We start from the raw sequence: 66,867 nt of genomic DNA on the forward strand, positions 1-66,867 counted from the left end.
AGCCAATGTTTCCGGTTTCACAGTTTTGCCCCTGCTGGCGGACTATTTTAATGGCCTTTCAGCTTTCTTTCGTGGGCTTTCCTTCATCGCGAACGCGGGTCTCAGCATCTTTCACTAAACTCTCTTCGGTAAACGGAATAACCACAAAACGGGACATACCACGCACACTACAAAGAAAAAATTTATTTTGGCAAGTTTTGTATTACTATATTCTAGTCAGTTTAAAATCTTAATTATTGAAGTTGCAAAATTCGTCCAAAGAATCCGCGTTTGGTGTGGCTATGGCTGGAGTCTGTGGTAAACGGCGTTCTCTGTGGTTTTTTATAAGATTTTCCTTGTACGTATCATTCGCAGCCATTGTCAGAGTTTGTGGGCTGAGAAGATCGCTGATAACCGAAGGATTAATTGTGCTCCCAATCTTAACAATGAAGGAGTAATCGTAGTTCATCTGAAAAAGCAAAAATTGCTGTCGTAAAAATGTATGTTAGTACTTAAATGAAAGTCAAACATGCGAAAATTCCTTACTCACCAATAAATCTTCCACTTGAATTTTTGGCGCGCCCGTTCTCCAATGCTGAATTACGGAAGCGATTAACTAAAACAATAAAATTTTTCTTTTTGACGCTTCAAAGTTATTCGGAATTTAGAAGAAACCAAAGTACCACAAAAGAAGAATTATAAAAGGCTGATCGAAATTTCCTTAAACGGCTAATGCACGTTAAATAGTTGGGTCGGTGTGACTGTGCCCGGCCATAAACGGTTCGCTATTGACTGAACCTTTGACAGCCCCATGCTGAGGCATTGCACGTACTGCATCATTAATTGACAAATAGGGCATATTTTTCCGTGCATTGGGTTTATTTTAGAAAATTAAGGCGCGTCACGACACGAAAACTGCAAAAGGCGATCGTTTCTGTGTGTTCGACATTACGGTGTATAGCGAACTGCCAGCTACAAACGCCGGATGGTCAAGGACATGCTGGAGTACAGTATGCAAAAAGACGAAAGCGTCGTAATCGAATGCGCAGCTTGTTCTATGACGAACAGTACGCCGATTAAAACACGATAACGTCTGGGTGTGCTGGAAAAAGCCTTTCCCGGTTACGAAGATCTCATATTCCGAACTGTAATCGAATTAACCGACGATGATGATGGTGCCGAGTTGACCGGCCAACAACGCAAACAAAAGATATGCAGCAAGAGTCTGGATGGCGATGGACGTGAATCGGACTGAGCGGACAGTGGTTTGGAGGAAATTTGCAAAACGACCTCCAAGCATCTGCATCGGAAGAGCTTTCCAATGGCCATAAGAAAAAGAAATATATAAAGATTATTTAGAATGCAAACTGGAATGGAAGCATTTTCAGCTGGTTTTGGATCTGCTGAAAGAGAAGCCGATTTGCTTCTCAAGTTTTTACCAAATGTTACGAACCCAAATTAGCTCCTGTGATAAGCTGCGTCAAATTCATAAAATATCGTTTTGTCCGACATCCGTCCGATAAAAATCTGCAGCGCAATATGTGGTCTTTCCAGAGGATGCCCAAAGCATACTCCCGGCGTCACGGTGGTGACTGGTGATACCTCCCGATTCAATTACATTCAAAATACGCATGATAACTATGTCAACGAGAGCCAGGAACAGCAGCACGAATGCTGTGTCTGTAATGATGCGGTGCGCAGCAATGGGAAAAGACTGGCCTTGTACCTGCACTCACGTTATCTGCCGGACTTGTCACAAAATGATAGAAAAGGAAGCTTCGAGCTATCATATGCAGCAAACGCAGTTTCGGAAAGTCGCCAAAAAACGCGAAGTTGTAAAGGCCGACGGTGTGCACCGCCAACCTTTGCCAGAAAAATTGCGTTTAGATACGTTGAGTTTGAAAAGTGCTCCACAGAAAATGGAAGCAGTGGTGTACAAGATTTTCAGCCTAAACAATGTTGATCTACGGGAAAATTCTCGGTTATTCTGATTAACGGAAAGTCTGGATGATTACACGACGATCGTGATTCGCAACGGGGAGACGGTTCTGTATGTCAAGGACTAAAAAGGTATTCCCGTTGCTATAGAGGAGCTGCGAAATGGGCGAATCAAGGTTCTTCTTATGTCCATTTCGTTGGGCGGCAAGGGTCTGACCATTACTGGGACGACGTATTTGTTCTTTTTGGAACCAGCTATGAATAATGCAGTAAAATTGTAAACAATTCCGAAATGTTTGAGTATATGCAGCACTCGTACATCAGTAAGACAACACAGGGGTAGCGCTACGGGATCTACAGTAACGCGATTTGAGTTGTGATTGGCTTTCTGATGATGATGTCTCCACTGCTACTCTTTTCGATTCGCCAAATTTATTATATAACCCTACAAAATTTTCATCAGCTATGCAAAATAATTTTCGGTAAAGATTGAGAACAGTAACCCCATATATATAGCGTATGCATTTTATTTTCGTAGTACGCACTGTGAAAGGTCAAGTGTATCAGGCGCAGTGCATTTCTTGAGAGCTAATCTGGGTTCTGTAATTGCGCTAATGGGTCTTTTTTATACTGCAGCTATTCAAAATGCCGATCGGTCTTGGCGCTTGCCATTTTCAATGGAACTGTTGAGATCACTCTGCCAGTCAGAATTCAAAATAATCAAAGCCTGCAGCATTTGCGAAGTTTGCCAAGGTGACTTTTGAAGTCACTCCGTATCCCGGTTCTGATATTCTTATATTCGCAGTATTCGAACAGATCGCCAAGGTTGGACATATGCCTGTTCTGGTTTTCCCGTATTCTCAGCATTTGCACAGTTCGGCAAAGACGCTTATTGCTGCCTTCAGTCTAAAAGTGCTAATTTGGGCCGTCTTGATAAAAAGTATTGGCACTGTATGTCAAGGGTTAAGTCTTTGTATGTAACGGTATGTAGTGCTGCATTATAATATGGAAAATGTAATAAAATTACAGCGTCTTACAGCGCTCCTTAATAGACTAATGACTGCCAACTCAACTGTGTAATTAAATAGTTTGACGTATTTACGTACCAAAACTGTAGTGATGTACGAGAATGTCTCTTCTTGGACACAATGTAGCCTTAACCTGAACTTGGCAAATCTGGCGAATACGTGGCAAATCTGGCGAATACGGTGCGAATACCGGAACAGTAGTTTAAACACTCATAATTATAATTCTGTGACATTAGCGTACGTACTGGATACAACTACTGCCAAAACTGCTGTAAAACAATTAAAATGCAATTACAATACAAAAGTCTTCTACTGCTACAATTACTGCCCTTCGTAATAATTTAAGAACGTATTAGTGAATCCGAAATATACATCAAGATAAAACAATTAGCAATTTTACCTCATTATTAATCAAATTGGATTGAAACTAGCAGCCTTGAAAATGAAAAACATAAAACTAACTTAGGAGCGGTATGCATTTCTGCCGCACTTACGAAACGTAAAGCATCTGTGTACATTGGATACCTCGACACCTTGAATGCTCTGTGCAATCTAGCGATTTACCTAAACGAAATGTCGTACTGTTAATAAAAATTTTGAAGCCTTGGTTCATAGTGCATTACGTTTTTAGCAGGGCTAAGACAATCTTATTTATGCTGTCCTTTAGAAAATCGCATGCCCCTGTTTGTTAACCGTCAGTGTTTCGCGAATGATGCACGCCGGATCACTGGCACTGAGCGCTCGGAATAGAACTGAACTTCAAGTTTCTGACTAAATAACCATCAACCTTTCCTCAGGCATCAACCGCGAACTTGTGCAGAGCTCCTGTAGTAAAGCGTTGCAAACTTTGGAGAGGACACCGCAGATATTCAAGTTGACTGCTACGCAACTGCTGGTTACGCAACTATCCACGGCTGGTTGTTGCGGTGAGCCTTTAAGACACCTTGTGGACAGTGGAAATCTACATTTTGGAAAAAGACTGCGCTCCCGAGCACCGAAGGACTTACAAACGTTTTCGTACGGCACGCCGATCAATTATTCTTACGGTTTTAGTTCCAGAATATTTTATGTACAAACCGACGAGACTAATAACGTAGACACGTTCCATCCTTACACAGTAAGAAAAAAACAAATTACTGAAGGCAAACAGCTTAGGCAACATAATACGAAATGGAATCGCCATGCGCTAATAAAGAAGGCTCAACACCTGCGCTTAAAAACGATATGTAATTGCTTCATTTATCGGTGAACGTGCGCATTGTACCCCCGACCGGCTGCTTTTCCTCTTCTACACATTCTGCTAGGTAGGCATTGCGCCGCAATATCATTCGATAGAGAAAAAAGATTTGTCTTGCCTTGTTCATGGCGTTCAGCTGTTTTCGGAATTTTGCCAGCCATGCAAACGTTTGTTCAGCTGCCATCGTGTTCCGCTTTTCCGCCTCTGGATAGGTTGAGTAGTATTTATCTGGGTGGTAATCCTTACTGCATTTTGGATCTTTGTGGTTTTGTATGTGCAATCCGTCGATAATTTTGCTGACCCGCAACCACATCTCATCAAATGGTTTCGGCAACGGCAGTCGTTCACAAGCCGCCTTCAGCCGGTTTAGCTGGCAGATATTGTCGTAACAAACAAATATATTCTCCCAGTCGTCAGGTGGCACATCTTGCAGTAACTGATACAATCCACTGATCAAAAACAGGAAGACTTGTCCAAGGCTTTCTGCCCTAATGGAACAAATTATCGAAATAATGAAAAACGGACGCACGTCCCTCCGAAACACAAGCTTCCATTCAGAAATTATCTGTTTACAGTAAAATCTCTATAAAATACAGGCACGGTTCCACCCTTTCGTACGTTATACCGGGGTGTATTTCATAAAGGGAAACTGCCCCCAGGGGCGCTGCTATAATTTGGGGGGGGGGGGGGGGCGTCGCAGTACATGCATTTTGAAAATGTAGCATTAATGCAGTAGCAAGAATTTGAAGTAAATTACAGATTTGAATTACATAAATGTTCATTAAAAAATATAAATTTCGTTTGGAGTTCATCCTAAAGACTTAGTACGCATGATTAGTGCCTGAAGACTGGTAAAATAAGGATATTCTGTTGAGATATACTTCTGTATATAGTAATTACCATTTACACAAACAAAGTTAATCTTGGTTGCTCCATTTTAAGTCAGGATGTTAGGATAACATCAGATTGCATCTGACTACTTCTGTGCAACTGTATTTAACCGGAGCTGAATGTTGTTCAAAGGTTCTCTACGCTGGTTAACCCACATTCGGTTCCGCGGAAAGTGTAGGTAAGACTTATAAAGAGAATCTCCCCTATGTATGCATAACTTGCGAGCCAATTCGGTTCCTTAAAGGTTGAATGTTATAGAGAAGTGTATTTAATAAAAAAGTATATGTAACGTGAGGTTGTACTGTAGATATTTCTGCATGATTCCATGCTACCATAGTGAAAGCTTGAAAATATATATAGGCTGAAAGGGAGTTTACTCGAACTTAGATAAATCACATTAACCCTTATTTAAAAAAGCTCTCCTCGCGAAATGGTGTTTTGTTTATTTAGCGGGGTAGCAGTTAATTACTGTACATTTGCATGGAACAAAGCTGTGTTATGTCATGGCAGTACTAAATACGAGTAGAAGACATCAGCGCAACATGCCCACTTCCGGTGCTACTTCATGAGAAGGCAATCCAGCCATCTGCACAATGCTTTATGGCTCGTAGGCTCCATTGGTTGCCATGTTAAGCGTTTTTAAAATTTAAAAATTTAGAATGAGAAGGCTATAGCTTAAAAGAAAGAAAAATTTTTTAAAAATTTCCATGTATAATATGTATGCAATTCAAGTCGATTACATGTTGTAAAGAGTTTCAAATTGTATGCAATTAGCACACAACGTTCGCGCGGTCTGGACCGGCCGTTGCATCGACTTTGAACGCTAACTCGGCTTACTTTCGAGATGTTCTAAAAAATCTCGCTTATCTTTTATTAATAAAGACGTTTGCATAACAAAACTTGAAATTTTGTTTCTCTTTCTTTTGAGCTAAAACTCGGTTGATTCCACAGCACGGGAAGTGAAATGCGTTCACCATAAAAGTCTTATATCCTACGTGCCTTAAAGCGGTGCGCTAGCGGGCTGCTTCCCTTACTGTGACGTCGCCAACGGCGAGCGTACGCCTTCTCTTTAGTACCGCCATGGTTATGTACACCTATGCGGTAATCGCATGCTCTCTCCTCTATGCACCTTCGTGTTGGAAATTACTGCTCTAGATGATTAAGATCACACCAACCTATCTTTCTTCAGACACAAGAATCATCACTCTCTGGTGCAGCAGAATCGGCTACATTTTTACGCTGCGCTCATGCCATTTTTGTGCGGAAATTTTAATTGAGATTTTTGTCATTTACCATCTACAAGCGGGATACGGTGGCTGCCATGGCAGGTAGGACGTTATAGTAGACGTAATGCTGTCACGTATAACAGCCTGAAAATTCTAACGCACATCTTGCGTCCTTTTTGATACTGGCAATAACTATTTTTAGAAAGATCCATTGGAAACAAGTGGGATTCCGGTTGCTACGCGGTGTCAAGCAACTGATCGAATTCTTTTACTTAATTAGAAAAATCTTACCGGTCCAAGAAAACAACAAATAATGTAATTTACGTAGCTTTACGACAACTTTGTTTCGGCTCCGCCATTATGTTACACTACTTATGCCGCCTTGAAATGATTGGCACTTGGCTTCAATACTCTTGCAGTCTTGCTACACTGAAGAAAGGTACAACGATTGCGCGATATGGCTGTCATATTTGGGTATCTGCAGTGTTTTCTCAGATTGCTGAATTATTATAGGCAGCCGATAATACTGCTGGTAGTGGCACTGACCGCAGAATTACATATATGATTTTCTGGGCCACTTTTATAGCGATTTGATGTCTACCATGCCTCGTTATCCATATGAATTATTGGTTTATCAGGTCTTTGTATTTTCTACCTGTAAATTGGAGCAAAGCTGAAGACGTGTCCAGTTGGTCCAACTAGAAATAAGTAGCCACGGCTGTATAGGTGTCCCCGCTGATTTTCAGCCTTGTTCTTTTTGCAGCTGGCTTGTGGATCAAATTTTCTGCAAGTAGTCTCCTGGGTGGCGCTGTTCATCTCCCCGCTTAGCAGCACATTAATATCTGACACTGCTTTAGAATTGAGCATGTCCGAAAGTCCTGAAACGCATTCGTCGATTGATCACGAAACAAGAAGTTGGATACCGTACTAAAACTTACCTGCCATATGAATAGTCATATGTTCGCGTGGCCCTCTAATGGCGGCTTCCAGGTGCTTATGTTTTTTGCAGTGTAGACAACGGCCATCTGGTCCGTTTGTACATACGTTCGGAAAGTTCAGCAATGGAATGCTTTCCACAATGTTCTAAAACGAGTTCAAAGAAGGTCTGTTTGCACCTTACTATAAACAAATTATTTGCGTAAATGGGGCAGTTAGCCGGCGGCCCCCAATTTGTCGACCGTCCTTTTGTCAAAAAGGCATGATGTCGACCCGCCACGAAGTCGAGATGCCGTTTTTCTAACGCGTCTCAAATTCTTGGGATTTCTAAGTTTTCTTGGGTTTCTTATCTTCTCATTTTTGTTACGTCCCTTAGGTTCTTGATTTTTAGTCTTCTTACGTCTTTTTACATTTCTCAGTCGCCGCCTGCGTGATGGTGGACGCTGTGGGGTCGACGATGGGTCGGTCGACAAAATGTCAGACGAAAAAAAGTCGGTAAGCCCAATTAGTAAATTTTAAAAATTACAATAAACATTTGGCACCGCATCTTTTTGCTCCCTCTGCATACTAACCTGCACTTCGGCGATGCAGTGTCTGAAACCCGCTTTCCAAATTCCGTCCATGATAATTACCCTTCCACACTGCTGAGCAATACATGCAGGGGTGCATTCATGTCGGAACACGGTGGAAAATACGGCGTCCATTCTCTTATCCAAATATTGCAGAATACTCTTATTCTCATCGAACATGAATGGCTCAGTATCCTTTTCCCGAATGTCACACTCGATTTCGTGCCGCATGAATGTGGCTGCCACTGTTTTCCGGGAAAATACTAAAATGTTTAAAATATCCGCGTTTATCTCCGCTTGGCAACATTTTACAGCAAAACTGGAATAAATGCCACAAAATAAAATGATCTAAGATAAACAAATCTTTAGCTGTGTAATCGTATACGGACTACTAGGTCATTTTCAACTTACAAACGGTGCGGTATGCACAATGCCGGCCAGCTCGCTGAAGAAAAGCTATCACAGTTCAGTAAGCTGACACTGAGGCCAACTGATTGTTTTTCTTAAGGGAAATGGCCTGGTACATGATACCAAATTCGCGTACATGTACGAGAATGTTTACTTTCGCGCACTTTCAGACCCCTTTTTCTCTTGTTTTATGACATTCTGTAGAAAAATGATTTCTGTACACTGGCTTGAAAGCCTTTTGTGCGCCAACATCCGGTTTGGGGGTTATGGCTGTTCAAAATTCCAAAAAGTTCAAGTGCACTTAGGTGTACCAAAGGTCTGATTATGGACCGATCTATTTTTAGATTTTGCACGTAAATACACATAACCACGTTTTTACACCGACCCGTTGTTCTATCATATTTTTCAAATTAAAAAATTTTCATTTTCATTTTAAAATTTGAAAAACATTATGGAAGCCTGGATCGGTGTAAAACCGATCTTCATGGCGATGTGCATTTATGGGCAAATTTGAAGGTGATCAACTGACTTTTAGTACACCCGAATGAATTTAAACTCTTTGGAATTTTGTTCCATCCATAACTTTCCAATGTTGAATGCACAAACGGTTTCCACGGCACTTAATATAAATCACCCGGTTACAGAATCTAAGAAGCCAAAACAAAAATGTGTTTGGGAGTGCGCGGAAGTGAAATTTTCCGTACATGAAAACGAATTTGGTACCATGTGCCGGGCAACTTCCCTTTACTTAAAACATCTGAACGGCAGACATATGCTACGCCTGCGCGTACCCACTGCACAAAGCCAAATACAAAGAGGTGCATACGGAATTATGTCGGTGAACCTAAACGGTGACCCGCAATTTCGTTGACGAAAACCCCTCGACCGGCATCTCCTCAAACAGAAAATTGTTTTTTGGTATACCGTATTAGTTTTCTTAGGTTCCCCTAGGTTTCTTTAAGTTTCTTGAGTTTTCAGGTTTGTTAATTTTCCTAGGTTCCTTGGCTTTTTCAACCGTCGTCTCATGACGATCGACATCGTCCGGTCGGCCTTGTAATAGGCGACTTTACTGCTTCTCGATATCACATCGATCGACTGGTGATCGAGCAATGCTCGATGTTATTGTCTTGTATTTCATACAGTACAATTCTCGGAAGAGATGACAAACTGACGGTAAGTCAAATGCGTGCATGATCGTAATTAATTTCGCAGTTTTAGGAATATGGCTTATACGAATGCAGCCATAAGCTACAAAACATGGAGACGTTGTTGTTCTTCGCAGTAACTTACACGAATCCCATTTGTAGGTCTGCCGCATAGTTTCCGCGATTCCATCGTACGTAGCATGGTTAAAAAGGCTGCAAGAATATGTGAAGCTGTACATAGCTTAGTTGTCACTTAACTAGTTGATACTACCCCAAGATTATTTAAAGCAACTACGATAAATTCCGTTTTTCTGTTGTATAGTGATGAATCTTGCTAATATTGCAAAAAACAAGAATTCTTCGCAACGAGTAAGCGGTTGTGAGATCACTCGGCCGTTGAAACTGCAGGAACCAAAGTAATTTAAGAAAATAATACAGTAATACAGTGATAATTCAGTAATACAGTAAGAAAATAATACAGTAATAATACATACAATAATAAAGTAAACTTACATGTGGTTAACGATTTCAAGAGAGAATTTCCGACAAACGAAAACCTTTTGCGAGACATCCAGATAAGGCTATTCAGTAGTGTAAAAGGAGTACTTTGATGTTCGATGGTTTGTCCAGCTGCTGTAGGAATAGCGAGACTTGCATCCTCTGCACCGCAAAGTAACCACTAATGCTGGCTTCGTTTTTCCAGCTCCGCAAAAAATGGTAGCCTGGAAGCCAAGATAATAAAGCAATATCTTATATCCACACATGCTTCGGGCACCAGTCTATATAATACCTCAGTCGGTTTACGATGCCAGGACAGAACTCGTAACATTCCTTTGTGTTGGCCAATTTTCCACAAGCATTTGTTTTGGCAGTGTAAAACAGGAGGACAGAGCACTTCCACTGATGATGTATACGGCGGGTCTTCAAAGAATGACGGCGCAAATCGCCGGTATTCACATGCGAAGCTTTGGGTTTGAGAAATCGAGAGGCCCATCATTTCGGCAATTGTCTGTGTCATAAATCACAAAGGAACGTAAGGTTAAACATCTGATTTTTTCAAATATTCGAATAGTGGTAATACGTCGAAATTCGTGTAGTGGTAATACGCATACTTTTTAAAAATAGAAGAAATTAGTCATGAATACCTGCATCCGACGCGCAGACGGCATTGTCTTTGGCACAAAGGCACAGCACACTTTAAGCTGTTCCAGATTTCGGAATCCGTACTTGGTAGCCAAGTACCCACACGCCTCGCGAGAATCAGCATCGAATTCGGGCGTGGAGGACATAATGTCAAGGAAATTTAAAGTCGCTGAACAAAACTTCGAAATTGTTATTTCTGCCAGAAAAGCGTACACATTCACACGGATATTTCCATAATAATATGCATATAAAAGTGACCTTCAGTGCATCGAATGCGAGTTATCAAAACAAAAAAGGGAGAAATTTCGATTAAGTAGGGAACGGTATTGAAAGTTATGGAGAATATTCGCTTGCAGTCTGTTTTTAATCAACAGTTAGAAGCTGTTGGCGAGCATAACACCGGTCACCGAAGGTGGACTTTTTTAAAAGTCTGAAGAAATTCCGATTAAACTCTCATACTCAATCGCACAATTTGCGGCACTGAATCGAATATACGGCAAAATCCACCCACTTTGCCGAATGTCCAATGCGGTCTGTGCAGTGCCTTGCAGGGAAAAGGGTTGCACCCATGCCAGCCAATGGCTCAGCTTAGTCGGGCGTAAACAAGAAGGCTGACCTAATTTTCTCACGTGCGCTTTTGCGTTCTGCTTTGATGAAAATGAATGTGTGCATAACTTGAAACGTGTTTCCAAACAGTTGCAAATTCTTAGTATGGAGTACATATGGATTGATGAAAAATTATGCGCAGTCATTAAAAGTTTTTTTTTCTAAAGCTGTTAGCATGCTTTGAAAATAATCTGAAATGGATTCTTCGGTAATTACTGATTCTTTGTTCGCATGCTAATTGTTTATTTGATTGATTGTTGATGGTTGCTCTGGCATCTTTTTTCTAGATGAACTGCGACTATTCCTTTAATGTGGAAAACGGAAAAACGTTTAAGGTCGCTGTTCCTCGAACTGATGACCCGGGCAAGCGAAAGGTTTTAAGCTGTGCTGTCGCTATTAAGGCAATAGTCCTTGGAGATGACTCCGATGCTGACGGCGGTTACGTTATCGAAGTCGATTGCGAAGATTTTGGAAAATTGTGAGTTGTATGCTTGTCATATTTTAGCCAATTGAATTTTGACGTTTTTACTGACGGTGTTACGTGACTGAAATTTCTGAAGGCTCTGATTACTCTGCGGTTGTTTTAGCGATGGCTTCTTGCCGAGCACGGCGTGGCACTCAGCTGAAAACTTTCGCAATGCCCTAAAGAAAAGCTGCAAAGGTTTGCCCGCTATCTTTTGCAAACTCAGCCAGGCCGACTTGCAGGACTATGGAGAATCCCTGACCTTAGACTTTGTCAGGTGAGATAAGCGGCCTCGTAGTTGTGCATTACGCAATCTTAGCAAAGCTATACGGCAGTAATGTAAATAAGCTCTTTCCGTAGAGTGCCATAAACGTATTTCTGGCAAATTTTTGCCAACCTTCAGCTTATTAGTAATATTTAAGGTTTGATGAAAAACTTCTGCTACTGAGAATGCAAACAAGAATCGTACTACTCGTACAACGTCATAAATCAGCCGAAACTTCAAATGCTTGCATACAAATCCTACAACCAAAACCTTTATGCTCGAAGTCGCATAAAAGTTTTAGCGTGCTTCTATAAGAGGAACGTTAAACAGAAATACGAATTAAAGGCAAGAAGTTTCAATATGCCCAGCTGTACATACTGGTGAAAACGTTTCCAACGAAAATCGCTACCGGCCAAAGATAAGTCGACTTCTGTGAGGATGTACTCGTACACTGATAAAAATCATGTGTTTCAGGAAGGCTAAAGAAAATGGCGAACCTGTGTACCGAAAAAGGGTCGTTCGTCACGGTCGTCAGCTTGATCAAGATATTGTCGTACTTGGTGGAGACACTGCATTCCGTTTGCTTCCGGACGGCTCTTGGAACCGAGTAAGGCTTTCTGAAACTGAATATATTTGGATTCCCGGCGCTATCCCAGATTTGTCGATTCCGGATTCGCTTCCGGTGGAGTTTGACGCCTTCAGGTTCATCGCGTCCTTTTTGCCGAAGAATGCGCTCTTTGGATTCAGCCTTGCTTTAGGTATGATAAATTGCATTAGATTGTACATTCTTCACGCAAGCACAGTCAGCGCAATTTCATGTACTTTTTTAAAACTTTTTTCCTCATCGAAAGTTAGTACTTGAATAAAACAACTGGACATACATGACCGAGAAAGTTGGACGTGGGACGGTTCGCACGCCTCTTTTCATGAGCTGTCCTCCGCGGTGATCTTTGCATAGTTATATATACATTTAATACAAGTATTGTGCACCTGGTAACCTATTAACTTTGATTATGAAGTTTGTAAAATAATTTTATTTTTATTTTTGGCTGCTTTAGGGGCTGCCTACGCCGGGTTCCATTACGACACAACTGTTGAAAACTTCCTGAGGATGCCGACACCACTTTTGTATGGGGAAACCAACTGTGGGAAATCTTTCACCGGCAGCACGGTTTTAGAAATGTTTGGAACGGGAGCTTCAAAACTTTACGATTTGAAGACGACAACGCTGGCGGGACTGAGAGAATCGATCACAAGCCAAGCATTTCCCGTAGTTATCCATGACCCTGCCAGCCCGGAAATTGTGAAAATGGCCGTGGAAGATACGTACGAGAAGAAAGCTTTAGCGAACTACAAAGAACGACGGTTTCCACGGACATCAGCCATAATAACTCTAAATGCTGATGCGCTCAGTGACTTTCGTAATTTTGATAAGTAAGTATGGGACAATAATAATTTACAATTTAAACTTCCGTTAAATTGAACTGTATCTTATAGCATACGGGGAATGTCTCGCTGTGTGGTGATCCCGTTCACTGACGAAATCCCCGAACGAGATGCCGGGTCCCGTGTTCGTGATAAAGGGCTTTTTAATTTCGTTTCTCAACATGCAGTCAAATTGTTCCAGTGTGGTAAAGCCGAAATTGCTGCCGTCGCTGAGCATCACAAGTCGATCTATAGTGAGGTGACAGAAAAGCTGAAGGATTATGGCCTGGAACAGTCGAGGCAGCGAATTGCGTTCAACATTGCACTCATTTATGCCTATGGATGTAAAGTAAGACCATAAATTTTGCAATTTTTAAAACCTAAATAACCCAGTTTTCAGTTCAGCGAGAGCGCAAGCTATGGCTTCTGAAACCAAATAGAGCACATACCCTTAACGTGGGTTTTGTGGTACTGTGAGTGATGGTGGCTAAACATTCAGAAAGAGACCGAACACGAAAATCTGCAGTGGTTGTTGTTGAGTAAATACAGTAAAACAAGCCAAATAAAACATAAAAAACCTTCAGAAAAACAGCAAATCGCCGATATTTCTGCGCCCGAACATCGGGGCGCATAGCTAAATTCTATGCGCCTGGTTTGTCGGGCCGCATAGCAGTCACCTTAATTAAAAGTCAGTTACGGTTGGAATAACGCACGATAGATGAACTAAACTAACTCACTACCTAATTAATTTATAGATCGAAAATTCATGCCCGAAATTGCCCGAGATTGAGAATATATGCTAAGTGGTGATTAAAAGATAAGGGAGTTTAAGCGTAGGGTCGCGCACATGGCGATGCCGTAGCCATTCAGGTGATATAGGCAAATAAATGCTATCAGGGTCGGGCTTTGGCTTCGTGCATGCACAAAGCATTTAGGCTCGGTTTTTTGTACACTTCTAAACCCGTAGTATATTTTGCTTTGTTATGGTAAAAGGTTATGCAACTGCCGGTAGGTAATTCACATGACTACTATATCAATGTATTGTTCGAACACTGTTTAGGTTTTGGAAGTGGTGGACCCCACTGGCTGTGTTGATCTGGCAGAATTCCGGGCTTTCCTCCTACGTATCGCCTGTAAGGAAGCTGCTAAATGGCAGTCAAAGCCGGAGACCAAAGCCAAGCATGTACAACCCCGAACTCCCCTTTCGCCGGATACTAAACAGCAACATGTTTCTTCTGCACCAGCTACCATAAACGAAGTTATTGAAGAAGCTCTCAAAACCTGTGACGAAGAAACGGTGCGTTTATTAAATGTCCTGCGTATTGCAAAATTTAATCTCTATAATTTATTCGAACATGAAAGTAAGGCCTGATCGGCATTTACTGATGCGTTCAGTCCGAAGCTGCTAACGGGGATGAGCAGACATCCCACGCGGAACTTGATGACTAATTTCACTCAAGCCAGCGATGTAGCAAGCCAGTACTCAAGTGTAAAAGTATGTTCACATTCAGGGCTCTAAAAAATGCCATTATTAATAATGTAAATGCTTAACGTTGTCAGAGGATCACCGACTTACACTTTGTCGAAGGAGACAATGTCGACCCACACGAGGACGACGAGTAATAAAACATAACACAAAATGTACGAAAACAGAAGAAACCTACGAAAAACTAACTTAACAAAACTAACTAAACCTAATAAACCTAACTACTAAAACTAACTAACTAACCTAAAAATACTTTCGTCGGCAACGGTCTAGTGGGCGTGGCGAAAAACAAATTTATGCGCCGTACGTATTGTCAATGTACATTGTATTGGCAATACAATCGGCATCCGATCAGTGTTACATGTTATCACTGCATTTGCGGTCTTCCTTTAACTTTTTTTGACTACTAATTCTTAATTTTGGTTTTTATAACATTCAGTTTTTAAAAATCTGACCGGTATTCGATTTGATGTGAATGCACTGCATACCTCTAAATTCTTCTCTGCGCTGTAGCACGCGCGCGATCCTGGCAAATAAAAGGAATTCACGAGACTTTTACATTGTCCCGCCAGTCAGTAAAAAGTAAAATTTACCGAAGAAAAAGTCTAAAGGGAAGTTTTCAACAGTACGACGAACACCGCTTTATGAGAATACGTATGTACGTACATTGGCCAGTGCCAGTGCATTAACAATACACACGGCAGTTTAATTTATTTTTGGCCACGCCCACTGGACCATTGATGAAAATACTTTTTTAAATATTCCCAATACCTTCTCTGACTTCAAGCAAGCAGTGAAAGTTTTCTGAGGGGGGAAGGCGGTGACCTGACCTGGTAAGACGGCTTAGCTAAACGTGTGCTCCACGTGATCGGTTACACGTAAAATACTTAGCTTACTGTTGATTTGCAGGTAGACTGTGCAGAGTGAAAGTCTAGTAAGCCATTGTTATTTTTTTCATCTGGCATGTTGTTTAAGGAAACAAACTTGAACCTTCGCATAAGGAAAGTCAAGTCAAACCATGAATTAAAATTAAGGAAATATCTCTTGTTTAGGTGCGGAACAATGTTAAGTTTATCCCAGGGAGGTCAAGCGGTGGACTTTCTTTGGCATTTAAACAAGATGGGATTGAAAGTTATTTGAAGGCCCGAGGCAAAGATGTAAGCTTTTTACAACCATACGTACGGACATTACGCCTGGTTCGACACGCTGACACTTCGCGAGACGTAAGGCTTGGAGGACGTTCACTTAAGGCATCCGCGGTTCCTGTGGAGATTATTTCCGAAAATGTCAAATCAATGCTGAGAAAAATCGGTAACCGTTACAAATGACCATTCCATTTTGGCTAACCATCATGTGCAGCGTAAACATATTCTGCTGTGCAGAATATGTTTACGCTGCACATGATGGTTAGCCAAAATGGAATGGTGCAGCGTAAACGAAAATTATTCTGGCTGTGCTCGGATCCAGTTTAAAAGCTCTGCAGTAATGCTTTGCACTAAATAGCCTAAAGCACATGGTTTTCGATCGTGCAGGAATTACAGAAGGAAGCACTTCGTCTGTGCCAGAAGAAGCAAAGAGAACGCTGGCATCCAACTCCGGACTCCAGTTGTCCGTTACAGTGGATGAAATCAACAAAATGACTTCTGAATGCCCACAAAGTACCACTCAGACGCCAGTGAAAGTTACACCGGCAGACCGTCCTGATGATACGGCAGCAGGAAATTCTGGTTGTTCGACGTTCCGGGTTGACGACGGCAAGTTCTTTTTTACGTTGCTGGTGTAGCGGTGTCTGTATTCTGCATCCATCGATTATGACCGAAGAACCATTTTTGTAGAACGCGATAGCAGCGCGGCAGAAAAAGCTACAGTGAATACAGCAAGTAGCATTGTGCACTCGCCAGTTTCTCACGTTTCCCAACCGGTTGCAATAACAGACCAGCTGCCGTCGCCGCCACGCACTACGGCTTCTCGAGGCAAGTAGTGCTCTTTCTTGATATTGGATCATCCGCTAATGTATTTCCGTATTTGTAATACGGCTACAGTACTTTACTCTTTCTTACGGTTACTTGTTAGGACTGGTGGATACTGGTGGGCTAAAAGCTAATACCAAAAAACGAGCGAAGCGAAAGCGTACGGAAGGATCAAAAGGTGACCTTTTTACTCTATTTAGTAAATGTTATTTTCGTGATAGTTACCAACCGGTGCTTTCAAAGGTCTCATTGCTCTTCAACAAGTTATGCAAAAATTGGACTTGGATGACAAACATGTTCTCTTTTTATATGTGTTGTTCCAAATTTACAATTTGTTAGGTGTGCTAGCTTTAACGCGAGGAAAGAAGCCAAAAATCGAAATTACATCAACGGGACATGAAATTTCGGTACGTGTTCCCTCTATTTAAAAACGTATATTTAGGGCGAAAGCCAGAATTCGAAAGTAGACGAAAGCCAGAATTCATTCTAACCAAATATTTGAAACAGGCAAGGGATTTCAATATCACCGATTTCGATTTGAGTTATGTTGTGCTTATCTATCGTATTTATTTGTTAATATTTTGCTCGCCAGTTGATAGTGGTTGCCGGTACTACCAGCACGCTGCATGAATCACGTATATGTACAGTAAAACTCACCGAAAAACAGGTCTTCTTGCAAGTGTAGTGACTTATCTTCACGAAGAAATATTTGTGTCTAAAGACGTGTGCTTAAAGCTTTCAGTTCAGAAGTGTAGAAACTGAAGTGATACTAAAGTACTATTGACGAGCGATTCAGTGCCTATTTCGAACACATACGGTGAAGGTCATTCATGGGATTTTGCGCCATTTAGCGTTGTGTATAACGGAGGAGAAAAAGTTTTTTGACTTCCGCCTACCGAAATGTTCCTGTTGTTTTTGTTGTTTGTTTAGGCAAGGTGCAACGCAAGAACATTGGTGATGTTTTTGCGTTGCAACTTGGAAAGTTTTTACTATGACAAGTAATCATCTCCGTGACCTAGGTACAAGTGAAAGTATGTAAAAAATTGAAGAATTTTGTGAATGCTGCTAGTGAAAGTGGCGCGCATTATGATTAGAGCATTAGAGCAAAATTTTCTTGCCCCCTTGAATTTGTATTGCGCCGCAAAGTTTTTGTAAGGATAACCGTAGACCACTGGATGTTTTAATTCAACTCATCGCGATTGGGCTATTGCAAAGCGCCGGTAAGGAAGAGGTGTGCAGACCTGGGACTCGGAATTTAAGTTAGCACTCCGTTTAGGTTAATACACATTTATTTATAGCTGTATCTTAACGGTTGATGACTCGGTACAGTCTTTGCTGCAGGTTTTTTATTTAGTAGACTTTCATAAACTCATGTGAAAAGAATGATAATCGCATGGAAAATTTTCGAAACCAGTGGACGGTTTTCAGCTGCATTCTTCTGCTATTTTCTATCAAAGGCGGTGCGTTCTTTACGCAATAAACATTCTTGTCATGCTTTTCTCGAAACTGCATAACAACTGTGTTGAGTATTAACAGTTATTAAATAATCGTAAGTAGCGGATCATATTCTTTCCGCCATTCTGCATCTGTCGCAGATATGGTTGATGAATTCACGTTCTGCCACCTATTAACAGTGCAACGCTGTTAGCCCGTAGATATTGCTTGCCGAGAAACGAGCACACCGTTTAACAATGATGTGTTAGAGGAATTTCAATCGCAATTCAAAGACAGTAATTTATTTGAATCGCAGCAGAATGCTGCAAACAGCATTCATCAAGAGCATGAAATTTGTCAGACTCACAAGGAAGCAATGTGCATCTGAAAGGTCATAAAACTGTTGTTTTTATTTAGTGCTCCGTGTGCGCGTGTGATATTGATTTGGACGATCCAGGAGTGGGGTGCACGGATTGCAAGCTTTGGTATCATCTGAAGTGCCAAGGAATAAAACGCCAATTGTCGAAAAAAGCGGAAAACTCTTACAAGTGTTCCGCTTGCAAGGGAAACACCTGAGATTTTGGAGACGTCGGGAACCGGCAAATTGAAATTTTTCTTTTTCCATACAACGTTTACAGTGAATGTTGTCGAGCTTAGCGATAATGGCAGATCTTTTGGCCATCACAGCCTGATCGAAACGAATCCGAATACGGCATCACAGCGATTTCTTATTAAGTCTTTACGCTAAATTTTTGCTACGTTATTCGAGAAGCTATATAATATGCAGCGAATGATGAATATTCTTTAACATTTAAGCTCTTTGGAATTTTCATGATGATTCCTTATACATTTTGTAACAACGATTACAGAATATTGTTGAGTCCAGCAGTCAGAAATTGCTAATAAACGTTTTTTACTTTCCTTTTAGCAAAAGTTAAATAATAGATCAGCATTGTCATCAAAACACGCAAAACTTTGAAGTTGTACTTCATCAGATCAACATTAAGTGCACTTTGAAGTCAATCCAAGTTCAAGCCAAATGAATCACCAGCCCATTAACCAGTTTATTGCTGACCCCATCATTGACGCACTGCGGAAAATGCACCAGGCATGGTAAACTGTCATACTGTAAGGGTCGCGATGCGTTGCAGTTGTATACAGGCATCGCTTCATGCATGCCTAAATGCAGTATATGTAACACTGTCGCATTGCATCGCGGCTATATACAGACGTCGCGGCAATCGCGGCGTCACGACAGCCATGCCTACCTGCGGCATACGCAGTGTCGTGGTGCATCGCGGTTATATACAGGCGTCGCGGCCATCGCGGCGTCGCGGCAGGCATGCCAACCTGCGGTATACGCAGTGTCGCGGTGCATCGCGGCTATATACAGGCGTCGCGGCCATCGCGGCAGGTAAGGCTGCCTGCGGTACAAGCCGTGTCGCGGTGCATCGCGGTTATATACAGGCGTCGCGGCCATCGCGGCGTCGCGGCAGGTAAGGCTGCCTGCGGTACAAGCCGTGTCGCGGTGCATCGCGGTTATATACAGGGGTCGCGGCCATCGCGGCGTCGCGGCAGGTAAGGCTGCCTGCGGTACAAGCCTTGTCGCGGTGCATCGCGGTTATATACAGGCGTCGCGGCCATCGCGGCAGGCATGCCAACCTGCGGTATACGCAGTGTCGCGGAGCATCGCGGCTATATACAGGCGTCGCGGCCATCGCGGCGTCGCGGCAGGCATGCCAACCTGCGGTATACGCAGTGTCGCGGTGCATCGCGGCTATATACAGGCGTCGCGGCCATCGCGGCGTCGCGGCAGGCTTGCCAACCTGCGGTATACGCAGTGTCGCGGTGCATCGCAGTTATATACAGGCGTCGCGGCCATCGCGGCGTCGCGGCAGGCATGCCAACCTGCGGTATACGCAGTGTCGCGGTGCATCGCGGCTATATACAGGCGTCGCGGCCATCGCGGCGTCGCGGCAGGCATGCCAACCTGCGGTATACGCAGTGTCGCGGTGCATCGCGGCTATATACAGGCGTCGCGGCCATCGCGGCGTCGCGGCAAACTTACCAACCTGCGGTATACGCAGTGTCGCGGTGCATCGCAGTTATATACAGGCGTCGCGGCCATCGCGGCGTCGCGGCAGGCATGCCAACCTGCGGTATACGCAGTGTCGCGGTGCATCGCGGCTATATACAGGCGTCGCGTCCATCGCGGCAGGTAAGGCTGCCTGCGGTACAAGCCGTGTCGCGGTGCATCGCGGTTATATACAGGCGTCGCGGCCATCGCGGCGTCGCGGCAGGCATGCCAACCTGCGGTATACGCAGTGTCGCGGTGCATCGCGGTTATATACAGGCGTCGCGGCCATCGCGGCGTCGCGGCAAACATGCCAACCTGCGGTATACGCAGTGTCGCGGTGCATCGCGGTTATATACAGGCGTCGCGGCCATCGCGGCGTCGCGGCAGGCATGCCAACCTGCGGTATACGCAGTGTCGCGGTGCATCGCGGCTATATACAGGCGTCGCGTCCATCGCGGCAGGTAAGGCTGCCTGCGGTACAAGCCGTGTCGCGGTGCATCGCGGTTATATACAGGCGTCGCGGCCATCGCGGCGTCGCGGCAGGCATGCCAACCTGCGGTATACGCAGTGTCGCGGTGCATCGCGGCTATATACAGGCGTCGTGGCCATCGCGGCGTCGCGGCAGGCATGCCAACCTGCGGTATACGCAGTGTCGCGGTGCATCGCGGCTATATACAGGCGTCGCGGCCATCGCGGCGTCGCGGCAGGCTTGCCAACCTGCGGTATACGCAGTGTCGCGGTGCATCGCAGTTATATACAGGCGTCGCGGCCATCGCGGCGTCGCGGCAGGCATGCCAACCTGCGGTATACGCAGTGTCGCGGTGCATCGCGGCTATATACAGGCGTCGCGTCCATCGCGGCAGGTAAGGCTGCCTGCGGTACAAGCCGTGTCGCGGTGCATCGCAGTTATATACAGGTGTCGCGGCCATCGCGGCGTCGCGGCAGGCATGCCAACCTGCGGTATACGCAGTGTCGCGGTGCATCGCGGCTATATACAGGCGTCGCGTCCATCGCGGCAGGTAAGGCTGCCTGCGGTACAAGCCGTGTCGCGGTGCATCGCGGTTATATACAGGCGTCGCGGCCATCGCGGCGTCGCGGCAGGCATGCCAACCTGCGGTATACGCAGTGTCGCGGTGCATCGCGGTTATATACAGGCGTCGCGGCCATCGCGGCGTCGCGGCAGGCATGCCAACCTGCGGTATACGCAGTGTCGCGGTGCATCGCGGTTATATACAGGCGTCGCGGCCATCGCGGCGTCGCGGCAGGCATGCCAACCTGCGGTATACGCAGTGTCGCGGTGCATCGCGGCTATATACAGGCGTCGCGTCCATCGCGGCAGGTAAGGCTGCCTGCGGTACAAGCCGTGTCGCGGTGCATCGCGGTTATATACAGGCGTCGCGGCCATCGCGGCGTCGCGGCAGGCATGCCAACCTGCGGTATACGCAGTGTCGCGGTGCATCGCGGCTATATACAGGCGTCGTGGCCATCGCGGCGTCGCGGCAGGCATGCCAACCTGCGGTATACGCAGTGTCGCGGTGCATCGCGGCTATATACAGGCGTCGCGGCCATCGCGGCGTCGCGGTAGGCTGCCAACCTGCGGTATACGCAGTGTCGCGGTGCATCGCAGTTATATACAGGCGTCGCGGCCATCGCGGCGTCGCGGCAGGCATGCCAACCTGCGGTATACGCAGTGTCGCGGTGCATCGCAGTTATATACAGGCGTCGTGGCCATCGCGGCGTCGCGGCAGGCATGCCAACCTGCGGTATACGCAGTGTCGCGGTGCATCGCGGCTATATACAGGCGTCGCGTCCATCGCGGCAGGTAAGGCTGCCTGCGGTACAAGCCGTGTCGCGGTGCATCGCGGTTATATACAGGCGTCGCGGCCATCGCGGCGTCGCGGCAGGCATGCCAACCTGCGGTATACGCAGTGTCGCGGTGCATCGCGGTTATATACAGGCGTCGCGGCCATCGCGGCGTCGCGGCAGAGCATGCCAACCTGCGGTATACGCAGTGTCGCGGTGCATCGCGGTTATATACAGGCGTCGCGGCCATCGCGGCGTCGCGGCAGGCATGCCAACCTGCGGTATACGCAGTGTCGCGGTGCATCGCGGCTATATACAGGCGTCGCGTCCATCGCGGCAGGTAAGGCTGCCTGCGGTACAAGCCGTGTCGCGGTGCATCGCGGTTATATACAGGCGTCGCGGCCATCGCGGCGTCGCGGCAGGCATGCCAACCTGCGGTATACGCAGTGTCGCGGTGCATCGCGGCTATATACAGGCGTCGTGGCCATCGCGGCGTCGCGATCGTTGCCGCGACTGTCGCGCGATAAAAGTTTGGTACCGATTGAGCCAGTTCTAGTGCTGCAGGTGACCGTCGATGAAAACATCCACCGTATTCCAGCCGCAGACCTGACGCTTGTCGTCGCCGTACACAGGCATCGTACAAAATCTTACTGACAGATAATTTTTAAGGACCCGTCTGGCCTGATCAAACGTGAAAGATCGGCGGAGATGGAATTAGATTGTTGACTCTGAAATCCTATCCATTCCTATCCATGAACATTAGAAAGGATCCGATATTCAGTGACTGAGATTCTGATAAAGTGCTGACCAGATTTAAAAATCTAAAACAAGAGAATTAAAAATCACTTCGATTACGAGCGCCAGGTTTAAGCTTTAAAGCAACAACGAAATGAAAACGTAACTGCCACCACGCACAGTTTGGGGAGCATCAGGCCGGACTGTTTTTTTTGCAGGTAATAGGCTCCGGTTTTTAATAAAAGGTTTTTTAACAATAGGATAATTCGGCCGCCAGTCACTTCGGCCACGTTACATTTTGGCTGACAAATTTCCCGCTTGGTCTAACTCGCCCATCAATTACTATCCCACCGAAATGGATATAAGTTTAGTCAGTATGTTTTACAAAAGCAACGCCTAGCGCTCACACGATCTAGAGGAAGAATCCATCCACAAAAAACTGACTATATTGCTCATAAAACAGGTTCTTAGAAACCCTAGCCTTTACACATTTCATCCCCCTTACAGCTTAATACTAAAATTTTGCCTGCGACCAGCAAACTCTGACATCCAAGTTCTGAGCTGTTTAAGAAACCTAATATAGTGCCAAATAAATCTGGAAAAACACCTAAATCACTTAGGTTTCTTAGATTTTTCCAGGTTTTCTAAGAAAACCTCAGAAGCGTAACAAACGAATTTAGAAGCATAAACGACCGGTAGCCGAAGTGAACACTAGCCAAAGTGAGCATCAGACGATATGAACCGAAGTGATCGTTTTCGTTGTCGCATTTGCACCGGTGTTCAACTCTTACTGGAGCGCCTGTAATCGGCTTACAGACAAAAGCGTCCGACGGACGGTTGGTTTTGCCGGTTACAAGTGTAGCGCCGATGCGCTGCGCGATGGATATCCTTTCTTCGGTTTGTGATAACTTGTCGTTTTCTGGAGAATTGTTATTGTTGTGAGTGCCTGCTGCCTCGAATTGGGCTCTGCCCTGAATGTCTGCGGACGTTAAACCATTTAACTTAAGTTGGGTCTAAAGGACATTTCATCTTTCCAACGGAAGCTACCGATACAATGGACGTTTTATTCTGTATTCGTACGAACCTGCCACTGAAGTTGCACCACAACTACCGTACTAGGTGACCAACCAAACTCAGTGAATAAAGTAGGAAAATCAGAATATGAACTATTTCCTACGCCAAATTCTCAGACTACCAGCGATGCGAACTACCAGAAACTCAACTAGGCGCACGAATACAGTCTGGATGCGGTTACAACTTATGTTTTCGCTACTAGAAAGCACGAAAGTGATATCGTGAGTTCTTATTCCGCACTTGCTATTCCAGTCAAAAATATCATCTCCAGAAAACGATAGGCCGCACTTCTGATTTCCAGACAACATGCCTATTAACACCATGGCGCCGACATGGTCTTTAAAGAACGTAAGAAATGGTTGACCAGCTAAATACAAAGAGGAACAGAGCTCAGAAACAGCAAAGCTGCGTGTTGGCAGCTCCACCGAATTCAGTCGCTATCATCAATTCCGAAATCAGAGATTTCGATCCCTTCACTCGAAGCGGCCGCGGTCAGCGTGGTCAGCTTTGCGGCGTCCAGATCTTTTAGCACAGCCGTCGTCCACTTGCGGTGGCGGTAGTGAGTGGACAGCCGGGGATCCAAGCGCTGGTAATAATTCAGAATCTGCAAGAATCATAAGTCATGCATCGATAATTAACAAAACCTTGCATCCAAGACATCATATCCAACGAATGGAAAAACATTTCACAGTAATTTAGACACCCAAACAAGTTGTTCTTTTATGAGATCTAAGAGATAATCGAGGCATCTAAAGTTTCTCGTAGACATAGCACAGGATTTGCATCCGCGGTTTGGTTTCAGTTTTCACACAGAAATCGTGTGCTTTGTCTACGACAAACTAAAATGGCTCGATTTTCTCTTAGATCCCATAAAATATGACCCATTTGGTATCAAAATTCTTGAAATTTTTTTGTCTTTCGTTTGAGATATCGCTTGCTGGTTTTCGTTGGGAAATACGCCAGGAACAAGTGTTCGTATTCTTGCGCGTTTTCAGTTTACTGGTCATGTGGTCCTGGCCATTTAGTTTTATTGGTCATTCGGTCCCGGACCGAATGTAAGAGAATTTTGACTTCCATTGTAGCTTTACATTATTAGAAATTACGGGATAGACTTGTACAGCACGCCTACAAATGTTGGAAAACAACCTTGACAAGCTGTGCTTCAGTCAGGAGGCTGGGTCGGTGAGCGATGCAGTCGGCAATGGATGTCGCCAAGGCCGGTCGATTCAACACTTTCGTAAGAATAAGGTTCTTCTCAAAGACATCCCACAGTTCCCGCTCCAACTCGACCTTCGATTTCGTCTTAAGGGAATACAGCCCAATAACGGATTTAAGATGCCATTCATCGATTTTACACTTCTTCCACACCACCCTGTCGCGCTTCGCACATTCCAAAAACATCGTCACCATGAAGTTTACGACCTCGTCCAAACGCTCTCCCTCAAAGCCCAGTTCGCACTCGTAGAACACCAACGTCGGCATCCTGTTCGGTTTGAGGATACTGCTGATTAAACCGGTCAATTCTCGGCATCTGTCCCTGTCAGCCGACATGATAATCACCATCTTGGTGCGGCTGGTGAGGCACTTGAGCAAGCACGACGCCGCCCAGTAGATACCGTGCCACGCAATGGTCAAAATAAAATCATCCGGATCACCGTCCGAAACGCGCACATCAGGGAAGTAGCCTTCGCTGGTGAGAAGAGTGCTCCACACTTGACACACCCGCCGACAGCGGATGCGCCCGATAGAGTCCAGCGAGCGGAAGACCTCCAACAGCAGCTCCACTGGTAACGGCAAGCTGTTGTAAGGATCCCCAGAAATCTTGCGCGGTTTATTAGGTGTGGTAATTCTCTGACGGAATAAATTCAGAAAGTACTGGCATGTACTCGTCTCCGTCGCTTTCTTCGCTGTTTTGTATATCACTTCCTACAAAAGGTTCACTTTCTGAACATTTTGTACAGCTTCGACGCGTGTTACAACTAGCGGCCCAACAATATTTCTTTGAAAATTTTGTGAAAATGAGTTTTCCCCGTTTTATTGTATGACTTAAGGGGACCCCTAGCAGTAAGAAACGGGTTTGGGAAACGGGAATGGTTTAAAACGATGGCCAGATATGCGTTTTCACAACTTTCGCGAAACAGAGATTACTGCAGTGACTTACCACTTGTGCCCCTGTCAAGGGCGCTCCGTTATCACGCTGTAGGTAGTGGAGGGTCTGGCTGAGCAGCGAGGTGCACCGCACATTATATTGTTCGCTCAGATTGAACTTGAATATCTCCCCGCACAACTGGGAAGCGGCGGACCAGTAAGCGGCCGGCAAGGAACACGAGCGGATGACAAAGTCCGACATCTCCACGCGCTGATGCTTCATACTCGCCACCGAGGGCGCTGGGCGTATTTGCTCGTCAGGGACCAGCTGGCGGACGGCACCCTGGGGCAACTGCACTTCCATCATTCTAGCGTCAAAGCAATCAAATCCTCCCGGGACAGCTTCGCCACTGTACCAGATCCAGGCACCATCCGGATACCGGCGCAGCAGGACCTGCTCGTTGCTCCTAGGAGTCCGCATGTCGGAGAACCGGTTGCGGCAGTGGTAGGCGCTTCCGTGCTCGATAAACTCCTGTCGCTGGTTCGCACAGCGGAAATCGACGATCAGGCCGCCCGGCGCCAGGTTGACGACATCGCCGTGCTGCAGCTGGCCGTCGATGAAGACATCCACGGCGTTCCAGCCGCAGACACGACGCCTATCGTCGCTGTACACCGGCATCGTGAAACTCCTGCTGACAGTTACGGTAATTTACCCAACGGATTGATAAGTGATAACACCAGCGATGACAGGTCAACAAGGTTCCGAAATGTTTAACAAAGTTCCGAAATAAGAGAGCTGGAACTTTAGGAGTGCTGAAAAGTATCAGAGTGCAGTCACACTGACGTCAGCAGTGGACACAGTAAAGAGTCACTAAAGCACGAAAGAGTTTGATTTTAATTTCCACTCGACGACTCTAGAATCTAGAGTTCTAGAGTTAGACCCATCTGAAAAAATTAGCAAAATTAACACAGAAGTCGGAATTTTTTAACGTACCGATCACTCTGAGCGGGTGACAAGAAGTAAAATGTTAACCCTCACTACGCAGTACGCACTGCATAACTAAAGTCAAACTGCATAACTAAAGTTCTTTGATTTTAATTCTTGTCAGCGTTTTTGAATTCACTACCGGATACATTTTTCGTTCCTCGATGAACAAAATATAGAGATGGAAGCATAGCTCCATTGCCAACGACCCAAATCCGTGATCAGCCTTAGCACGAGCTGCTCAATGCCTGTTTACGGCGACCAGAATCGTCGCGTCTGCGGCTGGAATACCGTGGACGTTCTCATCGACGGCCACCTGCAGCACGGCGACGTCATCAACCTGGCGCAAGGTGGCCTGATCGTCGATTTCCGTTGTGCGACACAGCGCGCGCAGTTTGTCGAATACGGTCGCGCTTTTCATTGCCCCTTCCTGGCCTACCAGATTCGCAGTTCGGAACCGAATAAGCAAGTACTCCTGCGTCGGTATCCGGACGGTGCCTGGATCTGGTACAGCGGCCATGTTGTCCAGGGAGGATTCAGCTGTTTGGATGCTGACATGATGGAAGTGGATATGCCCCAGGGCACTGTCCGCCAACTGGTCCCCGGCGACCAAATACGATCAGAAATGGAATTGGGCGGGTGGCGCGTGGGGCAGGATGACTTTGTCATCCGCTCCTGCCCCCTGCCGCCTGCATACTGGTCCGGAGCTAGTCAGCTGTGCGGGCAGATATTCAAGTACCAGTTGAGCCAACGATTCAATGTGCTGTGCACGTCTCTCCTCAGCCAAACACTCCTGTACCTGCAGCGTAACGAAGATACTCCGTTGACATTGGAACAAGTGGTAAGTCTTAGATATGTCAACCCAATCTCCGTCGCACTGGGTATTTTTGAATTCCCCTGCAACACTTCCTCGATACTCGAAGTACCCTGCCTTGCTGTTTCAGACCGTTCACCTAGGTTTCATCACTTTGATGGAAGTGTTTTATGTCGAGAATCCAGTACTGTACGGGCAGGTTTCAGTGCTGCTCCTTTGGCACCACTCTTTCCATATTTTCAGATAAATATTACAATTTTTTTAAAGAAAAAAGCTATAAGAAATTTAAAAACTGGGTGGGTTTAATAATAAATATTAATTTATAACGCGGGGCCGTATGGGCGCCACGCGTATCCTCGACAGCGAACAGCGTGAACCCGGATGACGCTTTATTGCCGAATCTAATGCGCACCGTGGCGCAACAACACCGGACTCATGAGGAAGGATTCTGCAGCCAGTGCAACTGTGCTGCAGATCCGTCAAAACAGCGCAGGAATGTGCGGGGTGGAAATCCCCAGAAACACCGAATAGCTACCCAGGAGGGCGGGGCGTCCCGCCCTTACAAATTCACAATTTTTTTTTATTTTTTGAGGTACTGATACAAGAATTTCAAAATGATAGTGTCAGCGAATGGATCTTACTTTAGCTTTTAAGCCGAGATTAAGAGAAAGTCATAACGGCATTAATACCATAGAAATATGCTCAAAGACGGAAAGCCATACAAGTGTGTACTGTATATAAATTGCGTTACTGTATATAAAAGGTCAAATATTGCGTTAGTTTTGATTGTTGGAAAGAAATCAGAGGGATAAGAGCAGTTTGAGAATTCATCAAATAACGACAATATTTCGTTGGTGCTTGCAGAAAGGGGTATTCGACACAGCGAAGGAAGAAGAGCATACCGGGACATCCCAATACATACAGAAGATATTCCGGCAGCGGATTAGCACACCTAAGAAAGGACGCAAAAGTTCTGGCGACTGTCGACGCTGCCTACCGCTGCCGACTGAGCTGCTGCTGGAGATCTTCCGCTCGCTGGACTCCATCGGTCGCATCCGCTGTCGGCGGGTGTGTCGAGTGTGGAACACTCTCCTCACCACCGAAGGATACTTTCCCCATATCTGCGTGTCCGTCGGCCACCCGGACGATGGCGTATTAACCAACGCGTGGGTTTGGCATGGTTTTTACTGGGCGGCGTCTTGTTTGCTACAATGCCTCACCAACCGCACCAGGATGGTGATTATACGGTCGGCAGACATTGAGAGATGCCGAAATTTGGCCGGTCTGATCAACGATATCCTCAAACCGGCGCGGCTACCGACGTTGGTGTTCTACGAGTGCGAAATGGGCGATGAAGAAAATTATTTGGACACTGCTGTCGACAAGTTGGTATCGATGTTTGGGGAGTGCTCGGCGTGCGACAGGGTATTGTGGAAGAAGTGCGATATCCGCGATCTCTACCTGAAGGCCGATGTAGCCCAGCATTCCTTCTTCGCCCATCCGAAGCAGGAGCTAGAGCGGGAACTATATGAAGTCTTTGAGAATAATCTAATCCTTGGGAAGCCGCTGAATCGGCCGGCCTTAGCGGCCTCGATTACCGACTGCATCGCTCACAAATCCAGCGAACTAACGGAAAAACAGATTGTAAAGGTAAGAAGAAGTGAAGGCACGGTACCAACTATTACTTGATCGTTTCAACAAATTTTCAAGAAAATCGGACGCGTTAGTGATTTACATGCAATGTCTACAACTGTTGTATGTACATGGAGATTGTATTAGATCCCGAATCGACGGAAACGTTTAATAATATTACAGCCCGAATCGACTGAAACATTTGCCCAGATGTTGTACCACACATTACACTACATTTCGTTAAGTGTCCATAACACTAACAATGCAGTACTAAATGAAAATTATTGAAGGGTGATTGTAATTTGCAGGCCCTGAATGAGTACCAGCGTTGGGATCCACGGCTATCCACTGCTTATCGCGGTCGCAAGTGGACGCCGGCTGCGCTGGGCGATCTGGACGCCAGTAAACTGACCACAACAACGGCGGTAATCTTGAGCGAAGGGATTCTCATGAACGATGATGACGATACCGACGGATGATTAATTCGGCGGAACTGCCACCATGGGATCGCGCTTGACCTTTTCTTAAAATTCTGTCTATTTTGCGAGTTAACCCTTGATTTTCCTGATCAATGCATGTTCTGCGCTGAACTGTTAATGTGTTTTCACGTTTCCTGTGTAGTGTGTTCTAGACTGCTAGTAATGATAATCCACTTCGCCGTTTCCAGTTTTCGGAGTTGCTTTTTTGACATACTTAACCCATAATACTGTAATATGTCGTGCGAACTCACTGCCAGTCTCGCATTTCACTGTATCTGTAGATATCGGTAAGCACCACTGCCAAAGTATTCGATCTTAGAGGTCACCTACTACAGAACTCTGTAGGTTTTCCCATCTAGCGGACAAATAAAAACCAAAAGGTCATACTTCAGAGTCCACCTAACCATGTTTGATTCAGTGTGTGCAGTAAATCCCTGCCAGAGCAAACCGCGATCTGTACGACAGCTGCTCCGGAGTCCGGACACCGGCCTGCCTGGTAGGCTCAAGTTCAAGCATAAATAGATACTTATCTCCATGTCACAACTCACTACATGCGGCGTTAGTATAGAATTTGGTGTGCTACGTGGATCACACTCGGCAGTTCATTTCCGCATAAGTGCCATTTTTCGGAATTCCCTTAGTTAAGACTTCATATGGCTGCACTTCCTCGCGGAGACTACCTAGGGCGCCCTCTGTGACATGCTGAGTCTAAGCAGGGCGCAATCCGAGGGAAACCGAGAAACGGCTGAAAAGGGCACCGATGGGGGAATCGAACCCCGGCTACGTCGTTAGATCCGTGTAGGCAGTACTTACAACTGCACCACGGCGCAATACGTTGAAATCATTTACAAGACTTTATCGCTGTACGTGAGCCGGTTCTCTCCTCACATGATGATATAACGGGTACAAAATATGTCATGAAATGTGAATTTTTGGGCATGGCGATATAGTGTTTCTAGTAAACCGTGGCGGATGACCTGTTGTGATGGCAAGTTTCAAAACAGATTTTAACCGCAGTAAAAACCTCACTTGGCATAGAAACAAATATCGTGAGATTATTAGAATCATCAGGCAACATCGTCGCCAAAAAACATACATCGTTATCGCCATTTCCTGTTACCAACTCGCGCTTACGGTACGGAGATGACTGCTAAGTTTCAATAAAGCAAAACAACAGGAACAACAAGTTCGGGCGAAGCGGCCCGCTACAAAACTAATCACTATCGTCGCTACTCGTATCCCATGTATCCTGAATCACAATCCCTTCGCTCACAGCGGACGCCGTCAGTGTGGTCAGCTTACTGGCGTCCAGATCAGCCAGCGTAGCCGTTGTCCATTTGCGGCCGCGGTAGGGGGTGGAGAGGCGCGGATCCACACGCTGGTAATAATTCAACGCCTGAAGAATTTTTCTTACAGTTATTAAAATAAGAGAGTATCAGGGAACAAATACTTGGAACATCATTCCCGCTCCCCGAACTGAATAAAGGCAACATGCCGTGCATACAACACTCGATCTACCTTCACAATCTGTTCCCCCGTCAGTTCGCTGGACCGGTGGGCGATGCAGTCGGCAATCGATGTCGCTAAGGCCGGTCGATCCAGCGGCTTCGTGAGAACAAGATGCTTCTCGAAGACATCCCACAGCTCTCCGTCCAACGCGTCGCCGGGCGTCGTGTTGAATGTATAGTGTTGTATCTCTGCCTTGAGATGGCGATCACACATGTCGCATTTCTTCCACACAACCCTGTCCACGGCCGAACACTCCACAAAAATGCAAGCCGATGTGTACATGATTCCCCGGATATCGTCGTGTTCATCGCCGAAATGGCAGCAGTAGAACACCAACATCGGGATCCGGGATGATGTCACAAGAATATCGATGAGAGGGGCCAATTCCACGCATTTGAAATCGTGCAGAGACGAGATAATGACCATCTTGGTGTGGCTGCTCAGGCATTTTTGCAAGCCCACCGCCGCCCAGTAGATACCCGGCAAATCAAAAGTCAGCACGCCGTAATCCGGATGGCCGCCGGATACGCGCACATCGGGGAAGTTGGCTTCGGTGGTGAGAATGTCATTCCACAGCGGACAGACGCGTCGACAGCGGATGCGCCCGATAGAGTCCAGCGACTGGAAGATCTCCACCAAAAGCTCAGTCGGCAGTGGAAAAACCTTTCGAGCACCGTCGGAAATTTTCCTGTGCTCATCCGCTGGGTTAGCCCGCTGACGGAGTAGCACGTGCAGTAAGCCGGTATCCGTCGGGGGGCTACCGCTCTCCTCCACTGTCTTAGCCCGGTCGTAAACTCCTTCCTACAAGACGTTGTCAATGTCCACCAGATTCACCAAATTTCACAGTTAAAATTCAAACAATAAAAAGCGGAAATGTTAGCGACTGAAACCAAAGCAACAGTTCATGGTTGTATAACACAGCCGTCAAAGCGGATGTCTCTCTTTGATAGAAGGCTTGAATGATAGTATTCTTCGCTTTTTATCGTAATATCCAAGTGAGAGATTCCTCAATGAGATAGCCGCTCACTTATTGCGCATACGTACAGCTGGGTGACCGGAATATGAAACCATACACAAAGTGACCGGAATACGAGAAAAAGCGAAGTACTAAAAAATCTGAGGGCTAGTTTTCATAAGAAGAGAAAGTAACGACAGATTCGGTTAACAAAGCAAAATTAAGGGAGCTTGAAAATTTGGGGCGGGGAGCTTGAAAACCGCCGAGGGTGAGGCAAGATTTAGAAATTTTCCTGGAAGCTAACTAAAGTACTTCACAAGGAAATTATCCTGAGCGCAGAAAATCAAAATATACAGTAGACTGAGATTGAGTAGAGTATAATGACATGCTTCCAAAACACACAATGTGTGTTTTGGAAGCACATTTTTAATGTCATTGAAAACCGGGAAATTGTTTTAAATTATCCCAAACCTTCCTGGCGGCTCGCCCTTCCCTTCCCCTTAGCATCTAGTCTCTGCCGAAATTCTAATTTCACAACCTTTGAGCTATCATGCGCCTTACGTATACTTAACCAAAAGCGAAATTGCCGCAATTTCCGAATTAAATCCTACCAAATTCACTGACACCCCACCCCTTGTGGTTTCAAGTAATTTGTAAGTAATAAGTAAGTAATTTGGGAAACTAACGGCGTTTAATGCGGAATCTACCGAATGCCAATGAAAATGGGTGGAGGAAGACATACCACTTGGGCAAATGTTAATGGCGTGTCCTTCTCAGGCTGCAGATAGAGGACCGTCTGGTTGAGTAACGAAGTGCACACCACATGGAGCCAGCTCAATCCGCATTTGAAGATCTCCCGGCGCAGCTGGGAACCGTCGGACCAAAACCCGCCCGGCAGAGGGCACGAGCGAATAACGAAGTGATCCTGGCCAACGCACAGCTTCTCCAGAACCGCGTCCGAGGGCGCTGTGCGTAGTTGATGAAGGGGGACCACCTGGCGGACGGTACCCTCGGGCAGCTGCATATCCAGTAGTTGCGCATCATCGCTGCTGAAGCGTAACCGCTCCACCACACGCCCGGGATACCAAATCCAGGCACCGTCCGGATAGCGGCGCAGCAGTGCCTGCTTGTCTGGTTTCAGGTTGTGTTTCGTGAAGGGGCAGTGAAAAACCAGTCCGTATGCGACAAAGTGCGCGCGCTGGCTGGCACAGTGGAAATCGACGATCAGGCCGCCTGGCGCCACGTTGATGACGTCGCCATGCTGCAGGTGTCCGTCGATGCGGACGTCCACGGCATTCCATCCGTAGACCCAACCCTCCTCACCGTACACTGGCATCGTGGTGTTCGTGCCGTCGTGCGTGAATTGCGCTTTAGTTGTGCTGATACGAAATCTCGGCTGTGTTGCCAATCGTTCGAAACGGATTTGAAATTGAGAAGCTGAATCTCTCTACTAAAAACCAGACGATTACAAATGTGCAGATGAAAAAATCCTGATATTTGATATTTATCACAAATTCACAATACTGGGAAGATTCAAAGAGCCCACTGCTTTATAGGTAAACCGAAAGTGCAGCGACATCATTTTGGATGGAGTTTCTTTTACTGTACAGGCTGCCGTCGCATGGCGGTTCGCACTAAGAAAATTTGAGATCAATGACGTTTGCTTTCTGTCGCATGGTCTTCCGCCCTTAGTCGACATTTGTAGTTCAGACTCAGAGAGTGATATACCGGTATCACGGGCCGTCGGGCGGTATGTGATATTCTTTGGCTCCGTGCATTATAGATATTGATAAATTTATGTCTTTTGCTCGTTGTGTTACCTCTGGGCTCTAACAGCAACACTCCGCCTGCAAATGTACTAACCATACGAATCTGGATGGAGGTCGGCTGTGGGAAGAATTCTTTCGCGCGTGGTTGCCCTGTAACGGCTGTAGTAAGGTTTCCTTCCGTGAGTTAAAAGGTTGCTCGCAACACAGCCGTAGTGATTCACTTAACTACAGCCAAACTAAAACGCAGCCGAAGTGTGAAGTATTGTATAAGTAATACTTTAATAGTTAATTAATACTACATAATTAATGTTGTGAACAGTAACTGCGCAGCAGGTAGAATGACAGAAAGTACGGCAGAAGGAAGTAAGGAGTAAACCAGTAGTTGCTTGGAAAGCAACGTACACGACACGAAGAAAAGCTGTAGAAGACGGTTCTCCGTAAACTCTGAGTTTTTTGTTGTTTCTAAAGTATTTTATTTGTGACAACGCAATAAAGTGTTCGAAGTTCCTAGTAGGAGCTAGAACTTCCTAGTCCTACTTCCTACTCACTAGTAAAACATAGCAGAATGGCATCTTGTTATAGCAATATACAAAGAAACTCCTCAGCCTCTTAAATTTCACCTTCCTACAACATTCACCCCTTTTGCTGCATGCATGAGGCTGGGAACCAAAGCGTCCGGTAGACTATAACACAGGGACAGTTGTCTGGATAACATTCAACCCTTTACAGCTATAACATACACCTTTTATGGAACTGGTAACAGCTTTACCAGCTTATTCAACCCCTGCGTAACGTACGGTCGGCTAGGATGGTGAAAAACAACCATTTTGATGTCTCTAAAACAAAGTTCCGGCATCTGTTTTTAACCTGTTTATTACCGGATCCTCCACTCCAAGCATACAAAAAGGCAGCAAAACCAACATTCAGACCGAATAATGCCCATACTCTGATATTTTGTAAATTTTTTGGTTAAGTAACCCCCGAGAGGGCTGTGCCCCTGAGTTCCTGAGGGCAGTGCCCCTGGGGGCAGTGCTTCTGTATAACATACACCCCTCTACAACATACACCCTCCGTTCCAGGCTTTCTGAATATTACAAAGAAGTTTCACTGTACGGTACAACTGTACAAGTACAGATATATTGTACTACTCCCCGTCGACAAGCTGAGCCAAACGTAACAAATGCGTTTACTACAATCAGCCCTAACAAAGAAAAGATTATCGTGAGGTCATCAGAAACATTTGGCAACATTATCGGAAAACATCATGATCGCCACCATCATTCCACTATCATACAATACACTCGCAGTTACAGTACGCAGACAACTTTTAATAAAACAAATCTGCGAGAGAAACAATCTCGAGATACTTCCATTGCGGCCCAATAACTAACTAATCAGTAAGCACTATCATCGCTATTGGTATCCTCACTATCCAGGATGTCAATCCCTTCGCTGAAGACTGCTGCCGTCATTGTGGTCAACTTCCTGGTGTCCAGATCTCCAATCAAAGCCACCGTCCACCAGCGATCGCGGTAATGAGTGGACAGGCGCGGATCGACACGCTGGTACTCATTCAACGCCTGCAAAATCACAATCATCAATGGATAATCAAAAGCATTTATTTGGCCGGGCCCGCTCTGAGTGAACTGTTGCATTTCATGGGCCATAAAATTCGAGACTTAACTGCAGCAGCGCGTTCTACTGCTTTCCTTAAGCAGTGTTTTAGTCCCGCCGTTGTTAAGGAAATGCGGCGGCTGTTTCGAGCACGTTACATTTTAACCCAAGAGAAGATAGAGATTTTGGTTGTTTTTTAATGTTCAATTTGGACTATCAAGAAGTGTACCGGCGCCTGCAATCATTGTTTTCTGGGCGGCTTGTGCCCATTAAATTTCTTATCAGAAGAACTAAATCCATATTGTGAATATACCCAGGTTGCAAAAAAATGTCCAAATTTGTGAAAATTAATAAGGTCAATGGACTAACCTTCACAATCCGTTCTTGCGTAAGTTCGCAACGATGAGCGATGCAGTCGGCAATCGATGTCGCTAAATCCGGGCAATCTAGCGGCTTCGTCAGGACCAGATGCTCCTCAAAGACATCCCACAGCCCACTCTCCAACTCGTCCCCGACAGGGCAGTGAAGGAGTACTGCGCTACCGCGGCCTTCACCTTCAAATTGCGATCATACATGTCGCAGTCCCTCCACACCACCCGCTCGAACGTTGACCCCGCGCCGAACGTTCTAACCGCGTTCTTCATGACACCGCGGATACCGTCGAATTCGTCGCCCAACCCGCAGTCGTAAAACACCACCAAGGGTATCTTGGTCGGTCCGCGGAGCATACCGATAAAAGCGGCCAGTTCCACGCATTTATATAATCCGGAAGACATGATAATCACCATTTTGGTGCGGGTGCTGAGATACCTGACAATGGAAGCACAGGGATTCACACGGTTGTGACTCGCTTTGCAAATGATTTGAAATGAAATTAGAAATAGGGAAAAAAGAATTTTTAAAATTATTTTCCGAAGATTTTGTACATCGTGATGATCGTGTCGCGTATTTTTACATCTTTTTAACAGTTTCTTTCCAACGAATTTTATCTGAGAGGATGGCATGAGCCACGGTAGTTGGACGATCGATAGAGTGACTGTGAAAGTTGAATCTTTTGATTTCGAAACGATCTGATTTGAAGCAGGGAATATGAACCGCTGGAAGTGGTGATTCCAACCCTACCCGCTCAAGCAAGCCGCTGCCCAGTAGATACCCGCACACGAAAACGTCAGAACACCATAATCCGGACGGTCGCTAGATACTCGCACATTGGGAAAATATCCGTCCCTGGAGAGGTGGCGTTCCATAATAGACACACACGCCGACAGCGGATTCGTTCGTTAGAGTCCATCGACTGGAACACCTCCACCAGCAGCTCAGCCGGCAGCGGTAGACTAACTAGCCCAGCTCCACCGGAAATCTTTCGCTGTTTATCAGCTGGATCCGTCCGCTGACGGAGCAGCAACTGCAGTAACGCCGTATCGTCAGCGGGTCCACCGCTTTCCTCGTCTCTCTTTGCCAGGTTGTATATGCCGTCCTACGTGGAGGATTAATACAAGGTAGACAGTGTTCGGTTCAGCTCACAACTTCTGTCGAATTATATTTCAAAGTTCCAGGTTGTCAGAAAATAATGATATTACCAATATAATTTACACTCATAATGTGTCATCTCCTTGTGAACTATGACCATTGTCTTACTACCTGATCTATGAGTGTAAAAAGCACCCAGGTCACCAATTCCCTTGTTTAGCAGATGTTTAGGTGCAGTAACTTACTAATATCATGAATGTACTGTGCGGTATATCAGCAACCAGCTTGTATACTCGTAACGTTGAAAAACAGAACGGACACCAGTGTGTGCGACGCTTCCGGTTTCTGTTCCCGTGACCACGATAATCTCATAATATAAATTCAAACACAGGTAAACCATTTTCAAAAAATAACCCAGCTCCGAGCATTTGAAACGGTTTTAATGAAACCGTTAGTTTTAGTAATTATTTGTCAAACGTTCGGAGGTGGAAAAATGATCAACTTAAAACAGTGACGTTATATAAAATTCAGCGGAAATAAGCAACTGCTAAAAAATAACGATATGTCCCAGACTATTGTATTATTGATCTTGTGCCGTAATAATAATAATTAGCCCAATTAATTTCTATGTGTGTTAGTGCCCTGCAACGGAGTAGAAACTAGAAAACTTAGTCCACTCCTATCGGAACTTATAAATATTTTACCAAATCCAATCCGACTCCGAATTTTAAAAATCTTACTCCGACCACTCCGATCCGTAAATATTTTCTACCATCCGAATCCACTCCGCTCCACTCCGAAAAACTTTATTAAATTTATTTACTAAACTCGGGAAAGTCTTCTGTAACACCAGCCGACGCATCAGCGTAGTAACTCTTTAAGAAAAGTAAATCATCAACTTTTTCCGGCTTAAGACTATTACGACGATCATCTATAATGAACCCAGCTAAACTAAACGTTCGTTCACAAGCAGTACTTGTCGCCGGTACAGCAAGAATCTGCTTGGCCAGTTTCGACATTCTGGGCAGTTCGGTCTCTTTGTTCTTCCAAAAATCAAGTATCCATCTTTCATCGTCGTCAGCTGAACTTGGTGGCACGGATGTCTTTAAGTATAATCCAATTTCGTCGTCTTCTTGATCAGGTACTAAATCATCTTCGAAGTCAGCAAACGTGCTTGCTCTACTTGTAGTCGGTTTTTTAGAATGCAAGCTGCTTAAACCAGAACCCATCACAGGCAGTAACGCTTTCACGCGTGCATGTACGGCTCTTTTTTCCGCTTCGGTTAACATTTTCTACGTGCGCATTCGAGGATTCAGAAAAGCCGCAATCTGATGAATGTACACGATCACAAATTTTTCTCGTAGGTAACGCAACATCATCTTTCGCAAGGCCGAAATTGCTGGCGCTTCATCATCATTAGCAGCTGCCATATAAAAGCTTTCCAGCTTTTTTCGCCAAGGGAGTACCAAATGCATAGTGGGAAATTTGCTCGCTGACAGTTCTGCAGTCGCTTGTTCGACCGGTCTTAAAAGCTCAAATAACTGCTCTAAAAATTCACGCGGTTCTGGCAGCATTTCATTCTCCTTTCGCTCGCCCAACAAAACCTGCAAAATTATACAATCGTTAGACAATCACAGTGCATCCTGGCGGACATACGACATTGTCAGTATACTGTGATTGGAAAAATGACTGTACGAGTCCGCAATCGTCAATGATAAAGTTTTGTTACGTATTTGTATTTATAAACCACGACATCGTTGTTAAGTTTAAGTACTTACAGTACGAGTCGTATTCATTACTAAAAAGCGCTCGTAGTTGTCTTACTTAGATGAAGCAGATTACAATTATAAATCGTTGCGCAAGTTGGGTTGTCGTGTAGTTAAGAAAACATTTTCTTACTTGAATCTCGTCGTACACAGAAAGCAAGGAGTCCAGCATGTCAATAACAGTGTTCCAACGTGTATCAACCTCCTGTTTCACTTTACGGGGCAGCATGTGTTGCAGTGTAGTGGCTTTGATGTGTCGAACAAGAGCTTTGGACGTTTGCAGAACTTCGTTGACCATCTGGTGCTCTTCCGGCATATTTTTCACAGCGTTCTTGGATACCCGATTGAGCAAGTGTCCAGCGCATCGCACCCTTGAAAGGGTAGGGTAGTTTGCCAGTTTAAGTGCAGCGACCATGTTCGCCCCAGCGTCGATGACAAACGTCACTTCACTGCAGTCGCTTTCTTTAAGGCCTAATAGTGCAAGCTTCTCCGATAAAAACTTTCTCACATCTATGGCAGTCTTTCGGACCGACGGATCATAGCACGAAACGAAAACAACATACTCCATTAGGTTCCAATCGGAGATATAGTGAACTGCCATTCCCATATAATGCACGCTGTTGCAGGGATCCGTCAAAAAATCAAAAGACACGGCTCCACCATCAGTGCGCAGAATTTCAGCTATTTTTGGAAATAAGGCTGCTCTCAACTTTTTTGCAGTGCTCTCTACATTTCGGCTCACGGTCGTTGGATGTAGCAAAAGTTCGGCTGCAGAACCTTTCCGTACTGGTCGCCGATGTCAATGGCTGTTTGAATAAGTCGAATAAACCCGTTCCCTTTCACAGACTCAAACGACCGCATGTCCTGCAAAAAATACATGAAAACTTGTCAGTAATTGTATCATCAATTGGCCATGATAAAATTGGCGTTAAGTATGCAGAAATCAATAAAATATAAAATTCTAACTGAATAAATTTAAAAATAATTTAAGTTTGTACACAATGTACAGAGCGCAAAATCAAATTAAATTAAAATTTTGAACCGTTTCGTTTCTTACCTCTGCAACAAAACGAACGCAGCTTTCCGTGACCACTGTCTTCGCAGTAACAGAAACAACTGGAGCTTTTCCACTTTGAACGAAGGAAGTGATTTTTGGTTGGCTCTTCACAGCAACTGGCCTGCAGGAGTCCTTGATGTGGCTGGATAAATGGGAAGTGCCGTTTCGCGAGATGTGCTTGAAAACCTCTTTGCACGAGCCACAGTATACGTATGGTAAAATATCGCCAGATCCAACTTCATGGATTTCCATAAAATGTTCCCACACCTGCGAACGTCTGCTGGCCCCGGTGGCCTGCACCTTCGACAAGGTGCCACCGTCCAAACCAGTTACTACATCTTCGCGTTTATACACTTTCTCCGAAAAGGAATGCAAACGTTTTTTGCCTGAACTAGTCTTAGGTGCTGAAGCATCTTCGTCGCTGGAAATCTCGATCGCATCTTCTGACATCGCGAATTACAAAAATAAAAAGCTTCTGTTGCAGAAATTGATGAAAACAACTACATACTTGGTATTTGTTTTAGCAGTTTTTGACACTTGACTTGAATAAATGCGCGCAGTGCCGCGCACATGCGACGCGGCAACCATGGCGTGCGCGCGCGTCGGTAATCTTCGGGTGAGGGTGGTAGCGCTTTACGGTGAATAAGTACTGTACTTCCGCTCTTACTGCTTATTGTTTGCTACATAACGCCACGCATGGGGAGCACGCAATAATCACAGACAAAACAAATTTTTAAAAATTTAAATAATAATTACGGATAATTCGGATTCACAACTGCATCCGAAACCGGTCCATTTAGAACGGCCTAATCTCCGAAACCACTCCTAATCCGAAGTTTGTTAACGAAAACCCGTCCAAACCGCTCCGAAAATCGGAGTGGATGCGGAGCGGTTCGGATTTACCAATCCGTTGCAGGGCTCTAATGTGTGTAGCAAAAAATATTCAGAACATTACATTTTCTGATTTCGAATTTAATTTCAAACGATTTCAAAATGTCCAAGAACTGTTTAAATTTTAACCCTAGAAAAAAGCACCACTCCAAAGCTTAAGGTTTAAAAATTATTGCATTTGCCACCCCCAAAAAGGCCCCCCTCCGGGCGCTCGAACTATTTGCCCCCTAAGGGTGCGAATTCGTGTCTTATCATCTCATCACGAAGATGAAAAAATCTGAGGAAAGTATGACAAACTGTTACCGCTTGATTGGCAGCCAATGGAGTCGCCATCTGACGTTGCAAATATAAAAAATGCTGGCTCAGAAGCGTGCACACCACATGGCATCGGGAGTTTAATCGGCATTTGAAGATCTCCCGGCGCAGCTGGGACGAGCCGTCCGACCAGAATGCGGCGGGGAGTGGACACAAACGAATAACAAGTGCATGCTGCTGCACGCGGCGTTCTTGGAAGTCCGCCTCCGAAGGCGTACCGCGTACTTGCTGACACGGGACCACCTGGCGGACGGTGCCTTGGGGCAGTTGCACATCCAGCAGTTGAGCACTGTGGGTGCTGAAGGGCCACTGCGCGACCACCCGCCCGGGGTACCAGATCCAGGCGCCGTCCGGATAGCGGCGCAGCAGGGCCTGTTTGTCTGGTTCACCGCCATGGTGCGTGGCGGCAAAGGGGTACTGCACAGTGGAGGGGCAATGAAACACCCGTCCGTATTCGACAAACTGCGCAGCGCTGGTTGGCACAGCGGAAATCGATAATCAGGCCGCCCTGCGCCAGGTTGATGACGTCGCCGTGCTGCAGGTGGCCGTCGATGTGGACATCCACGGCATTCCAGTCGTCCACCCTACCATCGTCGTTGTACATTGCCATCGTGCTCACAGCATGCAATTTAATTAGTTTACTGCGGTTACTGCCAAGCGTTCGAGATGGATTCACACTAAGGAAGGCAGTCTTTCTACTAACGAGTAAAAAAGAGAAGATTAAGAAGTGTGGATATTTGACGATATACAGACGATTTACAGAAGTTTAGTAAAAATGTAAAACAAAAAATTCATTTTTTCATTCGAAGAGCCCAATTCAGTTGGGCCAACTGCTAAGTAAACCGAAAGTGCAGCGAAATAATATAATTCTGGATCAAGTTTCTTTTACAGGGTGCCGTCAACGCCACTGCCGTCGCAAGGCGGTTCGCAAAGGGGGCAAGACAAAAGCGCCGCCGAATTGGGCATTGCAAAGCTGGAATCAGGAATAGACAAGTTGTCTCTGCGTTCGCGAACTCGGGAACCGGAAAAAAGCCGAACCGTGGCAAAAAACGGTAGCGATTTGACCCCGAGTGCCAACAGAAATAATCAACCAGCTGCAGCAAATCGTATAGACATTTTCAACCGGAAATGCTCAGAAAATTGATAATGTTTTGCGCTGTTTTTCCCCGGATGGCATAGTTCCGCTTGCAAATGCAGATAACATTAAAATTCGGATCGAAATCCGCTGTCGTAAGGTTTCTTTGGCGCTTGGTTGCCCTGTAGCGGGTGTAGTGAGGTTTCCTTTATTTGAATTCGAAGGGTAGCATCTTGAATGTTCCCAAATCCCAGTTTCGAATAGTAATGGTCATTTGACATCAATGATTGGTTGTTTGACTGCATTATGATTCATAACGTCTGATAACGATTCTCCACATTTCTATGGATTTTTACCGGCTTTCTCTCGATGTCAAGAATTTTCACTTTAGTCTTTGAACGCTTGGTTCTCTTGCCGCTACTCTTGCCTGAGTTCTTGCTGATTCTCTTGCAGTAAGAAACCTTGCTATGCGTTGAGTATGCGTTGCTCCGTTTGACCGCTTGGGATGAATCGCCTCATCCCAACCGGTGTGTAGTGTATGTAGTACTCGTACAAAGATCGTACGAGTATCTCGTGAAATGGATAATGGCCTATGGCTAATGTGCCGTAGCAACGGTATTGTTGTTGTCCGTTATTGTTGCCATGTCTAGTGTTTAGTTGGTTGTTTGCTGCTGTCCCGAGCGGACATAATAGCGAATTTTAGATTTCACAAAACAAGTTCCGTCTAGTTCCACTTGCGGGTAGAAGTTAGCGTTACGGGTCGATTTACGTCCGTTCGCGACGTAAGGCGCCGTAACCCAACGTCGTTGGCTGACGCGTAAAAACTGCCTGCCTTGCGTGGATCTGTGCAACGGCTCAGCCGTATGGCTGAGCGACAAGCCAGCGCATGCTGCCTGTGGATCTTTTTTATGCGCTCTAACCGCCTCCCCGAGAGCAGGTTGGTCACGCTCTCGGCACTCTCGACTCGATTTATTTTTCAGCTGTACGTCACTGCAAGTGTGCATCCGTACAAGCATTTTAAACGCTGTTCAATCTGGTAACGTACTGTTTATGTGACGCAGTAGTTTCTAGTGGACGGAGCCTGAACCATGTGAAATCTAAAATTCCCTAATAAAAGATTATGCCGTTCGTTCAATACATGACAAGGGCGTGATAAGGATGTAGCTTTGTGTCAGAGGGGCGTATGTGCCCAGAGTAACGACACCTCGAGCGGAGCGACAGCGAAGGATGCAGACCACTCCATCCGGGACAGCGGATGTCAAATATACTGGGAAGAAGGCCAGAAATAGGAAAGGTCAGAAGGACGATCCTAAAGGCCGAGTGAACCCCGTGATGGAAGCCAGAGTAATGAATGGCCAGTGCCATCCGGAGGAAGCAATGGAGGAGAGAGTTATCCTCAAAGTGAAGCCAGAGATGGAACCGAGAAGAAAGCGGTTGTCCATCCGAAGGGCGAGAAGAGTGAAATGGAATTATCCCGACAGGATGCCAATGAAGGGCGTGACCTGCGGAGTGAAAGTGAATGTCGGACGTTCCTCCATGAAAGGAAGGAGAGTGCCAGGAGCTGCCGAAGGGCGTTGCCTGTGAAGGACGCAGTGGCATACCGTACAAGAGCGCAGTGGCGAACTTTTCGTAAGGACCAGCAAAGGTTGCTAGGGAAGTACGAAAGTTTTATTGCAATGATAAGTTACGTACTAACATGCTTTTGCATAATGATGATGCGCATGAGGCATGAACACGTACGTACAAAGTGCATGAAATGTTTGTACTTTTGGTTTTCAAAAGTGAAGGGCGAGTGTAGTGTATGTAGTACTCGTACAAAGATTGTACGAGTATCTCGTGAAATGGATAATGGCCTATGGCTAATGTGCCGTAGCAACGGTATTGTTGTTGTCCGTTATTGTTGCCATGTCTAGTGTTTAGTTGGTTGTTTGCTGCTGTCCCGAGCGGACATAATAAAAGATTATGCCGTTCGTTTCATACATGACACGGTGCCATCTAATTAATTGTAAAGCCACACCGGATCGTTTCACTTACGGCCGTACCAACCTTACATTACATAACAGCCGCATAATCGTGGATTCGTGGTAAAGACTGATCGTCAACCCACTAGAACAGTAGCCAGATAGGCGACTGTTGCAGTATAATCCGCGCCGGCTAAAATGACGAAAAAATCTAACGACCGCGTTCACTAAAAAGCACTAAAAAGCTCTACCAAAGAAAACACAGGAAGCATCGTTATTGTCACCATCCTTCTACTATCACCTACTCGTAGATACAGCACGCAGATAACGCTAAAAAAAGCAAAACTAAAGCAGAAACCATTTCAAGGTAAGCATCCAGTGCCCAGCTAATCAGAGTAATCACTATCATCGCTACTCGAATCCTCAATGTCCTCGATCTCAATCCCTTCGCTCAAGACGACCGCCGTCAGGGTGGTCAGCTTACTGGCGTCCAGACCGGCCAGCGCAGCCGGCGCCCACTTGCGAATGCGGTAATGAGTTGCCGGCCGCGGATCCACGCGCTGGTACTCATTCAACGCCTGCAAAATCACACTCATCAGAGGACAATTAAAATCGTTATAGTTAATACCAGATGCCGAAGCCCCTAATCAGCTCTTGATAATAAAGGACAAGCAATTATACTTCGGAATTTACTTACCCCATTCCCGACGCCCCCACAATACGGACTCACGTACCGAAAACCAGACAGATATTCTCTGCGCTGTTCCACATTAGAAAACTTGAACAATTTTTACGAAACTCGTGTACAAGCATTATATAAGAAACACAAATTATCACGTAACCGAGTTTTAAAAAAGTTTTCGTCGTGTGTAACAACGCGGAACGTTATATCGCGTCTCTGGTGTTCGGTACGCGAGTCCATAAAGTATAGTGAAAACGTCCGAAATGAGAAAAGTATGCGACGAACAATTATGCGACAACGATCGACCTGCCTTCACAATCTGTTCTTCCGTTAGTTCGCTGGATCGGTGAGCGATGCAGTCGGCAATCGATGTCGCTAAAGCCGGCTGATTCAACGGCTTCGTCAGGACGAGATGCTGCTCGAAGACATCGCACAACTCACCCTCCAACGCGTCCCCCGACAGGGCAGTGAATGCGTGCTGTGCTACCGCCGCTTTCAACTTTAAATTGCGATCATACATATCGCATTTCTTCCACACCACCCGCTCGCACGCCGACCCCTCGCCGAACGTTCGAACAGCGCAGTCCATGACACCCCGGATACCGGACAACTCCTCGCCGAACTCGCAGTCGTAGAACACCACCAGGGGGGATCTTGACCGGTTCGAGGAGCATACCCAGGAGAGCCGTCAATTCCACGCACTGATATAATCCGACAGACGAGATAATCACCATCTTGGTGCGACTGCTGACACATCGGAGCAAGCAGGCCCCTGCCCAGTAGATACCCGGACCCGCAAACGTCAGAACGCCGTAATCCGGGTGACCGGCGGATACACGCACATCGGGAAAGTAGGCTTCCGTGGTGAGAATGTCGTTCCACAGCGGACAGACACGCCGACAGCGGACGCGCCCAATGGAGTCCAGCGACTGGAAGATCTCCACCAGCAGCTCAGCCGGCAGCGGCAGACTAGCCGCTCCAGCTCCACCCGAAGTTTTTCGCGGTTTATTAGCTACATCCGCCCGCTGACGGAGTACCAACTGCAGATGCGCAGTATCTCTTGGGCGTCGACGTCTCTCTTCTTTCTTCACCTGTTTGAATATTCCATCCTACAAGAATCAATCGGTTTTTGCTGCACTAGCTTTTGAGACTCTAGGGTCCTGGGGAAAATCTGCAACAGTTTAAATGAGAAAAATCGGCTTAAGAGCCTTGTAGGCTAAGCGTACTCAAATTTCTTCGCCAACGTCTAGCTTTAGATCGAAATTCAACCGGGTATCGCGCTTTCCGCATTCGAGATTATGGATCGAACGAATAATTAAGAAAAATCTTGCTGTTGTGATTAATTCCCTTTTTTTTACAAAACTTCAGCACTAACCAATACAATGTTGTCAGTGTTGGTTACGTACTGGAAATATGTTTTATTTGCATCACACTCCAAACTTCAAATCGTTTAGGAGAATCCGTCCGAGCTTCGAGCATTCAAAATGGCTTGAAAGAAAACTGTATATTTTAAAAATATTTAATTGAATAATTTCACGCGTGCAGAAATTATCAAATTAAATTATTATTAATCAATTATTTGAAAAATGCAACAGAATAATTTTAAATAAATACTTGCGGGAGGGAGTTATTTGCACCATAGGGGTGTTAATTCGGTTTGAACGGTATCATTATCATCACGAACTATTTAATAATCAGCAAAAGTCTTACCACTTGATCAGCAGTCAAAGGAGCCTTATTTTGACGCTGCAGATACACGACGGTCTGGCTGAGTACCGAGGTGCACACCACCTGGTATCGGTAGTTCAATCGGCACTGGAAGAGCTCCCGGCGCAACTCCGAACCCTCGGCCAAGAAAGCCGCGGGTAACTGGCACGAGCGAATAACAAAGTCATCGTTCCCGACGCGTAGCTCCTCCCAGTCCGCCTCTGACGGAATGGTGCGGACTTGGTGAAAATGGACCACCTGGCGGACGGCACCCGCGGGCAGCTCGACATCCAGGAGTTGCGCGCTGTCGCTGCTGAAGCGCCACATGTTTACCACTCGCCCGGTGTACCAGATCCAGGCACCGTCCGGATAGCGGCGCAGCAGTGCCTGCTTTTCGGGTTGAAAGCTGTGCTGCGTGGAGTGGGGGCTGTGGTATACCCGGTCGAATTCGACAAACAGCGCACGCTGCTTGGCACAGCGGAAATCAATGATCAATCCGCCCGGCGCCACGTTGATGACGTCGCCGTGCTGTAGGTGATCGTCGACGCGAACGTCCACGGCGTTCCAACCGTGCACCGAGCCCTCCTCGCCGTACATGGCCATCGTGGAATTTCTACTGGTCTTACACTGTAAAGTATTCGTCTGTTAATTATCGAGTATTGCCAGTCGCTCGAGACAGATTTTGATTAAAGACGCTGAACATGTCTAATAACAAACGGCACGAGTAAAAAACTACTTCTATGGAAAATTTGTTGTCATCATGAATTCCTGATCAGAAGAGTTCAAAATTAAAGTATAGCCACTAGGCCCACTACTACTAGTACTTGTTGCTAAAGTGAATTGAGTTTTAATTAAAAACTGCCGTCGCAAGGCGGTTCTCCGTGGGGCAGCAGCTTGCGATGCAAATTCGCAGTAACCTGTTGAACTTGTCTCATGGGCAACCGCTGTTTAATGGCAGTTATCGTTCAGAAACCGTGCACGTTCTTTCATGTTTATAAGTAAATTTTTGCTGCGCTGTATGCTCGTGGTTTTCGTGTTTTGCTCTCTATAATTTTTTCCACTGTCATGATATCTCCTTAGTCTTATCAAATTCGTGGTAAGATTGTTAAATGTTTTGATTATCATCCTTCTGGAATACTTGTTAGACCCATCAGCGTTATCTGAGAAGCCTGATTGCGATAGCGCAGCGTATCTCATCGAGCCGTTCCTTCGCATTCTTTGGCTATGTTAATCTACGGGGACGCGACCCACCCCGTATGGGCCTGGAACGCCGTCGACGTCCTCATCAACAACCAGCTGCAGCACGGCGACGTCATCAACACCGCCGCGGGCGGCCTGCTCATCGATTTCCGCACACCCACCCAGCGCGCCGAATTCGTCGCCTTCGGATCCATCTTCCACTGCAACACCCACACCTACTGGTCCCCGACCGAGGACGACCCCGTGGAGGTCCTGTTACGCCGTCATCCCGCTGCCCCGTGGATCTGGTACCCGGGGACCATACTGTCCATGGGGAACTACGATCCGGATGATGTGCAGCTCGTGGAGGTGCAGCTGCCCCATGGGGGTGCCCGGGAGTTGGTCCCCGCGGAGCAGGTGCGCCCGGCGCCCGCGGAGGGGGAGGCTGAGAAGCGCAGGGTGTTAGCGGGGGATTTTGTGGTGCGAGGGTGTGCCCTGCCGTACTGGGCCAAAGAGCTGGGGGAGGGGTTCCCGGAGGAAGTACAGCGACGCTTCCAGGTGCGGTGTACCGTGGTGAACGATCAGACGTTCTCGTATCTGCAGCGACAGAAGTCCGTTCCATTGTCTGTCAAGCGACTGGTAAGTTACTAATCCAACAAATATATAAATATTCACGGCAGCTTAACGAAGAAGAAATTCGCGTTAGCAAGAGAATATTTTTTCCAGGAGAAAAAATATTCGATTATTTTTGTCGTGTTTAAATTGTTTAATTTATATTTTTTTTTAAATTTGCGTTTTTCGTTTGGAATTGTTTCTAGAATCTGGCGTTAAATGGAATTTGGAATTTTTGTATTTAGTCGTCAAATTAATTTTACATTGGGCGGTGTTTGGATTTGTGGTCTGAAATTAGTTTGTTATTTATTTATAGCTTTTTTACATTATCCTTTTCGAGAGCTTATTTTTAGTTGAAACTTTATTTGGTATTTATTTTTTCTGAAGTTTCAGGTGTTCCATTTTCTTTTTTTCCGAATTATTTTAAACCGGTTTATTAATATTTTTCAATTTTCATTTTCAATTTTTCCCTTGTGAAATTATGTTATCCTCTAAAGTTGGTCTTATGTTTGGATTTTAGTCGTTTTAGCTCAATTTTCAGAAGTTTTTATTGAATTTTCTTATTGAATTGAATTACCTTTTATTGAATTTTGAAAATCATTATTAGTCTGATCGGTAACTCCATTTATTTTTCGTACAGGATGACTCGTACGAAATGCCGGGACCGCCGAACACCCGCCGCGGCATCTCCCGCGCACTGCTCCACGAGATCCTCCACTCAATGTTCGACGCACCCCCCACGGACCCCGGCACTCCCGACGACCCCGCCGTCGCGCTGCCGCTGCCGGCGGTGCTGCTGCTGGAGGTCCTCGGCGCCCTGGACTCGGTCGGGCGCTTCCGCTGTCGCCGCGTCAGTCCCCTGTGGAACGATCTCCTCACCACGGAGGCCCACTTCCCGGACGTCCGCGTGTCGGCCAACGAGGTGGGCAAGTACGGGACGGTGCATTTCTCCGAGGACGGGCTGTACTGGATGGCGGCCGCGCTGCTCAAGTGTCTCAACGGTCGCACCAAGATGGCGATTATCACGCATGTGGACCTGCATCGCTGCACGGAAATCACCAAACTGGTCACGCATATCTTGACAGGTACGGGTAAGAACCGCAATTTTCGGACGGTCCCATACATCTCAAGCGTCAGATGAAATTGTTTCTTAAATTAACGCGGCTTGGAGTATTAGCTACGTCTCCAGATGAAAATATAATTTTCAAATTAATTTTTAATCTTTTTTGGGGTTTTAAAGAAAATGGCCCGGTACATACATGGCGTTAAAAATGGGATATAATGCCCAATATATACACTAAAACTGTCGCTTTCGCGCACTCCGAATCACTTTTTTGTAATACTTTAGATCATTCTATAGCTGAATGATTTGTATAAATTGTTCTGAAAACCGTTTGCGCTCGCAATATCTGATTGCCGAGATGTACCGTACTAAAATGGGTGCAAAGTTTAAATGCATTGTTGTGTAGCAAAAGTCTGGTTATCATCCGATCTTCTTGAAACTTTGTGGCAAAAGACAAATGACCATGAAGTCGAAAGTGAACCAATTTTAGGTTCAAAGCATTTTCCCATAATTTTAAAATGAATTTTGAAACTTTTGAAATTCATTTTAAAATCTGAAACACATGCTATGAGTCTGATATCCGTTCACTTTCGACTTTATGGTCATGTGTCTTTTGCAGCAAAGTTTCAAGAAGACCGGGTAATAACCAGACTTTTGGTACACATAATGCACTTAAACTTTTCACCCATTTTGGTATGCCATATCTCGGCAACCGGATGTTGCGCGCCCAAACGGTTTTCAGAACAATGTTTACAAATCACTTAGCTTTAGAAAGGCATAAAGTATTACAAAAAAATGATACGGAGTCCGCGGAAGCGGAAGTTTTAGTGTACGTATCCATTTTTGGCACCATGTACCGGGCCATTTCCCTTAAGTTATCCCAAAACAGTTACTGCTCGCGGAATTTATTTATAAACAATTTAACTGATTTAAAATTGACAAAAAATTCTCGAGGTGAAAACTGAATTTTCAAATCAACTTTTTATTTTTAAATGAACACAAGAAAGTTTAAAAATTAAAAAATTAACGAAAATAATTTTCAATATGTGGCTGATTAAAGTCACCTTTAGGCATTAATTGTGTTTTGCTTCTATTGTTGCAATAAAAAGAATTATAATAATTCTGAAAAAGTTCTACAACCGAGAAGTGATGAAACGCCGGTGTAATAATTGTCGGTTTCATAAATTCGTAAGGGATAACTCTTGAAAATGATCATAATTCGATCAGTAAATAATAGTACAAGCATTTCTTTCAATTTACTTTGGTATACCTGGTTTTTTAGGTATTGGCAATTCATCTTGCAATTTTTAATTTTTTTTCGAAATCAATCGGCTGGTCAGGAATTTGAATCGGTTATAAATGAATGATTTTATTTGATTAAAAAGTCCGATGTCATTCATTTCGAGATTGATCAACCATTGGTTTCGTCATGTGTAGACGTACAGAAATTTGTCATATCGTCAGAGTGCGTTTTGTTCCTTAAGTTTCCAAGTGTTTTGATGCACATGATTTTGTGATGGATCCCGCGTTTCTCGCTGGATTTCTACTGGCGTTCAATTTCCCTGTGCCAGTCGCACCGTGGTTTGCACCCTCTTGCTCTGAAGGATATAAACGCGATTCGAGGGCTGCGCCGCAGGAGGGGGCCCGCATGAAGCTTTAGTCTGTTGCCGGGTTGTGCCCGGCGGCCTTGTCCCGCAGGCATCCACGAGCCACCCGATAGTAAGGTCAGTCGGTCTTCATTGGGAGTATCGATAAGGAGCCCTGCTCGTTTTGAAACAGCCATTTTGCAGAGGAGAACTTACCATCGCGTCCAGCCGATCCCACGCCGCTACCACCTCCTACGGATCCCGCAGCTAACTCTAAGGGAGCAGCTACGAGAAAATCACCCGGAATGCCATTACCGCGACCACGACTTCTCTGGTCACATCCGCAGATTCGACGCCATCTCCGGATTCGACGCCTTGTTTTCGGTGATCCATATTTTTCCCCGCGGCTCAACATCTGGACTTTGGCTTACTTCCGCAGCTCCTACAACTGTTCAACGAGCGTTCTATCTCCCTTTATAAAGGCCTTGCTGCCGCTTTGATTCTGAAAGTAGATTGAAACATCCTATTTGAGATAAGATCAATCTGCTTGCTCTTAGAAAGAAAAGTGGCGGCCTTCGCCCGGGAGTGGTAGGACGAACGGCCAACAACCCTACGTCGTCAGGCAGCGAGAAGCATAATTGCCTCCGATTTAGTGGATTTCACCGCCGATTCGAAAGGCTGATTTTAAAATTCGTTCGACAGCGCCTCCACGGAACGCCGGTGTTTCCTTCCCAAAAGATTATGGCGATTATTCCTCATTATTTGTTGAATGGCTTGTAATGCCATCTGAGTCGGTATTGCAGCAGGGGGACCCGCTGTACCCGCCGGGCGGTAAACCTGCGACTGCGGTAAACGCCTTTGCCAGTTTGCCTTGTGATGAACGACGAGCTTTACGTTTCAGGTAGAACAGGGGAAAGGAACGTCAGTGCGTATTAAACCGATGTCCACATCTTGATAAACGGCGGTTTCATGCTGTTAAGAGCTCAGGTTCTCCACGACGCCACTGACCCTGCAGTTGCCGAAAATAACCCCAGTACTACAGTTGGCCTGCAGTTTTGAAAAGTTTTATTTTGGAGCGCCAGAATTGTTTGTATGCTGCGCCGCTGCTACGCCTGGAAGCAACCGCAGCAGCTGTACCAGCTGGACGAAGTCATGCGCATCTGTTTTCGGTTTTTCTGCAATGTATGCAGTAACAATGACTGCTACTGATGCTGGCGGCAGGCGGCACTCCTAGAGAGAAGCGGCAATTGGTATACGTCGAGCGGAAGAATTAGCCATCCCAGTCGTTTTGGCGTCGAGGCACTCCGCATCTTGACTCAGCCCGTTCCGGAAGCCGGCTTACAGCTGAATGCCTTGCCCTCGGCACACACCGGTGACACTCAGGATGACGATACGGTAAAGGTATCGGTCGGGTTGAAATTTCGCGCAACATTCTGAACCGCTTTTGTGTGCAAAATGCCACAAGCCTATGGATGCAAACGGTAATCCCGGCTTCTTTTTCTCTTGGGTGATACCTACGGTCCTACGTCGCGGCGTGATAAACAGTATAGTATCGTATGCAGGTCGTTAGTGTCATCCGGCATCCGTGCAACTTGGAGTGGAGGCAGTCGCGCCCAAGTAAGACTTGCACGTCCGTTGGCGTCGGTTGGACAAAGAACGTGTCGTGGCTCTTGTATTCCTCCAAAGTCACCGGTACGGTGCAGCATTGGGAGACCACAAAGACGGTTTGTTCGCCGACAAGAATTTTGGTGTTCCGCTACAACTGAAGCTGGAACTCCGGCAAACGTTCCATACATCAGGCCATCGTCTTCACGGCTGCGCTGCCTTTGCTTGGAAAAGCGGTACGTGCCTGGCATGGGATGTGACTTGCGAGGATAGCTGCTTAAACTTTGTCACACCTGAGATCCACACCAATAACCGCGGGATCCCACGCCGCGCAAGCTGACGAATTGAGATCTTGATTGAATTTATATCCGGAGGGCAAAAATGTCTTGTTTTTTTTCGATTTTCAAATGTAATCGCGTTTAATCAATATAAATAGCTGCAAATGTAAGCAAGGTAGCCTCGCGCTCGGCACATAAGTACTGGAAATTATGAATATTTTCAAAGGATACATAAGCATAGGGGAAATTATGAATCTTTTGGATAATTAAGAAGGTGTTGGAAAATGTGATTTATTTATCGTATAGCTATATCGTATAGCTATATACGCTTTCGTAGTCGTATTTTATAAGACATAAAAACGTGCTAAGGTTTTAATGTTCTACGTTCTGGTGTTCTGATGTTTCACGTTTTGATTTTCTAAAGTTCTGACCTTCTATAAATAACTAAGATATTGTTGTTGTTAAGAAATGTTAATTTATGAATGCGCAATGTTAAGGAAACTTCATTGTAAAATAATTTGCCTAATCGGTTGTTTATTGTTCGTTCTTCTGTCAAACTCTCTAACGCAGAAAAATTTAGCCACATCAAAGCATCTACGTGAGATTTCTCCAATTTTAATGGACTTAGTGCTCAACATAGCTCAGCTACCGACTCAACCACAATCTTGCTCCTGTTGATTTTCCATTTACTTTCTCTCCTTAATTTAGAAAAATATTCAGATGAATTGCATAACATCATTATTTTAATTTAATATTATTTAATTTCCTTTCAATTTCACTGTAAAGTATTTCAAAAACGTCCCAAAACTGTCTGGCTTTCCAGGCAACCGCATACCGGCGCTGGTCTTCTACGAATGCGGTTTCGGCGATGAGGGGGATTTTATCCGGGACGTCGTGCACCGCGTGGCTGCCTTGGTGGTGCAGCGTGCGGTGTGCTGCGAGCGGGTGGTGTGGCGGAAGTGTCGTCTCTTCGATCACAATGTCAAGGCAGCGATCGCGCACTATTCCTTCAGCGTTGCGTCCATTGAGCAGGTGAGGTTAAAGCTGACTTTCCGCGTATTTTCTCTGTTAGCATAAAATAGAAATTAAACGAAATACTAATGATTTCCATCTTAGGTGAAGCTGCAGTTGTGGGATCTCTTCGAGAAGAATCTCGTTCTCCGCAAACCGTTCAATCGAGCGGCTGTGACGCGATGGATTGCTGAATGCATTCGGCAGAAGCGCATCAAGGACCTTGACCGGAAAATTGTGAAGGTGAGAAAAACAGTAATATCGATGGAGTTAAAGAAAATGAAGAGCTTGGGTGTTTTGGCAGGCGCTGAATTACTACCAGAGCCCGGATCCCCGCGCGTCCACGCCCTACCGCCAGTGGCAGTGGAGCCTGTCGATCATTAGCGAGTTGGATGCCACACAGCTGACCACGCTGACGGCTGCCGCCTTGAGCGATGGCATCGATACACATTACTGATTTCCTGAACATGTTGCATGCGAATTCTCTTTACGTGAAATATTTACTCAGCTTTAAGGTTGTTACAAAGGGAAATAAACTCGCAGTGATATGTTTACATGAGCCGGAAAAGTAAGGGTGGAAAAACAGCCACTGTTACATAGCTTAAGGGATTTGGCCCGGTACATAGCACCAAATTCGTGTACATCCATGGGAACTTTCGCTGTCGCGCACTCCCAAACAGTTTTTTGCATTGTGTTATGGTATTTTGTAGCCAAAAGACTTGTATACATAGGCGTGACATCCGTTTTTGCGCGTAACATCCGGTTCGGGAGTTATGGCTGTTAGGAAATTCCAAAAAGCTTAAATGCATTCAGGTGTACCAAAAGTCTCATTATGGACCGATCCCTTTCAAATTTTGCACGTAAATGCGCATAGCCAGGAAGATCGTTCTTACACCGATCCACTGTTATAGCATGTTTTTAAAATTTTAAAATGAATTTCAAAGATTTTAAAATTTTAAAAAAATCGTGGAAGTCTGGTTCCGTGTCAGAACGATCTTCATGCTTATGTGCATTTACGTGCAAAATTTGAAAGGGATCGGTCCATAATGAGACTTTTGGTACACCTGAACGCATTTAAACTTTTTGGAATTTTGCAGCAGCCATAACTCCCGAACCGGATGTTGCGCGCAAAAACGGATTTCACGCCTATGTCTACAAATCATTTGGCTACACAATGTCAACAAGCAACCCAAAAAAGTGTTTGGAAGTGCGCGAAAGCGAATGTTCCCGCGTATGTACACCAAAGTGCATGGTGCTATGTACCGGGCCAAATCCCTTAAAAGGTTGATTGGAATACGGTTGACCGTGAGCTCTACTCGCTGAAGCGGCTATAGCCTAGAAGCAGATCGAACCGGTGACCTTAATGCAGTTTTTGTACAACAGAGCTTGCACTTTAAGAGACTCGCATACAATACGAAAATCCAATATTTACAAACAGCTAAACACAACAGAAACAGCTAAAAATACGAAAACGCTGGTTTTTCCAAGAGAAGCTTTTCCGCGGGTGGCTGGTGATATTCTGTTTCACAACTTCAACTAGGGTCTAGGTATATCACAATTGGCAACAAATTATAACAATTTCCTTGTAAGTGCTTGCATTTATAATTCGAAGAACTGAAACAAAAAGCTCTGGGGCAAAACTGACTCCCGTTCTTACTTTTTTTTACGGTTGCTGCAAAATTTTAATCCGATATGCGATCGAAGTATGAACCGAGCATGACAGGACCCGAAACACAAGATTAACATTCCATAATTTTGAGTACTTCAAGACAGTTCTAGTACATGTACAACGCTGCAAAAGTAGCTATTTGCGAGCACCACCACAGCGCTACAGAACAGCCAGAGGGCCTTCAGAAAACCCGCAAGCTTGATCTTTGAAACGAAATTTCCACAGCAACAGAAACCTTTTAATGGTCGACTGTACCGTGGACTTCATAAAGGTGATGATACTGTCAGAGGCTACCCGAAGGGAGGGCGGCCAGATGACTTCCGAAAGAATTTCCTGTGGAGGAAATTCTGAAAAATGGCGATGGAGCGGCATCGAAGAGCTGGCTACCGATTGTGATCCAAGTAGCACTGCCATTGTGAAATTCCCATTCGACCAGGTGAAATTTATGGCGGAGTTGTTGGTGTTATTACCGAAGGGCATCGTCGAATGATCCATGGAACAGTACGCACAAATTACTGGGAAATAGAATGACGCCACGCCTTCTCGAACATTCAGGCTAGATTATGTCAAGAATGGAAGCTGTGGACTAGGATGAGGGAATTTGTAAATCGACTTATCATGCAATCCTGAATCCTTCTTCAAAAACAAGGAACACACGTATAAAGCGCGGATGGTCTACTTCGAAGACCATTTGAAAATCTGACCATCGCAAGATCAGTGCTTCCTGTTTTTATACAGTCAACGTTCTGATGCCGTAGTAAGTTATACGCTTTTACATATGGCGGAAGCAGTGCGTTCCGACGCATCGTGCATCTGGATAGTTGCACCGTCACCGTAAATTAAATGCGGAAAGAGCAACAACCACTGTACCTCGTTGCCCGTGAACAATACGTACGTGCTTCCTTATTACTGTTATCGAAATTACTTCCCGAGCCTTTGACTCTGGAAAATCACTGTCCCAGTTAAAAACATCACGAGCCACCCGCTGAGGTGGAAAATTCGAGGAGAGGCTGGTTTTGACTCTGAACGCTGAATCGTGATAAATTGCGCATACCGGCGCGCTTAATTGTCCGCAATGTGTTCGGTGCGATAACTTCCAACTAGAATTCCCTTACGATTTTTATTGCCGCTTCTTTGCTGACGTACACTCATGGCAATTACCATCACGTTTCGCATCAGCTGATTTCGCTACGCGGACGCTAAATACCGTGCTACCATTCTGGAGAAACAGTATCACAGTCAACAACGAAATAACACCAGCACGGTGGAAAATTCGAAAAACGGTTTGTTTTTACTATGGATGCCCCTGCACCTTGAATTTTTTTTTATTATTTTTGGCAACATTTCTGCCGTTTCAGTTTTCAGAAAAAATTTGGTTTAGTATGAAAATTACGCTGGGTCGTGGCGACCCAGATTTACATCCGGTTGCCAAATGTTTAAACATTTCTTTACCATTCAGTCAAAGAACATGAAAAAATTCCCACCCAAGCAGAAAGATGTGTACTATCACTCAAAATGTTTATGGCTGCAGTACATTGCTGCTCTACAGAAGAAAAAAAATCAAATCCGCAACCGGTCAACAATGTTGTTACTGGTTACGTAAGGGAATCTGTCTCTTTGGAAGCGATATCCTCGTTCGAACAGTGCAGTCATGAGAGGCCACAGAGTTTCATCACGGGGATACTGAGATCCGCGATAACAGTATCTAATTGTGGCCGCCTTGCAGATATCGATGTCTGTGAGACCGATTCGAATGACCAGAGGTGTTCCATCCTGCCAAGACTGGCAGATGAATGGGCTCTGTCCCACTATTGCCCAGCACAAATAAACTCACTATTCTTGCTCTCATTAGTCAGTCCTGCCCTCTCAAGGCAAAATCGCCAATTAAAGTGCCTGGGTTAATTGACCCATGTTCGGGAGAATCGTCTCTGAGATATGTTCGGTTCTATAGGGTAAATAATTATACAGTGGCGGAACAAAACTGAATTTGCCGTAAAGCAAGCGTAACCGGTTTCCTACTTGGTGGTCGGGGACCGCTCTGATTTCGCCCGATGCTTCAACATAGAGAGAGTATATCGGTAGAGATCAGTACACACGCTCTGTATGCTGCAGCTCCTATCCGTCCCCGTCCCCCTGTCAAGAACTCGATTACGCTTGCTTTACGGTAAATTCGATTTAGTTCCGCCGCTGTTTAATATTAATCACTTTGATTCCGTTCTGGAGTCCTATGCTGTGATTGCGCAAGTAACCGTCAGCTTATTTGTGCTGGTGGCCAATTGATGCCGGCGTTGTGCTGACCGCCCTGAGAATCCATGGCTGGTCGACCAGGTATGGTGTATTTATTTTCACATGAACAATATGTAAATAAATCATATTTCTGGGCGTGGGGCGATTGAGGTTATTATTTAAAACACTGCTGTATGGCGATTGTTTGGCATTTCCGGATTTTCAAATACCGCGCTTCATCGAGTCCGATAACTCGAAGAGCGGTCGGTGCTGGTTGTTGCTATCTTATGACGTATAAGCCTTAATACGAACGCTTCTGTAACTCTGTTTGGTTTGCCGCATATTAGGTTATTTTTGCATTACCGGATCATCTACTCTAGAAATGGACGAGAATTATGCTGCGGAGTGCGGACTCTGTATTAATCTGACCATTTTTTTTCTTTAACTTCTTAATTGTCACGGATAAAGAACCAGTCAGTACTGCTTTGAAAATTAGATTAGGAAATAATTCAAACGTAATGTTTAAATGCATCCAAATACGTAGTTTTCACGATATATTTATTTCGTCTGCTGATGATCTCGCCAAAATGGCGCTGCCTTGTCTATTTCGATGGAAGGAGCTACAGTTGCAGCGCATTAGTATTTCGACTGTTCCACTAATCGTTAGCTGTACATTTATTGGATCTAACGATAATTATTGTGTGAGTGTGTTCTCCAGTGTATGGGCTGGCCATTACCGGACAATCAGCAATTAATCGGCATCCATATCGCCCAGATCGATACACTACGAAAATGGACGTTAATTAACTAATGAGTTCCATCCAGTTTCACTTGTCGCCGATCAATCAGACCCGGAAACGCGCATACTCAGCCAGACCAATCAAATCAACCCAACCTGTCACAGTGCAGATTACTCGATACATATATAAATCGTTTCGTCTTTTTTATCTGTCCGCACCGCACACGATACAGCGCGCGTATTCCTTAAACTGAAGCGAACGTTGAACTGCAGCGATATTTAGTGAGTGTATCTTCATTCCGATATGACGACGCAGACGATGAAGATAGCCAGATGGACGTATATTAAGCCATTAGCAGGAATTAAGACAACTTAGTCAGCACGATTAGCATCGCGCCGGGCTTCTATTACCGTGCAGTGTGGCCGATGCTGGACCGTGGTCAGCCATTGTAAGTGATCACGGTATGATATGTGTATGATATAGGTATACGATACGGCAAGACGCCGTATCGTCCTCTAATCACCGGCAAATTGGCATGCGCCCGCGTGCAGACCAGCGCGCGACAGATAAGCCATCAGTTTATAATGCTTTAACCCGGCGTCCCGCAAGTCGTAACACAGCCAATTTGTCCTAACTACCTGCGTCCCAACGCATCCATCATTTCGCTTCATTACGACGTTCTAAAATCAGTTTATGACAGTTTACATATTTAGGCAGGCGTCCAGAATTTAGGCGCCCGAGTGAACATATTGCTCGCACGAAATTTTAACATTGTAATACTGTTTTAATATTATTGCCCCGACCATCAAAAATATTAAATTAATGTTCCTGAAAACAAACGACATACAAATGCCATAAAATTATATAATATCAAAAATAAATTTTGGGTGTGAATTAAGTAGGTTTCAGACCTGGGCAGTTATAGAAAATTGGCCTACAGTTAAAGTTAAGAGTTACAGGGAGCGTGCAAGTGTGTTAAGTTATTTCTGCAGGAAAACCGAGTTCCGAGTTACACCGCGAGTTACGCTACCATAGACAATATATAGAATTTTTATCAGAGTAAAGTTAGAATTAAGTTTTCTTCTGAGCGAGTTACTCTAAAGAGTTAAGTTATAACTCAATAACTCGAAAATAACTCGCGTTAAGTTCAGTAGTTAAAATCGACTGCCCAGGTCTGGTACTAGGTTTAGTATAAATTTTTAACAAATCCTATCAAAACGTACGAACTTTGTTAAAGTTACTCGAGCGGAAATCGCAGAAGATGCTAACTTTTTCCTAACTCCTGCCTTTTTTTCCGTAGGATTTTTCATATTTTTTGTTTCAATTTGATTTTTTAAATTTCAACGGTTAAATTCTCATTTTTTTAAAAATTGAAAGATAATCTCATTTAACACACTCAGCGCCGGGAGAATTTTTCGGACGGACATAAAATCGTTAAATTATAATCGCAATAAAAAAATAATTTTATGTAGGCGTCCAAGGTACAGAAGCCTTCAAAAGCGACGATTTTAATACGTTCTTGAGACCCATGTATTCAGCGATTATTGCCGATAAACCCGGCAATCTGTTCGGCACACAAATGAGCCCACGCTTAATTCTCGTAGGATGGGCAATCAAATAATTCAAATTGCGCGAGATGTGCAGCCCGGTTACGACGGCCCATCTTCCGCGCCATTGAGCAGCATTAACACCGGGCCAGCATATAATCATCGGCGATAAATATGCGAGCGCCCCGGTGTGTATGTGTCAATCTTCGCCGCTCCGTTGACGAGATTTCCGTGAGAATGGAAATTGAATCAACGAGAAAAACACGCATAATTGCTGGATGTAGCAGCTTGTCCGACCAGTTGGCGTTGCTGTTAAGGCCGAGGCCGGCCGCGGCTGGAACTGCCAAAACCGGCAAAAAATCGCGACACATCTCACGCTCAGATGCGCCGTCACCGGCGCGATATCGATACCTGGACGCGACCGGTGTATTTATAAATTTACGCGCTTACATTAACCACACCCTATTCTCATTAAACTGTGCATTCAATGAACGGGCGCTTTTTTCCTGGGTTTAATAGGCGGCAATTAATTCGGCCGATGATGCTTGGTGCATCTGTCCCGTGAGTTGTTCCTTAGCCGAGCCCATTTTTAAATGTTTCCTTTTTGTCAAAGTACCATTAATTTATTTTATTTTGTTCTTAATTTATTATCGAATAACATTTTCTAATGTAAAAAGATTTTATTTCCATAATAATTGTATTATTTACTCAATTCTTGAAACAGCGGATCGGTATTGCGATAATGCGCGGAATCGTAGCGTGTGTGCAAGGGCCGTTAGCATGCGGCCTGAAGTGAACTGCTGTACATGCAGAATTTTTTTCAAATCTTATTGCCTTCTGAATGACGGATTAAAAACAATACTTGATAAAATATCACAAGATACTAAATGGTACTAAACAAATTTTTTTTTGAATTACTTATTTAATTTTAATATTCATTAATAAGTTTTTTCATCGTTTTATCGACTAATGATTCAGTTTTTAATACTCAGTAATTTATTTGAGTTAACATTCCTTGGTTATTTATTTAAATAATTGTTTGGGATTGTTCTTGTACCAATATATAATACTTTTATTAAATATATGTTATGGTACTTGTATTTATCGGCTTCGTGCCAGCTGATGCCGAAGCGGAATCGTTTTAAACGTTTCTTTATGGAAAAGGTAAACTGAAAGGCGTCAGTGTTGAACGTTTGATACAGTCTGCGGGGGCTGTTATTGTCCAGCCTCCGCTGACACGTATTAGCCCCGTCATTATACCGTTTAAACGCCGGGCCAGCATCATTAATAAAGACACAGCGCCACAATCACCGCTATTGATCCGCGCGATCACCGCGGCCAGCCACGCCACGCCATCGTCTTCATCAGCTGTGCAGCAGAATCGCACCGATTGTTACCCACAACAATCTCAATATTCATCCGTGCACGGGACGAAACAATCAAGCGATGGGTATAAATACACATTTACCGGGTTTAAACTGTAGTCGCACTGTCTGCGGCCCGGCAATTACCCGATGATTAGCCGGCGACCGGTGGGCGGGGAGATGTCGGCGCGGCGGGCGGTCAAGCGGCGCGGCATGGCACGACACTGAACAGGTGAGTACGGATATTATACACAGTTACGCACAGCGTACTGTGTTGTACGTACAAGCGCACTGATTGAGTGCAGTGCAGTGCAGTGTAAATTATAGGCGTCGCTGTTGATTTTTAAAGCCGTCTATTTTTCTCTCTCGCGCTGTGTCTCACTGACTGACAGCCTGTACGACACTGAACAGGTGAGTACGGATTAATATACACAGCGCAGTGTGTTGTACGTACAAGCGCACTGATTGTGCAGGCAAATTAATATAGCCGATTGCCGTGCTGTTAATTTTTAAAGCCGTCCTTTTCTCTCTCGCGCTGTCTCTCACTGACTGACAACCAGTACGACACTGAAAAGGTGAGTACGGATTTACACACCGATATGACTGCGTTGTACGTACAAGTGCACTGATTGTGCAGCCAAGCCGATTGCCGTGTCCTGTTATTACCACACGGTGAGGCGTCACTGCTGATTTTACAGCCGTCTTTTTCTCTCTCCTTCTCTGTCTAACTGACTGACAACCAGTGCACGGTGGGCCGGCCGCCAATCACACCGCAGCGACCAATCAGCGCGTTTCGCACGTTTATTACACACACCAACGCATCGCGCGTTCAGGCTGACTGGCATCAGAAGCATAAACACCCGTCCCGTCCGTCATTTAATTCACCGATCACTTGACTTCGCAGTTTAACTTTAATCGCACTCGATAAAAACCACGATCCACTTTTAATACGGTGTTTTTATGAAGTGTGTATATATTTTATAAACTGCGTAGAATTTTTCGAAAATGCCCATTGAGGAGAGTAAGAAGAAGAAGCCGCTGAATCCGTTCAGCATCGACGCTATTCTCGGTCATCATCATGAGCTGAATGAGGAGAAGCCGCACCGGAATACTTACCCCTTTGCGCCTTTCGGGGGTTATGAGAGTTACGGAGGGGTGCTGAAGGTGCCGGCGCAACGGCCCGATCCGACCGGACCGTACCAGCATCCGCAACTGCATCCGGCGCTGTACGCCATCAATGGACACGCTGCGCCCGGTCATCATCCGGCTGGCCAGCATCATGCCGGCAATCTGCCGGCTCATATCAGTCCCTACGCCTGGATGGATCCCACCAGGAGGCTATGTAAGTGATCATTGAAATACACGTAATTACTTATTCATTGCGCCCGAAATTGTTAAGCTTCAAAGTGATGCCAATTCGTTCTTCAACGAAATTTTTTTTAATCAATTTTCGTTGCGCTCCGAAATTATTATTAATCAAATTTATTATTACGAAAAATATTATGGGAAATGATTTTTTTAACACAATTATTATTGTTAATCAAATTGACGGCGCCTCGAAATTATTAGCATTCGGTTGTTATTCCTTGATTCTGCGCTATTAATCCTGATTAAGGTCGTTTCAATTAAGCTAACGCAGTCAAACAGCATTCTCAGATTAAGTAAGTCATTATGAACTCGTTTAAAGCAAATCGTTGCACATTTCTTTCTAAGCGAAATTTAATTAAGCTCCGTATAAAAACAAATTTTCTAAAAATTGTTCCCATGTCAAGCGTAGTATTAAAAATAAAATCGGCATTTTTTTTTGCTGTATTAAATTAGATTAAGTTGTAAAATGATCCGGAAACGAGGTCAAGTCAATAATGCAGCCGTCACCGTTTTCGATACGGGTTCCGCTGAGTAAGCAGGCATTACGCAACCCATCGCCGAACGAGATCACGACACTATCGTGTTTTTTCTCTATCAACAGCGCCAGCCAAGCATGTTGTTTTTCTCTTCATCTGCATTTAATTGCAATTTCTCAAGGCCATCCCATTGGACGTCGTGGTGACGAAGTACTACAAATACTTGTAATTAGACAAGATTAATACTGCTTACTGTCATCACGGCGGCCCCGTTTCACTCTTAAATGGATTCCTTTAAACACCGCGCTCCTGTTTCGATTTATACGCGGCGGCGTAATTGCGCCGGCACTATTACGGGAATGTCTTTTTCCGCGACGTGAATGATGATTGCCTATGTAATGTAGTAAATGTACATTGCGGCGGGGGCTGATCAATCAGGCTAAATGGCCGCCTCTTGCTCGCGTCATGGGAAATGTTGTGCGACGCCCGCTGCCCTGGACTGTCGCGCTTTTTGACGCGAAGGAGTTAATTTGCTCAGCTATGATCAGCATGCGCGGCAAGCACTTGTTTCACACACACATCAACGTCATTTTATGTAATGCCCAGATATTTGTCGCCAGCTTTATTTAGCCGAAATATTATCAACTTTCCAATCATTCATTGGCGGTTACGATCGTTTAAATGGTATTCTAGAAACAGCACTTAAGACAACCCAGATAGTATGTCTAAAAGCAGAGCTAATTTTTGTTATATAGGCTGCGATTTATGACATTTTACATGCGCACAAAATAAAATGAATTTTGTTAGCTGTATTACTGTACTAAAGATTCGGGAAATAACCGATTTGCTTTGTAAAAAATTATTTTGTTAATCAGTGTTAATATCGGCTAGTAAAGTTATCCAAAAAACTAATGAAAATTATTTTTTTTAAAATAGAAAGCTGAAAATATATTTTATCGACTGAAAAATATTAATCTACAGTGAATAAAAGGAAAATTAATAGCGATAGATAGCCAGCAAATTTACTTAACTATTTTTTGTTTGTGGCGGTAGTTGTACATCTGTACTGTTTAATTATTGAATGGAAATTTTATAGTGACACGCCGCATCGGTCATCCTTATCAGAACCGTTCGCCACCCAAGCGCAAGAAGCCGCGCACATCCTTCACGCGCATGCAAATCTGCGAGCTCGGTAAGCGGCTACACTGACCATGACCTTTGCTCTCGCTCATGCTCTTTATTTTTTTATTTCGGCAGAGAAACGCTTCCACCGGCAGAAATATTTAGCCTCGGCGGAACGCGCACAGCTGGCCAAATCCCTGAAGATGACCGATGCGCAGGTAAAGGAAAAAAGCACGAAGAATAATAATTATGCCGACAGTTGACAATAAAGCGATTGTGTTGCAGGTCAAAACGTGGTTTCAGAACCGCCGCACCAAGCACAGGTGAGCAGTTAATGTGATGTAATGCATGTTAACGCCAACGTTGAATTGGTCGAATGTAGGCCAACGCTGTCGTCTGTCGATTCATTCGAATTTTGTCAAGATGATTTTAAGCGCGGCCGCTTAAAAAAACCCTTCATTTTTGTGCTAAATTATTTTAACCGTAAAATGGCCTTCACGCAACATTAAAACGAGGTTTATTTTTGTTGGAAAATTTTCGAATATCAGTTGTGAAAGTAGTGGAGAAACTGCTGTGAGCACCAAGCGAATTAATGTGATAATTTATGCAACGCCTTCGCATTAACGCGATTGTCAAGCGAATTAATTGTTCAGCCGGCAGCGGCGAGCATTTATAGCTGCTGCCCACAAATGAGCATGTTTTTCGCTCTAATGTTAATGTGATCGCTCGCTATAACATAACACACGATATCAATATGCGTCCATTCCATTGTGTGCTCCGCGTCGCGATGGAGTAATTATCGATTAATCGACTGCCGTGGCCGCGTTGCAAGATGGCCCCGCGCGCTGATCGATGTGTCGCCCACAGCGCCACCCGTGAATAAATGCCAGACATAACACAGCAGCAGCCTCATATACTCTCCACTTAATTAATTACTACAGCAATTTCCCAAACACACACACACACACACACAATAGGCATTTACGTGCGCTGCGATGGATAGAGCGGACATTTAAGGTTAAATGACTTGATTACTTAATTAGCTTAACAGCCACTTCTAGCAATAACCAACAAAGACTTCACTGACATCAGCTGATCTTATACCCCTAACATTTATTACAAAACTAAGAAACATAAGATAACCCAAGGAAAAGCCAGAAATTTAAGAAATCTAAGAAAACCTAAGAAAATCCAAGAAACCTACAGAAATTTTGGAAGCTTGGAAACCTAGAAACCTAAGAAACCTGAGAAACCGGCTGTCGTATAATTTTATCGTCGTACAGTGATTCACTTCTATTTCGCAATGAATTTTCGATAATAAAATGCTACAAGAAAAAAAACAGATCAGCTAATTTACAATTATTTATATATTGATGTAATTCTATTTTATTTTGATTGCCAATTGTGAAAAGTGAAAGATACGTAGTACTAAAAATATATGTAAAAAGGCTAAGATTTTCTGAGGGCTGAAAATACAAATAAAAATTTGAGAATAGAAAAATCGACGATTAACGCAAAGAATAATTTTCCGCGAACATAAAAGTATAAAATTAAGTTTGTTATTATAGACGTCAGACGGCGGAAGAGCGCGAAGCCGACCGGCAAGCCAGCACCCGCCTATTCCTCTCCGAGATGGCGGAACGCTCAGCCAGCGCCGGACCGGGTCCCTACGAGAGCCTGGACCCGCTGTGCCTCAACAACGCCTCTTTACACGCGCTGCAAAACCTCCGCCCCTGGATGAACCCCCTGGACGGCACCACCGAGGGACAACACCCCTCCAAGGACGCCGAGCACGACACGGACACCCGCTCCGACATCTCCCTGTCCTCCTCGGCCTCCTCCCTCTCCGGCGCCTCCACCGACCTCCGCCCGGGCCCCTCACCCCCGTAAAACCGCCGTCGAGCGAAGCGCGCGTGTCATGCGGGCATCGCACGCGCCATTGTCGCCAGTTGACCTTTAAACTTCGCCGTAATCTGTCGCGCGTCTGTATCAGTGACGGGCCAAAAGCTTTTAGTGGCGATGATGATGATAAGGGTATGATACGGGTATGAGCATCGCTTGATGAGCTCCATTTTGTCGATTATCTGGCTCGCTGCTTATCGCGGCCGATCGATCGGCGCTGCAGCAGCATTTTTCTATTAATGTATTCAATGCGAAAGCTAATAAAGCCCCTAATGGAACCGGTTGACAAATAAACCGAACACTTCTTACGGCATTATTCGTAACCTTCACTTTTGATCAATTGCTCGTTATTTTGATTGCCCGATACTCTTCAAAACACAATCTGGCGTAACCACTTTTAAATGATTCGGATTACTCACGAAGCGCTTAAGCGGAAATCGCAAAGGTCATGGAAAAATGATCCTCGTATTACCATCAATTTCGTGTATTGAAAAATAATCCAATCGTAATCG

At 45.1% G+C, this 66,867-nt stretch overlaps 5 protein-coding genes across 5 annotated transcripts; 3 read left to right on the forward strand and 2 right to left on the reverse strand.

Moving 5' to 3' along the window:
- Positions 1–27,069: 27,069 nt before the first annotated feature.
- LOC129596599 (uncharacterized) lies at positions 27,070–30,004 on the forward strand. Its single transcript, XM_055493925.1, has 3 exons — positions 27,070–27,752; positions 28,590–29,375; positions 29,666–30,004. The coding sequence occupies exons 1-3, from the start codon at positions 27,156–27,158 to the stop codon at positions 29,834–29,836; spliced, it is 1,554 nt and encodes a 517-aa protein (XP_055349900.1). The 5' UTR covers positions 27,070–27,155; the 3' UTR covers positions 29,837–30,004.
- A 976-nt stretch (positions 30,005–30,980) lies between these two features.
- Positions 30,981–33,636, reverse strand: LOC129596584 (uncharacterized). Its single transcript, XM_055493911.1, has 3 exons — positions 33,043–33,636; positions 31,355–32,146; positions 30,981–31,232 (listed from the first exon to the last, which is right to left on the reverse strand). The coding sequence occupies exons 1-3, from the start codon at positions 33,634–33,636 to the stop codon at positions 31,050–31,052; spliced, it is 1,569 nt and encodes a 522-aa protein (XP_055349886.1). The 3' UTR covers positions 30,981–31,049.
- An 11,581-nt stretch (positions 33,637–45,217) lies between these two features.
- Positions 45,218–47,394, reverse strand: LOC129596578 (uncharacterized). The gene is made up of 2 exons (XM_055493906.1): positions 46,611–47,394; positions 45,218–46,009 (listed from the first exon to the last, which is right to left on the reverse strand). Exons 1-2 carry the CDS (start codon positions 47,208–47,210, stop codon positions 45,413–45,415), a joined length of 1,197 nt encoding a protein of 398 aa, XP_055349881.1. The 5' UTR covers positions 47,211–47,394; the 3' UTR covers positions 45,218–45,412.
- A 242-nt stretch (positions 47,395–47,636) lies between these two features.
- On the forward strand, positions 47,637–54,476 carry LOC129596549 (uncharacterized). The gene is made up of 5 exons (XM_055493865.1): positions 47,637–48,425; positions 49,039–49,483; positions 53,754–53,962; positions 54,047–54,184; positions 54,246–54,476. Exons 1-5 carry the CDS (start codon positions 47,832–47,834, stop codon positions 54,396–54,398), a joined length of 1,539 nt encoding a protein of 512 aa, XP_055349840.1. The 5' UTR covers positions 47,637–47,831; the 3' UTR covers positions 54,399–54,476.
- Positions 54,477–62,359: 7,883 nt separating this feature from the next.
- Positions 62,360–66,623, forward strand: LOC129596570 (T-cell leukemia homeobox protein 3-like). The gene is made up of 5 exons (XM_055493897.1): positions 62,360–62,829; positions 64,428–64,523; positions 64,589–64,671; positions 64,739–64,776; positions 66,022–66,623. Exons 1-5 carry the CDS (start codon positions 62,493–62,495, stop codon positions 66,341–66,343), a joined length of 876 nt encoding a protein of 291 aa, XP_055349872.1. The 5' UTR covers positions 62,360–62,492; the 3' UTR covers positions 66,344–66,623.
- The last annotated feature ends 244 nt before the right edge of the window (positions 66,624–66,867 follow it).

The sequence above is a fragment of the Paramacrobiotus metropolitanus genome, unplaced genomic scaffold (assembly GCF_019649055.1).
Source record: "Paramacrobiotus metropolitanus isolate TYO unplaced genomic scaffold, Prichtersi_v1.0 Parri_scaffold0000092, whole genome shotgun sequence".
NCBI lineage: Eukaryota > Metazoa > Tardigrada > Eutardigrada > Parachela > Macrobiotidae > Paramacrobiotus > Paramacrobiotus metropolitanus.

Excerpts from the sequence above, each read along its gene's own strand:
- LOC129596599 (XM_055493925.1), top strand. The coding sequence starts at position 27,156 with ATGCCTGTTTACGGCGACCAGAATCGTCGCGTCTGCGGCTGGAATACC. Across the intron at positions 27,753-28,589 it reads CGTTGACATTGGAACAAGTG|AAAGGGGTATTCGACACAGC; the intron begins GTAAGTCTTAGA and ends TGGTGCTTGCAG. Across the intron at positions 29,376-29,665 it reads CGGAAAAACAGATTGTAAAG|GCCCTGAATGAGTACCAGCG; the intron begins GTAAGAAGAAGT and ends TGTAATTTGCAG.
- LOC129596584 (XM_055493911.1), bottom strand. The coding sequence starts at position 33,636 with ATGCCAGTGTACGGTGAGGAGGGTTGGGTCTACGGATGGAATGCCGTG. Across the intron at positions 32,147-33,042 it reads CATTAACATTTGCCCAAGTG|GAAGGAGTTTACGACCGGGC; the intron begins GTATGTCTTCCT and ends AACGTCTTGTAG. Across the intron at positions 31,233-31,354 it reads CGGGGGAACAGATTGTGAAG|GCGTTGAATTATTACCAGCG; the intron begins GTAGATCGAGTG and ends AAAATTCTTCAG.
- LOC129596578 (XM_055493906.1), bottom strand. The coding sequence starts at position 47,210 with ATGGCCATGTACGGCGAGGAGGGCTCGGTGCACGGTTGGAACGCCGTG. Across the intron at positions 46,010-46,610 it reads CTTTGACTGCTGATCAAGTG|GATGGAATATTCAAACAGGT; the intron begins GTAAGACTTTTG and ends TGATTCTTGTAG.
- LOC129596549 (XM_055493865.1), top strand. The coding sequence starts at position 47,832 with ATGTTAATCTACGGGGACGCGACCCACCCCGTATGGGCCTGGAACGCC. Across the intron at positions 49,484-53,753 it reads GGTCACGCATATCTTGACAG|GCAACCGCATACCGGCGCTG; the intron begins GTACGGGTAAGA and ends CTGGCTTTCCAG. Across the intron at positions 54,185-54,245 it reads TTGACCGGAAAATTGTGAAG|GCGCTGAATTACTACCAGAG; the intron begins GTGAGAAAAACA and ends GTGTTTTGGCAG.
- LOC129596570 (XM_055493897.1), top strand. The coding sequence starts at position 62,493 with ATGCCCATTGAGGAGAGTAAGAAGAAGAAGCCGCTGAATCCGTTCAGC. Across the intron at positions 64,524-64,588 it reads CATGCAAATCTGCGAGCTCG|AGAAACGCTTCCACCGGCAG; the intron begins GTAAGCGGCTAC and ends TTATTTCGGCAG. Across the intron at positions 64,777-66,021 it reads AACCGCCGCACCAAGCACAG|ACGTCAGACGGCGGAAGAGC; the intron begins GTGAGCAGTTAA and ends TTGTTATTATAG.